The 72,089-nt window shown below is 43.3% G+C and overlaps 1 protein-coding gene across 1 annotated transcript; it reads right to left on the reverse strand.

Annotated features, from left to right (window-relative positions):
* Nucleotides 1-12,339: 12,339 nt before the first annotated feature.
* LOC147001201 (uncharacterized) lies at nucleotides 12,340-35,974 on the reverse strand. Its single transcript, XM_085830244.1, has 4 exons — nucleotides 35,581-35,974; nucleotides 16,039-16,165; nucleotides 15,776-15,836; nucleotides 12,340-14,478 (listed from the first exon to the last, which is right to left on the reverse strand). Exons 1-4 carry the CDS (start codon nucleotides 35,704-35,706, stop codon nucleotides 13,218-13,220), a joined length of 1,575 nt encoding a protein of 524 aa, XP_085686370.1. The 5' UTR covers nucleotides 35,707-35,974; the 3' UTR covers nucleotides 12,340-13,217.
* Nucleotides 35,975-72,089: the final 36,115 nt, after the last annotated feature.

A 72,089-nucleotide genomic window follows, 5' to 3' on the forward strand; every position in this document is an offset into this window, starting at 1 on the left:
TAGGTGCTCTGGCCAAGAAGATGGAACTTAGAGTCAAAACTGAAGGCCCGGAGGGGATGTTGGAAGAAGACAGAGCCTCCAGGGAGTGGTAAGCAGTCTCACGTGGCTCAGCTAGGAGTTAGCAGAATGAATCCCATTGAGAAAGAAAAGACCTAGGTTAGAGCTGGGCTCTTTCCTTTGGGTTTTGATCTACCCTGGGCCCCTTCCCTGCTAACATCCTGAGAGGCAGTGAGTTTCCAAGGTGTGTTTAGCTGGTACCCAAAGAAGCTCCTGGCCAATAAAGTGGCTTAATGCTGACATTCATGAAACTGCTAAGTGGAAACCACAAATGCTGGCGGCCTCATAGATGCTTCCTGGGACTCGCCCGTAGATGTCTAACAGAGAACTGGATAAAATATTTAATATGAGAGATCTCATTTTAGCTCTTCAGAAGGCACTGAGACAGCAGCAAAGATGTGTGATGGGCTCAGTGGTACACACCCCTTGACCCCTCTGTCATTCATTAAGCAACCAAGCCAGCCAACATGATGTTTAGCTGTTTGGGAAAATGCTTGACAAAAAAAGAACGCTTATGCAGGGGCAGAAAAATCACTGTGCCTGCTCCCCTGAAGAAAAATACCTACCTAGCTCCGGCCATCAGACTAACCCAGGCTTCATTGATCAGACAACCCTATTTTCATCTTTTTAGTGGGGAGGAATGAGGGTCTCTTGGTTTCACATGGCAACCTCTCACTTCATATTCTAGCAGGGCTTAGATCTGACAGATAACAGCCTTGGAGCATCAAGGATATGTGACTTCACAGTAATGGGAATTGGGGGAGGGAGCTAACAGCCCCTACCCCTTCTCCCAGGGTCTGTTATGCTCTTATTGTCCTTAACACACTGAATTGTAAAGTAAAGAAAGAACAAACAAGTAGCTGGGGAGGGAGCTCTGTGAAAGTATTTAACCTGAGGTTGGTACTGCAAGTAAAAAGCTTTGCTAACAGCACAGTTGTGCTGTAGCTGGGAAAGGCCCTTGGGAGCTCCAGTGTCCCATTAACCACAGCTCAGTGCTGGCTAGGAACATGCGTGGTACAGTTCATCCCACCATGCAGCAATCTCATCAGTCAGAATGCCAAACCTCAAGCACTGATAGACATAGACCCTGGAGGGAAGGTGGTGGGAGACGTGGGTACCAAATCCCTAGGAAGTTCTGGACTCAGGAGAGACTGGGTGCATCCTCTGTGAATTTGAACTTCAACAGACCATCTGGACTTGGCTGATGGAGAGCCTGTTCCATGTCAGGTGGAACAGAAGGTGGCAGCGGGAAATCAGCCTCGACTGTGTTCTTCCTTACGGTGACCAGCAGAATATTGTTCCTCGTCCTCTTCCTCCTCATCCTCGTCTTCCTCCTCCCCCTCGTCCTCCTCCATCCTGCTGTAGGTGAAACTAAAACAGCCTTAGCCTCCACTTCAGTGCAGCCCTCTGCAGAATGGCCATCAGCTACAGGATGCACCTGGAGCCACACAAGCTGCACTGAGGCTGAACGGACACGAGAGGGCACAGGCTGGCGGATTCCCTTGCCCTCTGTAGACACCCCTTTCAATTTCTAAACTAGGCAAGAAAGCATAGTAGGTCTAAACCAGAGATTATCAATGGGTGGGTCCCAACTCCTTGGGGATTGCAGTACTCTTCATAGGGGTTGCCTAAAACTATCAGAAAACACATATCTATATTACGATTTGTAACGATAAAATTTACAATTATGAAGTAGCAATAAAAATAATTTTTTGGTTGGTGTGACCATGACATGAGGAACTGTATTAAAGGGTCACAGCATTAGAATTTGAGAACCACTAGTCCAAACTAAGTAAGTCCTTAGGGTAAAATAGACAGTTATTGGGCCCGCTTGAAATACAATGGGTTAAATTCAACAGGCTGTGGACATTGTTCACCCCGTTTCTCTTTCCTCTTTCCATGTGGTTGTAGGAAAATCTCATATTATATATGAATGTCATCATATTTCTTGGACAGCGTTGAGCAGTACCAAGGACTCTGGAGCTGATGCCACCACACAGGGATCCAATTCACAGCAATTAGCATCCTATGGCATCCGGTGATCACTTTACTCACTGATACCAGGAGTGAGAGATAATGTGTTGCCATCCCACAGTCCTCCACATGTCCACAGACCTATCCTGCAAGGGCTACCTTGGACCTCTCTGGAGAAGCCAGCTATAAGGGATCAGAAGCCTGAGTCCAGCCAGGGAGGCAGAGGCTACAGTGAGAGAGGTACTCTCCTCTTCTGAGTGGGACAACAGCCAGCCACCCAGTGAGATCTATGGGAGGGAGACTAGAGTGTTACTGCAACCTCAGCCTGCCATCTGAACCATAGATCCCATGTCACAGTACTAGTCACTGCAAAACCATCCTGACTCCCAAGCCACATTCCAGGAGCGCACACTCCCAATTCCCCAGAGCCTCAATGACTGTTTAAAAAAAAAGGCAGCAGAGCCATTGAAATAACTCCCTGGGTAAAGGCACCAGGTACCAAGCCTGATGACTTGAGTTTACGCCTGAGAACTCACGTGGTAGGAGGAGAGAACTGAATCCCAGAGGTTGTGTCCTCTGACCTATATTCACTGGATCACTTGCCCATCACACACAAACTAATCCATATGCATAAAACTTAAGCAACAAGGTAAAAGTGCAATGTAAAAGGAGAAAGAGGGGCAGCTGGCAAGGCTGCAAGGAAAGCCCCACCCCGCACTGTCAGACCTCTCTCCCTCTGCTCTTTCCCAAGACCCAGATGGCCCACAAGAGTTGGGGAAAAGAGGAGGTGGAGAAAAGAACAGGAAATCCCCAAGAATTTTTTTCTTAATGGAAACTGCTACTGTAACAGGAAAGGAGCCTTGTGGGTGACTCTCTTCACCAAGCTAGGCTCATCTGGGTCACACCCACTCCAGTCACCCAGGAAGCTCCTACTCACACCCTGCAGGCTGCTCAGACACAAACATCCCACCACTCCTTGGGGGCGGATTTCCCAGACTCCATGGTCACTCTCCGCAACATCCTGAATGGCATTTCTGACCTTTTGTAAAGACTTACACTTTTGGGACATCATTACTGTCATCATCATTGCTTTTCCCCTCTTTGGGCCCTGGTAAGTCTGTTTCAACCCCAGGGTTTCTGCACCTGCAGATCCTCCACCTCTCTGCCCTTCTTGCTGTCTGTTTCAGAGAGGTTGAGTCCTCGGGTATATGTGCTTTCTCTTGGAAGAGGCCTCTAGGATTAGCATCAATTCTCATCTACCTTCAGACTCTGGTCCTGTTTTGTTCAGAGCACTTCCTCAGATCAGACACTGAACTCCCTTTTCCTGTGTGTGTGCGTGTGTATGTGTGTGCATGTGTGTGTGCATGTGTATGTGTTAAACACTATATTAGAGTTTAACTGCTGTGAACAGATACCATGACCAACCATGGCAACTCTTACAAAGGACAGCATTTCACTGGGGCTGGCATACAGGTTCAGAGGTTTAGTCCATTATCATCAAGGAGGGAACATGGCATCATCCAGGCAGGCATGGCACAAGAGGAACTGAGAGTTCTACATCTTCATTTGAAAGTAGCAGAATACTGCCTTCCAGGCAGCTAGGATGAGGGTCTTAAAGCCCACACCCACAGTGACATGCCTACTCCCACAAGGCCACACTTACTCCAAAAGTGCCACACCTTCTAATAGTGCCAATCCCTGCTCCAAGCATATACAAACCATCACACACACCCTCATGCACACACACATGCACCCTTATACACATACACACATGCATGCTTTCCCATGCAGGATATAGAGGTTGACAAGAGAATGTTTTTTCCTTCTTTTTGCTTTTCTTTACTCTGCACTTCTCCCAAGACAGGGTTTCTCTGTGTAGCCCTGGCTATCCTGGAACTCACTCTGTAGACAAGGCTGGCCTCAAACTCACAGAGACCCACCTACCTCTGCTTCATGAATACTGTGATTGAAGTTGTGTGCTGCCACTGCCCAGCTATCTTTTTCGTTTTAAAAAGGATTTTTTAAATTTCTATTCACATGTATGTCTGTGTGTATCTATGCTTAGAGGAGAGAAGTCAGGGCTCTGCAACTGAAGTTCCTGGTGGCTCACAGAGCCAGATGTGGGTGCTGTGAACTGAATTCAGGTCCTCTGAAACAGTAGTAGTTGTTTGTAAGTGCAGAGCCAGGTCTACATGTATTGAGTATATTCTCAATACATGCTGAGCACAGCCATACGGCCTGCCAAGGTAGACAGCTATCAGCAAGTCTGTGTGCAGACTTGTACACGCATTCATCCACAGGCAGATGGGAGGGAATGTAGGAGGTGCCCATCTTCAGAGGGATCTTTCTACTGATCATCCTCTGACTTCTGACACCATAGCAAAGTTCTGACATAAATTAGGAACTATCTGACCCAGACTCTCCTCATTCAGTGGCGAGGTGTTTGGCTACAGAGGAGTCACTGGGTGTACACCAAAGTATCCAAGGGCCTCAGGATGAGAAGAGACACTATAGGCTAGAACTTGTACTCCTCTGACCTCTTTGTCTGCTTCAGATTCCAGACATCAGTTTCCAGGTTTGGCTGGACCGTACCATGCACTTGTGCATGGATGGCATCTGGAGTTGAGGACCCTGGGGCTGGAGGCATGTACGCAGGTGACATTCAGTCATATAGACTCAGGAACTGCTCTCTTTAGCACCAGAAGTGCACACCATATTCCATTGTGTCTATTTTTGATTGAGGGGACCCAAAGACCCTCTTTCCGAAGATAGGGGACTCTTTCTGGGTATCTCCTTCAGACTCACTGATAACCTGGAGAGCGTGTCTATGGAATGTGGGGAAGTGAAGAAAACGGCAGCAGGAGATATCCTCTCCCTCCAGGAGATGAAGGCCAGAAAGGAACTCCACCCACAGGAAGTCCTGAGGACACTCTGTGCCATGAAATTCCCTCTATGAATGCTGTAGGAGCTTGGGTGTCTGGGGGTAGGAGTGAGGGAGACCCATCCACTCCCAGGTCAGCTGGGAACTGCTGGTCTAAGTCTCAAGGGAATTAGCTGCATTTACCAGAAGCCAGGGACAGAAGTACTGCTTGACATTTGCCTCTCAATCTTGCAGACCTCTTGAAGGAGCAGCCATTGGGATTAGAAAGAACCATGAAACATGCACAAACTCTGAAACAATGGTGGTGATGCTGGCCTCATGGTTAAGTAGGCCTGGTTCATCCTGGTACTTACAGGGTTCTTCTTACCTCTCAGCCTCAGTTTCCTGACCTGTCCTCTGAGATCACTGAATTGGCTGTCCCCACAGTCTCTATGAATGGCACCCCTCTCATCCATAGCTCTAATGCTCTGCAGGCCTATTGGCCTTGGGGTGACTTATCTAGGGCCAAGTAGAGGCCAAGGCAGAGCAGGGATCAGAAACACTGGGGGATGATGCACAGGCTCGACAAGCTGCTAGACCACGCCCGTGGAAAAGAAGACCACAGGTCACATAGGGCACTGGCACCTGGGTGAGCTCACAACATCCCTTCCCTTGTCCCAAGTACCCAAACAAAGCTGATTGTGTGTGTGTTTACATGTGTATGCACGTGTGTACCATGTGTGCATTTGTGTATGCATGTTCTATGTGTGTGTTTGTGTGTGTGTGCATATAATTGCTATGATCCCCCATTAACAGAAGCCTGGTGAGATACTGGTCACCCTCAGCTGCAATAACATTGTCACAAAGCCAGTGTGGGTGACGGTCATAGCCATGGCTCTCTGGACTCAGAATATTAATTATAACTCAACTGGTGACTGGGCTATCCAGATGCAGCTGTGTGTTGCTCCTGGACCTTTCCCTTCTGGTCATTAGGATGGTTGATGGAGCATCCTGGCTGGGCTTGGAAAGGCTCAAAGGAGCATCCAAGGTCCTGCTCTGGACCTTACTGGGTCTGATCCCAGCCAGACCTTTTCCTCAAAGCCCAAATTGTCCAGACATGCTTCCCTGGCTCAGAAAATGGCACATAGAAATGTACACATGGAGTAAAAATATATCCCAACACAGACAGCCCACAAGCCATCACCAATCTGGGCAAAGATACACACAATCAGCATCATGAATATAACTTAGCCCCCTGTAGAGCCAGCTCTGAAGGCCATCTCTTACATCCCTGTCTGCTCCCCACATGGGGACTGGAGGCCTCTTCCCAGTGAACAGTATTATGGGACAGTTCCTAAATAGTCTTGTACCTCACTCAAAGCTGTCATTGTCCCCTGAGATCCTCAGGACAGACCAAGGAGGGAGGCCCTGTGTTACCTCCATTTCCTTGAGAGGGAAAATGGGGCTCACAGGGAGGCTAGTAATTGACTCAAGAGCTAAGTGGAAGTCAGTATGGGACCTGAAAGTCCTGTCACCTGAGCACAACTTCTCTTCCTAGGCTACAGCACTGTCTCAGTTTCCCCTTATGGTGCAGAGTCTCTCCATTCACAGCAATGATCATACTTGCAATGTTCTTACTGAACCAAGCACTGGTTTGGCCCAGAGTTTGTTCTAAAGAGCAGGAGACCTAGGACTTCCCTTGCTCTGCAGACTGGGGGGTAGGGGTGGGGACTGTGTGTCTTCCCTCCTTCCACCCAGCCAGGTAGACTGGACACCATGAAGTCAAGAGGGCATCACTTCATTCATTACCTCGCATCACTGCCTAGCCAGGAGCTATAAACAAAGCAGGCACTCAATACTGAGTGCTTTACAAAGGACTACCCCTAAATTCAGACTCAGACCAAAAATCCAAGATCTGAACTAGAAAAGCCATGCACTTCCCTAACAGATATGTGCACATTAGGGTGGGAATATGCACCCTAGTGCAGGTGCCCATGGAGGCCTGAAGAGGACACTCGATCCCCCAGAGCTGGAGTTACCAGTGAGTGTGAGCCTCTCAACACGGGAGGAAATGAACTAGGATCTGCTCAAAGAACAGTAAGAACTCAGGTGCTTCTCTGCCATTCGGTATTCCTCAGGTGAGAATTCTTTGTTCAGTTCTGAGCCCCATTTTTTAATGGGGTTACTTGATTTTCTGGAGTCCACCTGAGGTGTATATCCAGAAGATGCTCCAATATGTAATAAGGATACATACTCCACTATGTTCATAGCAGCCTTAATTATAATAGCCATGAGCTGTAAAGAACCCAGATGCCCCTCAACAGAGGAATGGATACAGAAAATATGGTACATTTACACAATGGAGTACTACTCAGCTATTAAAAAGAATGAATTTATGAAATTCCTAGCCAAATGGATGGACCTGGAAGGCATCATCTTGAGTGAGGTAACACAATCACAAAGGAACTCAGACAATATGTATTCACTGATAAGTGGTTATTAGCCCAAAACTTAGGATACCCAAGATATAAGATACAATTTGCTAAACGCATGAAACTCAAGAAGAATGAAGACCAAAGTGTGGACACTGTGCACCTTCTTAGAATTGGGAACAAAACACCCAGGGAAGGAGTTACAGAGACAAAGTTTAGAGCTGTAATGAAAGGATGGACCATCTAGAGACTGCCATATCCAGGGATCCATCCCATAATCAGCTTCCAAACGCTGACACCATTGCATACACTAGCAAGATTTTGCTGAAAGGACCCAGATATAGCTGTCTCTTGTGAAACTATGCCGGGGCCTAGCAAACACAGAAGTGGATGCTCACAGTCAGCTATTGGATGGATCACAGGGCTCCCAATGGAGAAGCTAGAGAAAGTACCCAAGGAGTTAAAAGGATCTGCAACCCTATAGGGGGAACAACATGATGAACTAACCAGTACCCCGGAGCTCTTGTCTCTAGCTGCATATGTATCAAAAGATGGCCTAGTGGGCCATCACTGGAAAGAGAGGCCCATTGGACTTGCAAACTTTATATGCCCCAATACAGGGGAATACCAGGGCCAAAAGAATGGGAATGGGTGGGTAGGGAAGTGGGGGGGGGGGTATGGGGGACTTTTGGGATAGCATTGGAAATGTAATTGAGGAAAATACGTAATAATAAAAAAAAAGAACAGTAAGAACTCTTAAGCACGGAGCCACCATGCCAGTCCCCATATGTATTTTTTATTAGATATTTTCATTATTTACATTTCAAATATTATCCCCTTTCCTGTTTCCCCTTTGGAAATCACCTATCACTTCCCCCATTCCTATGCTCCCCAACCTACACACTCCTACTTCCTGGCCCAGGCATTCTCTTATACTAGGGCATAGCACCATCACAGGACCAAGGGCCTTTCTTCCATTGATGACTGACTAGGCCACCCTCTGCTACATATGCAGCTGGAGCCATGGGATTCTTTTTGGTTGGTGGTTTAGTCCCAGGGAGCTCTGGGGGTAGTGGTTGGTTCATGTTGTTTCTCCTATGGGGCTTCAAACCCCTTCAGCTCCTTGGGCCCCATATGTATTTTTAACTGACTTTATTTTAGGGCAGTTTTAGATTCATAGAAAAATTGAGAGACAGGCACAGAGACATTCCCTGGGCCCATCTGGTCAACACCCTCCACCAGAATGGGGCATCTGTAGCATGGACAATCATTGCCCTCACTCGGTCTACAGCCTACACAGCATTCATGCTTTGAGCTGCATGTTCTGGGTTCACAGATGCATGTCTTCTACAATGTATACAGACCAGCTTCACTGACCTCAGATACCCCATGCTCCACCTTGTCCATATTTTCTCAAAGTGTTTCAAAGCCCCCAGATTCAATAGGTTCCAGGAGTTTTGATTTGACACTCATGGGGTCAAAGTGCAGGCAGATGGTGGAACCTGTGGAAGGTCAGACACACAACCTGGTGGTTGGAGCAGAAGTCACCAGGCAAGTAAGTACACAAACAATATCAGCTACTGATTTCCTCATCCTGCCTTCCCCACAACCTTGGTCAAGAGCCATGCTCCAAGGGGCTCACTGAGGGAGAAGAGACTCTGGGACATGCCTTGTCACTCTTGGCTAAGTGGAACACCCACAATGCAAATTCCTCAGCCCAGGCCCTGCTTTATGCATTCATTCTTGTTAACCAAATTGATCACAAGGTGTACACACGACACGATTTCATGCAGTCAGGAAGAAAAGTGAAATCATGATACTTACACAGAAACAGAAGAAACTAGGAATCATTGTTAAGCAAAATGAATCAGAATCAAAAAGGGAGGTGTGCGTGTACATGTGCTGTGTGGTGTGTGTGAATATAAGTATGTGGTGTGTACATGTGTATGTGTGGAGTATGTGTATATGTGTGAATGTATGTATGTGGTATGTATGTGACTGTGTGGGGGTATGTGTGGTGTGTGTATGTGTGTGTGAATGTAAGTATGTGGTATATGTGCGTGTGCAGGTTTTTGTGGGGGCGTGTGTATATGGTGTTTATGTGTGTGTGCTTGGTGTATGTGTGGTGCGTGTATGTTTATGTGTGTGGTGTGTGTGTGTGTGTATGTGTTAATGTACGTATGTAGTGTGTGTGTGTGTGACTTTATTAGCAGAGACCCAAGAGGACTTTCTTCCTGTATCACAAGAAAATGAGGGTTGGCTATGTTTCTGTTTTGTCTGTTAGGGTCTGAGGTTACAAGTGTGTAAAACCACATCTTACTTTCAATTGCATTTCAGTCATTGGGCACAAGCTGTTTTTACAGCCAACTTAATGTGGTAAATATTACTTGCGGATTTCTTACCACCACATAAATTATAGAGGTATGAAATAATAATAATAATACAAAGAGGAAAAGAAATGATAATAATCTAATATGAAATAATAAGAATACTATGTATATATATAAATTTTAGATACATAGATTTTATATAAAGATTTATAGATATATAGATTTATAGATAATATATTGATATATTCATTGATATATGGATAGATATATAGATGTATAGATATATACATATAGATATGTATATGTATAGATTAACAGGTGATATATAGATATATAGATGTATAGATTAAAGATATATAGATGATATATAGATATAGAGATGAATAGATATAGAAATATGTAGATCGATATACCAATATATGGTTGTAGGTTGAAATGTTACATAAGGACAGGTCACTGTACTGACTTAAGGGGGTGAAGATGGCAACCCAATAAGAAGAGCAAAACTGTGAGCTAACGCGGACACTTCAGACCTCCCAGCCAAAAACCAAGGAGCATCCAGAGACTGGCCTATTGCCCCAGGCACATGTGTAGCAGAGGACTGCCTTGTCTCTCTGTCCACAATGGGACAGGAGCAGAATGTACTTAAATAAATAAAATTAATTAAAGAAAGAAAAATGAAAAGTTTTAAATATATATATATATATATATATATATATATATATATATATATATATATAGAGAGAGAGAGAGAGAGAGAGAGAGAGAGAGAGAGAGAAGTTATATGGCAGAAAAAAAATGGCACTAATACATTACTCTTTGAGCTGGCTCCTGTGTGCAATATCAGTTGCTGTGATCTGTCACATGACACACAACTACAGCCAATGGCCTGTGTCACAATCATCTGAGCTGACTAAACCCTGAAAGTGCATTAGACATATCTCCAAAGTAAGAAACTCAATATTGCTTGGACCAAGCTAAAGTCCCCAATTTACATATCTACCAATCTGGTCTGATTTCATGCACAAGACATGAATAAATACATGCTGGAAAATTACAAAGTCGCTTACCCTGTCACCATCAGGTCATTTTTTTTTTTTTTAAATTAATGGTGACTACAAGATTAGTGATAAAAACAGGTGTCTCACAAAAAGTAACTCTATCAAAAAGTGCCTCACTTGGCTCCCCGTCCAGTGTAAGGAGAAAGAACAACCTTGGGATAAATCACACATCGGGTTAAATCTAAGCTGAATACTTAGCTCAGATAGCGCCATTCCATTCCATGACTTTGGTACTCGATAATGTAATAAGGACCAACATTTATCACTCTCTGGCTAATGACTCTGAGCTCATTTATATTGTCAAAGAAGGTCTTAAATATTCCAACAAAGCTAAATTACCAGAAAAACACTATAACCCCAAATGTATGGAGATGACAGAGTTCCTTAACGAGGAAATGACCAAATCACTTAGAGAAATCCAGGAAAACAGAAAAAAATTGGAGGAAATCAATGAATGCCACAAAGAAGGCCAGGAAAACACAAACCGAAAATAAAGGAAGCCAAAATTCCTAGAAATAAAGCCAAGAAAGAACACACCAATGGGTGAAGGGAAAAAAACTATTCAATACATAAAAGTGCAAATTGAAGCAAAAAAGAAAACTAAAACTTAGGAAATGGTGGGAATAAAAATTTAGGACTGCAAAAAGGAACTACAGAGGCAAGGATCACCCACAGAACACAGACATGGAAGAAATATCTCAATCATTGAATAAGCAATAGAAGGAATGGGTAAATCAGACAGTGAAAATGTTAAGTCTAAATCTTCCTGATATAAAATATCATGGAAATCCAGGACACTGTAAAAGGACTAAACATAAGAATACTTAGGGAGAGAGGAAGGAGAATCCTCGCTCAAAGTCTCAGAAAGTATTGACAACCAAATCATAGAAGAAAAACTTCCTAACCTAAAGAAAGCACAAGAATCAACAAAACACCAAACAGAAGGGACCAAAAGAATAAAGTCTCTTCCCTGTGTAATAATCAAAACATACAGTTCAAGGAAAGAATACTAAAAGCTGCAAAGGTAAAAAGCCAGGAAAAACATAAAGGAAGATCTATTAAGATCACAGATGTCTTCTCCTTGGAGTCTGTAGATGCCAGAAGGGTTTGTACACATGTGCCGCAGAAACAACAGATGCCTGGATTTTAATATGTAATAAAATGACTACACTGTAAATGGAAAAAATTAAGATAGTACACAATAAACTCAAATTTAAACAACCTCTCTCTAAACATACAGACCTACACAAAGAGATAGAGGTAGAATCTAACCTGAGGAAGTTAAGGATACACATGAAAACACGGGTAGTAAATAATCTCTTACTGTCTACAAAAGAAGGGAAAGCACACACACAGCCCAACACCAACACCACCCGCAGCTGCAACAACAACAACAACAACAACAAAATACAAGGAGTTAGCAATCACCATTTATTGACTCATTCAATAAAAACAAGTTTTGATTTGGGACAAAATGTAGCTGTAAGGCCCAGGACTTTGAGGTGTTTGTGTTTGAAAGCTATACAAGTTTCTGTCTCAGGTTGGGTAGGGGCGGTGAGGTTTTGAAGAAAAACTTCTGAGTATGATTTTGTGTCTCTCACTGATAAGTAGTGACTTAATTCCAATAAATTCTTTTTTTTTTTTTTTCGTTTTTTTTTTCCCCCAGACAGAGTTTCTCTGTGTAGCCATGGCTGTCCTGGAACACACTCTAGACTTGTTGGGCCTCAAACTCAGCAATCAGCCTGCATCTGCCTCCCGAGTGCTAGGATTAAAGGAGTGCACCACCACCACCCAGCCCAATAAATTCTTATCCTTTGCATTGTCCTGGAGTGTGAGTTGTGTTGAACCTCAGTGGACCCAACAATGTAAAGGCTTTACCACACTGCTGACATTCATAGCATCTGTCACCAGTACGAATAGTCTCATATAAAGAAGCTCAATGAAAAAGCTTCACCATACTAAATAGATTCACAATGTTTCTACCCAGTTCAAATTCTTCCATGATGAAGATGACTACAAAATTGTGCAAAGGCTTTCCCATATTAAATATACTCAGAGGGTTTCTCCCTCAGCCTTTCAATGGCTAGGAACAGATCTCATGACCAAACCAACTCTCAGAAAAGCAAACATTTAAATTGGGGTTTCTCTGCAGTGTGGTTTGTCTTGTGTATGCCTAAAGTACTCTGACATGCAAAGGTTTTACTACGTTCATAACATTCACGTGGGTTCTCACTTGTATGTGATCTTTTATGTCATCGTAGATGATCGAGACATCAAATGCTTTACACCACCGATTACCTTCCTAAGGTTTCTGTCTTCTATGTCTTCTTTAAAAATAATTGAGACTATAGAGTTGTAAAAAGTCTTTACCACATTGATTACATTCATAAGGTTTTTTTCCAGTGTGGAATTTTTTACATTTTGAAGACAAGTGGGATATGCACAGGTTTTAGCACACTGAAGACATTCATGAGGTTTCTATCTAATATGGGTTCTGTTATGATTATAGAGACAATAACTTTGTCAAAAGTCTTTTATCACATTGATTAGGTTTCGAAGGTTTCTCTCCATTATGGGTTCTTTTATGATATTGGAGACCACTGTGACCTGCAAAGGCTTTACCACAATGATTACATTCATAGGGTTTCTCTCCAGTATGTGTTCTTTTATGACATTGGAGATAACTGTGACGTGCAAAGGTTTTACCACATTGATTACATTCATAGGGTTTCTCTCCAGTATGTGTTCTTTTATGACATTGGAGATGACTGTGTTGTGAAAAGGCTTTACCACATTGATTACATTCATAGGGTTTCTCTCCAGTATGTGTTCTTTTATGACATTGGAGAGTACTGAATCGTGAAAAGGTTTTACCACACTGATTACATTCATAGGGTTTCTCTCCAGTATGTGTTCTTTTATGACTGTGGAGATGACTGTGACATGAAAAGGCTTTACCACATTGATGACATTCATAGGGTTTCTCTCCAGTATGTGTTCTTTTATGACATTGGAGAGGACTGTATTGTGAAAAGGCTTTACCACATTGATTACATTTATAGGGTTTCTCTCTGGTATGTGTTCTTTGATGAGATTGGAGAACATTGTGAACTGCAAAGGCTTTACCACATTGATTACATTCATAGGGTTTCTCTCCAGTATGTGTTCTTTTATGACATTGGAGATTACAGAGTCTTGCAAAGGTTTTCCCACATTGATTACATTCATAGGGTTTCTCTCCAGTATGTGTTCTTTTATGACATTGGAGATTACTGTGCCATGAAAAGGCTTTACCACATTGATGACATTCATAGGGTTTCTCTCCAGTATGTGTTCTTTTATGAGATTGGAGATGACTGTGACATGAAAAGGCTTTACCACATTGATGACATTCATAGGGTTTCTCTCCAGCATGTGTTCTTTTATGACGATATAAACTACTGAGGTGTGCAAACGCTTTACCACATTGATTACATTCATAAGATTTCTCTCCAGTATGTGTTCTTTTATGACGTTGAAGATGTCTGGATTTTTTAAAGGCTTGACTACATTGATGACATTCATATGGTTTCTCTCCAGTATGGGTTCTTTTGTGATATTGAAGATGACTGGGTGTTGGAAAGGCTTTACCACATTGGTTATGTTCATGTGTTTTTTCTCCAATTTGTCTTCTTATATGACATTGGAGATGACTGGGACATGAAAAGGCTTTAGAACGTTCATTACATTCATAGAGTTTCTCTCCACTATGATTACTTACATACCTGCAATGAAAATTGGCACATGTGATATGTTTACTACATTAATTTCCTTGTTCAATCATTTCATCAAGATGAATAAAGTTTACAAATTGGTCTACTGATAAAGGTGGACCAGATCATCTGGTTTTATCACTTTAAATGTTCATGGTGTTCTCCCTCATTATGGGTTGTTTTGCATCTTTCGAGATATCTGTGATGGTTATTACATGGCTGACATTTATAACATCCGTTTTATATGGGATATTTATATGATGTATTTCATGTATATGAGGAAAATGGAACAACCCAGAGCTTTGTAACACTAATTGCTTTCATAATTTTTCCCTGTAGCATGAATTGTATCACATTTGACTGTGAACCAGGACAAACAAAAGAATTTCCAAATTCCTAGTACCCATAAAGATTTTGTACAGTGTGAGCTTGGAGAAGTTCCCAGTAAAATTAGAAAACCAATTGATTGCAAACGTTTATCATATTCACAATGTCTACCAAAGGCAGAATCTGACATATTTTCTCACTGCTCTGGGATAGAAAGCAGTACATTGCTTCTTTCAATATCCCTATGCTCACATGGCTTTCATCCATTGTGACACATGATATATACATTAAAAGAAAAATAACAGATGAAAGGTTTCCACATTGCATTCACACTGTTTGACTTTTTGTTCCTCATAGACATGTAATACATGAATTAAGGTTTCTCCTATGACAACACTCTTGACTCTCATAAACTGTACCCTAAACAAATGATCAATTTCACTATAAGAATATGAGTATCACCAACTTTCCCATGGATTATTTGCTTATCAGAAGGTTTTGGATATATATTTATCACTATTCGATGTGCAATATCTAAGTCTTGTAAGTCTATACACATTGTCAGATCAGTATAGGTCTAATAGAGGTAAAAATTGAATAACGGTATCTCTTAAGGCAATGTTTCCTTGTCTTGAGGAATGCTTTGATAGATAAATCAGATAACTACATCGAGGCAGAACATTTTTTTAAGAATATTATAATTAGGGTGGCGAGATGGCTCAGTGGTTAAGAGCACAAACTGCTCTTCCGAAGGTCCTGAGTTCAAATCCTGGCAACCACATGTCCTCTTCTGGAGTATCTGAGGACAGCTACAGTGTACTTACATATAATAAATAAATAAATCTTTAAAAAAAAAGAATATTATAATTATAGTTACACGTGAAGCATTGACATTTTACACTGCTGATTTTCTTTAGAGCTTCCATAAAATAGTAAAATTTCCTCAGAGGCATAATTGCATCAGCTTGCACATGAAAATTACCTTTCATTTCTTCTTGAACTTTGACAATGTCTTTCAATATGATGGTTTTCCCAAGTGTAGCCTAAAAGACAGTACCAGAAAAATGAATGATATAGTATTGGAAATAAGGCAAAATTCAAGGTACTGTGAATTTTCACATCACTGGACACTATTTATTCAGCTCAGTCTTCCTTGTTCTCAATTGAAATAACAGAGCATCATCACTCACCAAGAGACATGTCTTCCCACTATTTTGAAAAGCAAAAGAAAATTCACAGTCATACCTATAACAGTGAGGTTCCAGTAGGTCTCCAGCATCACATCTTTGTAGAGACTCTTCTGGGAAGGATCCAGCAAATTCCACTCTTCCCCAGTGAAGTTCACGTGCACATCATCATAAGTCACTGCATCCTAAAATATCCCATACATGTGTACATCACAAAGCATGGTACTGACATCACTGTAAAGTAAATGTACGCTTCCTTGACCATATATTCATGTAATTCTGGTGCTTCCTCCAGTGACCTCTGGACACAGAAGTTATAATCTAAGTACCATAACATTTTAAAGTAAATTGAGTTGAAGGTTCACCTGTGTTGCTTATGAACATTTTAAATGAATAGGGTAAAGTCTTTTGAGAGGAATTCCAATTGAGAGGGAGATGTAGGGTGAAACAGATCAACAGTACTGAGGACACATCCCAGAAATTGTAAGAAAAATCACTAACAAGAAAAATCATGGACAAGCAGGGTGTATTTGTTCATGTCTTTAATCCCAGAGTCACGGGTGGATACGTCACTGAGGTGGATCCCTGTCTATGTAACACATTCCAGGACAGCAAAGTTTACATATTAAGACCCTTACTCCACTGCAAAAATCAACCACAGAGACCAAAATGATAGAAAGAACTCAGTTGTTTACTACAGTTCCTACAAAGAAGTATACATTCCCTGCACTTCTGTACTCATCTAGCAGAAACAGGAAGTGTACCGCTTTAAACTGCAACATTAGTAAAACTTTATTAGCAATCAAGGCACATTTAATGGACCAATGGACAGATGAAAATATTAGTAATATAAGTGTTGAATATAAAAAGTAACATGAGGCAGGAGAGAGCGCTAATTCAGCCATGGAAAGCTCTTGCTGGTCTTCCAGATAACGAAGGTCAATTACTAGCATTTACGTGACCCATGGCTTTATGAACAGGAGTTCTGAGCCCACCTTCCAACAACACCAAGGATGAGGCACACATGATATTCATATTCATGCACACAGGCAAAACACTCCTATTTATTTAAAAATTTCAAAACAAACACAAAAGTTTGGGGAAATATCAACACTCAGAATCCAATGACTCTGAAGCCTCAGGCAGTATTGATGTCACGAGCATATGCCATTCTAAAAAACAGAGTATAATCTATGTGCCCATGGGGTACACAGGGGGACCCAACCCCACTCAAAGGAGAAACAGAGGAGAATGGAAGGAGGGAGTCTGGGTGGGCAGGGACCTAGAGTGACAGTGATCAGGGTGATAATGAATATCTAAATTATAGGATAAACAAAAAATGAAAGAAAGAAAAAGGAAAATTTTGAGTGTGTATACACTTTCATCTTCCCCAAGATGAATCTAGAAAGGCTCCTGCATGGTTGAAATGTCTAAAGTCTCTGCTGATACTCAAGACAATATCTTGACAGCCACATCTTGTAAAATCAGAAAGCAAGTTATATCTTTCCAACATAAAATGGCACTGAATACCCACTCCCATTCCAATCGATAGGAATGTGCACATAGAGAGAAAAGATTGGACAAAGGCAAGAAAAACAGCAGGGCAAACACCAAATCCTATAGCTTTGTCTCAAACACATTGGACTTCAATTCCTAAAGGCATAGATGGTGCTCTTCCTGTAACTTCTTATACATCTCTCAGTTTGGGTACTTCATCTCCCTGTAAGCATCTCTCCATGGCAGATTCCTCAATGTGTTAGTTTTCTCCACAACCTGTGGTCACAAAATGCAACTCAAGCATCAACCTCACCACTTAAATGCAAGGAACTCTCACAGAGTCTTCCCTGGGATCCTGACTTTGTCAAAAGATAGCTGGCGTGGTGCTAAACTGAAACCATAGAGAAACAATCTATGACCATGGTATTTTCATCTTTCAGTTTCCAGAAGCGGCACAATGTGGATGATCCTGTGAAGTTTGGCTTCTAAATTAATGGACCCTGCCTCCCTTGGATCACATTTGCAGCAGGTTTTCTTTAAGGTTCCATCCTGGGATGAGGAAATACTGTGAATACTCCTTCCATTAATTTAAAACACAGCAAGCAGGAGGAAGTGCTACACTCAGGGTACCTTCATAGGCATATACCCACAAGGGCATTTGCTCCACTAAGTTCACAGCCACTTTATGTATAACAGTTAGAAACAGGACAGAATGCAGATGTTCCTCAACTGAAATGTGGACACAAAAAACATGTTTCATTTACAAAATGGGATGCTATTTAGGTATAAAAAACAAGGACATCATGAATTTTGCAGAGAAATGGGTACAATTAGAAACTAATATCTGGAATGCGGTAACTCAGGCACAAAAGGACATGCATGTACGTACTCACTTACAAGTGAATAATAACAATAACTACAGAATATCCACACTGCACTTCATAGACAGAAAGACACTAAACGAGACAAGGCACAAATGAGCATGGTTGAATCTCACTCAGAACGGGGCATGAAAGAAACAGAAGAGGCAGATGGAAGGGAGAAAACTGGATGGGACAGTAGTTAAGAAAGTAGAAGGGGAGTGTTAGGAACAGGTGTGGTAAGAGACAAGGGAAGGACAGAGAGCCAAGAAAATGAAATAAAATCAGCACTTGCTGGGAGGGAGCAGGGCTAGGGTGGGAACGTCTGTAGAATGTGCCTGAGACTATGATTGGGAGGGCACAAATGCGGCTAGGGAAGTGATCTTAGCTGAGATAGATAGCATTGAGTTATGGACCATGAAGAGGTGATATCTTGCAGTCAGGCAGAACCACCAGTGAAGTGTTCAGTACACCAAAAAAACCAAAAACCTTTTCTCCCAAAATTTGTTCTGTCTGCAAGTAAGGCAGGCAAAAAGTTGAAACAGAGACTGAGGGAATGGCCAAACTATACCCGACCCAACTGGTAACCCATCTCTTGGGCAAGCACCAAGGCTGGCATTACTGAGGATAATTTGTTATACTTGCAGATAGTAGCTTAGCATCATTGCCCTCTGAGTGTCTCCATCCAGCATCTGACTGAAACATATGCAGAGACCCACAGCCTAACATTGGACAGGGCTCAGGGAGTATTTTAAAAGAGTTAGGGAAAGAATTGACAGCCTCTGAAGGAATAGGAAGTCCATGAGAAGACCCACAGAGTCAACTAACCCAGAACCTAGGAGACTCTCAGAGATGGAGCCACCAACCAACGAGCACACACAGACTGGGATAGAGGCCCCCACCATATATGTAGTGGATGTGCTGGTCAGTCTTCATGGGGTCCCCAACATCCAGAGCAGGGCATGTCCCTTAAGCTGTTCCTGTCTGTCCAAACTGTTTCCCTAACTGGGCTGCTTTGTCTGACCTCAGTGGGAAATGATGTGTCTAACCCTGCAGAGACTTGACATGCCATAGTTGGGGGATACTCAAGAGGTTCCCACCCTCCATGGGGAGATAAAAGGGAGTCAGTGATGAGGGACTGCGGAAGGTGGAATGGGGTGGTTGTACCGATTAGAATGTAAATTGAGTAAAGAAATAGGAAGATTGAACAAAAACATATCAATAGAATAAAAATATACAAATCAAGCAATAATTTTACTCAATACTCAATATTTCAGGGAATAAGCCAAGTACAAAGATTTTTTTTTTTTTTTTTGGCTAAAATATCACACAAATGACTTCTTCCTAAAGTTTTCAGTCTATTTTCCACTGAAATAGTATGATCTCAACTTCGTGTGGCTGCATTACTGTCAACACTCCAATCTTCCAGACCCTACAGGAAGAACCGATTAAGCTCCATGTACAGCTTTCTATGACTTTTGCCATCTCAATTTCTGATATTTTCCATATTCCTTCAAAAGAGACCAGAGATTCTGTCCAGCAGCAAAATCAGCTTTTGAAACAATTGCTGTTGTTGCTGTTATTGTTGTTGTTCTACCTTGCAGCTCTGCTGCTGTGATGGTTTCCTCTGAGCAGAAGCATCTCAGGTAATAAATGTTTGTTTTACACGGTTCTGTCAGATCACAGCCCATCCTACTGCGAGCTCAGACTAGAAACTGAAGCTAGAAAATGAAGGCAAAAATATTTGACAAACACTACTTCCTGCCTTGCTTTCTTGCTTGGTCACTCTCTCATGCTCTGTAGCCTCCCTCAGCCTTGAAGCAGGCTGAGCTAGACTTTGACCTTGCTGCCATTAAGAAGGAGATTACCTAGTGTCTTAGTCAGGGTTTCTATTCCTAAACAAACATCATGATCAAGAAGCAAGTTGGGGAGGAAAGGGTTTATTCGCCTTACACTTCAATACTGGTTCATCACCAAGGAAGTCAGGACTGGAACTCAAGCAGGTCAGAAAGCAGGAGCTGATGCAGAGGCCATGGAGGGATGTTCATTACTGGCTTGCCTCCCCTGGCTTGCTCAGCCTCCTCTCTTATAGAACCAAGACTACCAGCCCAGAGATGGTCTCACCCACAAGGGGCCTTTCCCCCTTGATCACTAATGGGGAAAATGCCTTACAGTTGGATCTCATGGAGGAATTTCCTCAACTGAAGCTCCTTTCTCTGTGATAACTCCAGCTGTGTCAAGTTGACACATAAAACCAGCCAGTACACCTAGGGTAGAGCCTTCTGACCTTGATGGCTCTATTTGCTCTTCTCCAATACTCTGCTTCCTGCTGAAAGGTCCTGGAGACTATCTGGAGACAAGCCCTATAGATCGCCTATGGGCTGGCTCCAGGCACAAAGAATGGGCTGGCAGATGATGGGCCTACCCTCTTTATAAGCAGGGACTCTCAGTAAACTTCAGAGGCTTTGAACAGAAAGGTTTGTCTTGGCCTCATTCTTTTGTTGCCCTCTGATCTCTTTCAGCCCCGGGCTGCCTTTCAGGGGAACCCAGTTCACATGGCCACAGGCGGCTACAATGCTCACCTAGCTCTCTCATCCAACCCATGTCCACTTGCTTCCCAATATGGCCACCCTTCATGGAAGAGTCTTCCTATATCAATTATCAACACTATCTCTCAGAGACATAGAAACCAGCCATTCTGATGAGGGCACACCTGCAACTGAGGCTCCTTCAGATGACTGTAGCCTGAAATGTTGAGTTAAAACAACTATGACACAGAGACAATAATAAATGAGAAAGTTGTAAAACTCCAAAACCAAAGATCTAACCATATCAATTACAGGACCCCTGCCACCACATCAGGGAGTTGGAATAGTGTCTGAGCCAGGATAAAATGGGAAGGGTTCCTGGCTCAGAGCATGGAAGGATACGATGGAATGGGGAGAAGGGAGGCTGCACTGCCCTGTGGTAAGGTGTCCTTAACCCTGGATTCCCAGGCCAGGGAGACCAAAGAGGTGGCCAAACAGCTGGAAGGTGAATAGAGGAGCAGATTGCCCACAGACCTGGAAATAAGATTGCTGGTCTAAGGAAGATATGCTAACTTTGCTGGAAGGGATGAAAAACAACCTCCCATACACTGACAGCTCCAAGTTCAAAACTACAGAGTCACATAGAGACTGAGAACAGGGTTGTTTAGAAGGGGGCAAAATGAGGTCTTTGTCCTATCCACCCTGTTTTGCAGAGTCTGATTTTGCCCTGAATGTGGTCATAAAGAGCTCTCTGTCAGGGGCAATTTAATGGGTACAGGTCCTCTTGATAAGAGGGATTTAACCCAAGGTGGAAGGTGAGTAACTATATCAATTGGGATGGAAGCAGTCTCACTTCCTCTCTCAGTAAGAGAATACTAAAGTGGCACACACATAATAGAGGGCCACGAGGGGGCAGTGAAGGCTAAGCAGCAGATTCCACCACTTGTACAGAGGAGAAAATGAAGACAGAATGGCAGCTGTGAGCCATGGAGCAGGGTTCCAAGACTACTGTAACTTCCCAGAAATTAAGACCAGGGGCATACAACCCCTGTTCCAGGGTCTGGAACATCTTCCTAGCCCTTTGTAGCTAGGACTCTCCAGCATTTCCACTTCACTGGAGTTCCACATTCACTATGTTCATCTCACTCCACAAGTACTCAAGAAAAATCAAAAAACCAAGGTACACAGACACATTTCTGACAGACAGGTCACTGATACAAAGAACAGCAATGACACATCCTAACAGCGGTCTCTCAACCCTTCCGATGGGAGTCCTGAGGGTCTTGGGGTTCCAGTCAAAGCATCAAGGTTTTATGCCTAACTCACAGAAACTGCAATGACCAGCACAGAGCCTATTGCAATGCAAATAAACAGAGGTCTTTTTTATGAGCTCAGTAACAAGGACTCTCAGCAGTCAAACTCCCATTAGGTACAAACTGAGAGATCAAGTCTAGAGGTTTTGAGTATATATTGTAGTTACAACAAGAATGGGGAGTTTGCATACAAATCAGCATTGTAATATTTTGAAAACTGTATGTCTGACATAATGTGCAGGAACCAAGCAAGGGGGGCAAAAAAATCTGACAGCCATGATGGGTAAGCTGTTTTTGTTTTTGTTTTCTATAGGAGGTCTTAGTTATCTCTAGGTAGCTTGACCCTGCTGATGTACCTTAACTGGCTGTTGATAAGGGGATTTTGTCATGGGATTTTTGCTGGAATGTACAAATGTACATTCTCAAAAAGCAAACTGTTTGGGATTTACAAACTCATCTCTGTTGCTGAGCCCCTGATTATCGACAGAAACTCCTGGTTAACCACAACCATGCCTGTCTGTAGACTAGACTTTGTCCAAAGACCTACCACACTACCTGTTACTGCAGACCCTAATATCAGTTACCCTTAACACTGGAAAAGAGTAGCAGTGTAATTTTCCTCTCCTCCTGTGCAAGACTCCTATAGACACCATAGACAATCCCCACCTGTCCATCCATTCCTGCCTCATCCCTGTGTCTCAGCCCCCACTTGGGCAGATACTCCCTGTTCAACCACATTCCATGCCTGAAAGGACACAAGGTAAGCTTCCATAGATCAACTTCATGATTGATTTTTTACCCCAGATTCAATTTTCCCAGTTGTTCCAACATTGTATTAAACACCATGGGCTGCTTGATCTCTCTCCTGACTATGTCTCCTTGTGGATTACTAAGATCTTCTGTTCCTGCCTATTGCTTCTCCCAGCTTTTAATATCACAAAGCATCCCCTGTTGACCATACTCACCAAATAGGTCAGTAAAATAGGAAACTGTCAGTGAACACTCTCTTCAAATCCATGTATCAAACAGTAACCCAGGAACAAAACTCCCACCCAAAAAGACAAACCCAGAGGCCAGTACCTAGGTCAATAATCACCCAAACAGAGATGGCTACACACCAGCATAGCAACATAGAGAGTAACAGCCAGGAACAATTGCAACCAAGAAATCCAAGCTATCCCATCACAACAGGTCTGAGAAATTAAACCATGCAACAGATAAAGTGCAAAACAGGTTGTTTGGGGGAAGGGAGAGGAGTGAGAACCTGGGGAAGGGATAGAAATACACAAGAGGACCTGCAGACAGACACACAGACAGGGAGGAGAAAGAGAGCCATGAGGGGAGAGATGACAGAGAGTGTGCATGTGCAGAGAACAGGGACAGGGAACAAAAATAGAGATCTGCTATAGCTGGTGGTCCATGTATATAAAGCACGCCTGACAACAGACACAGGGGATGGAGGCAGGAAATGACATAAGCAGTTGCTAAGTCCCTAAGAGCAGGACATGAGATTACCTGACAACTACAGAGGCAAGTTTCACCCACAGAACAGGAAAGGAAGACAGAATCTCAGGGATTCAAGAGGAAGAGAAAAAATTGATATCTCAGTCAAAAAATGTGGATTCTAAAAGTTTCATGGCAATAAACAACTAGGACTTCTACAAAATATGTGATGGCGAAAATTACAAACGATTGGAATAGAAGAATATCAACTCAGAGGTTTATCATTTTTCAATAAAACCACAAAAAAATTCTGAAATTATTAAAGTCCCTTTCCCAAATAATACTCAACTCACTAAACATATGATGTAAAAAATATGAAAAAACTGCAACAGAAAAAAAATTAACAAAACCTAAACAAAACAAAAACAAGTATAATGTATGAAATCAGACCTATTCGATTTTTACCTGTCTTCTTAATGTATACTAAAAGACAAAGGGGTTTGGACATGTGTGCTACAGACTCAAAGAAACCACCCTTGTCACAAGCCAGCCTAACTAAGGTCCAAAGGATTTGGGCAATGATGGGGAAGTTATTCAGAGGTCACCCCTGATGGAGCAAGTGAGAAGCAACACGAGAGACCTCACAGGTGCTCACATATGACTTATACTTCCCATCCAGCCCCAGAGAGGACTCACCACCCCAGCTTCCACTGCTCAGCACCCTGCCCCTACCCTCTGTGGGCAGTAACCCTGTGCTCACCATGCCTGGAATTCAGAGCTTCCCTGAGGTCCTCTCACAGCACCCAACAGCAGAGCTCAGAGCAGGACACAGAGAACCATTCAAGCCTGCACAGCCACAGTGAACCTGGGGAAAGGCACCCGGAAGATCCCGCCTCCTGACTGACTGGCAGGTCTGCCTGTGGAGATCTTGATTGGCCAGTGGGTCTCACCCTTCCTCAAGGTTAAAGTGTGCTTCATGTCCATGGCCACACCTTTTCCAGATCTCAAGTGTGGTTTGCACTACATTAGCATTTGAGCCAGTCCCCCAAGAGGACTCTCACCCCTCCCAGCTCTGGGGGAGAACTCAACATTCATGTGGGACATTGGGCTATGCGCAGACAGGTTGTTCTCCAGTTGACCAGAGGTCTGAATCCGGGAGGGTGATAATTCACTTACTTGACAAGGAAGGCATCAATTCCCTCATGCTTCTGGAACTCAGGCTCCTGCCTAACTTACAGTCCCCCACCCACACCCCAGCCACCACAAGAGAAGCCTGGCTAAAAGTCATGTAGGCAAAGTCCCAAGCTTCTGACCTTCAGGCTAAACTCCTCCCCAGTTACCTAGCAACAGTAAAGACCATAAAAAGGGCTGTTCAGCCCCGCCTATCTCTCTTGCTCTCACTCCTTTGATCTCTTACCTCTCACTTCTTGCACTCCTCTCTCCTCTTTCCTTTCTCTTTGACCTCTCCTCTCCTCTCCTCTCCTCTCTCCCTCTTACTCTCTTTCTATCTAGCCTTCCCCCTTCTAGCCTTCTAGGGGGGCCTCTCTCTCTCTCTCTCTCTTCTACCTTCTCTCTTTCTCCCTGCCTTTCTATAATAAAGCTCTAAAACTATAGAATGTCTCTGTTAATCAAGGCCCACTGCCCTTGGAGGATGGGATAGGCTTTCTTGTAATGAGCCCTTTCTACTCTCCAGATGGAAGGCCTTCATGTGCTCCACTGCAGATCCACTGTGCTCACTCTCACAGGTGTGGGAACCTCTCATCCCTCTCTCCCATAACTCCAGTGCTTTAGAAAAGTAGCCCTGGGGCTCCCAGGTTGGGCTGCCCCTTGTTCAGACCCAAAGAGTGGGTCAAAGGCTTAGATGCACACCCAGGGCTGAGTTGAAAGTGAATGGCAGCTCTCCCACATCTCTGTCCAGAGCATAGGTGGAACTCTGGCAGAGCGTGGGCCTCCCCCCCCCCTTTCCTTTCTTCCCCCTTTTAGTTGCCAACACATTCCAGCTCAGGCTAGCCAGCTGCCTGCTCCTGCCCACTGTGAGTAATGATCCTCCATTACCAGGACCTGACTTCAGACCTTGCCTGAGCTTGCCTCACATCACTTGCCTTCTTCTTCCTGAAATCCAGGGGAAGAGCATGCATAGCCCATTACCCAAGGTGCAGTGGGGTTATCAATCTGAGTGAGAGGGTGCCCAGGCAATGAACATTAAAGAGGGATTTTAGGAAACAAGAGTTTTGTTTGTGGCTCAGTGCTGGGCTCAGGGAGACTGCAGCTCCCTTTCCCAGATGATAGGAACCAACCAACCCTGGGAGGAAAGCCACAAACGTAAGGGAAACACTGTTGAGCCCTCTTGTTAGCCAGCACATCAGCATCAGTGGCAAAGTAGAGAAAAGCCACAGTTGTATTAGGACAGGTTCTCTAGATAAACATATCTCAAATCAGAATGAATTTCTCTGTGGATATGAAAGACCCACAACGTGAGGACTCCCCCACGTTCTGACTCAGGAGAGGCGACACCCCAAAATCACCCACAAGAAACGGTCTTGCTGCAACTTGCAAGAGGATTTTTATTCGAGAGCGTTCTCGGGCCCATGGTCATACACCACGCAGGGGTAGAGGACCATGGCGCCCCGAGTAGCTGTATAAGGGGGTATTTAAAGGAAGAAACCACAACTCAAGGAAGTGGGGAGGTACCAGTTAAGAGTCACTTCCGCAAAGTCACAAGAGTCACAGAGAATACCTGGTAATTGTTCTGGTTAACTCTCAGTTTCTAAGAGCCCCTAACAATAGCACATTTGCATGGCAGTTTCCGGTGTTGGTCAGGGTGACTTTCTTTGAATGAACACTCTTTGTACCCAGGAAGCAGGTAGGTGGAGGAAGGAATGTTGCTATCAAGGTATGATTAGCATACCTTGGAGCAATGAGTCACAAAGGTCACATTCCCAAGCCTCATCCTAAAGGCCTAGAATTTTGTTACTTCTTCAGATACAGAAAGGAAATTTAATAGAATGTCTCTCTAATGTCTGTAATAGAAAGGTTCTTGGCCAAGGGAACTTAGAAAAATCAAGGACGGGTTATCTCATGTTGCAGGATATTACAGCTGATATTCACTATGTACCAGAATTCTGAAGAAATAAGTACTTTCCAATGCCAATTTTAAAAATCAAACTAGCAAATCACCTTTTCTAAAATACAAAAATAGGGCAAGTATAAAAAATGAAAGAACAACCCTGTTCATTGTCTTTTATGTATGTAGGATGCCAAAAGAATCTATTGCCTAGACTGAAAGTGGATCTGATGATCTCAAAAGATCAAGAATAAGAAATGGTTTCTCACTTCAAAAGGTATAATGAACACATTTCCCTCACAGTAAGCAGGGTTAGACTTAGGGTTAGCCTATTAGAGGGTTAGGGTAAGGATTAGGGTTCTTAGTGTTAGGGTTGTTAGAGGCAAGGCAATGGTCAGGAAGCTGGGGTGAGCTGAACTGGAAGGTTTATTATTTATTTGTCATTAATTTATTCTTTGACAATTTCATATGTGCACACAGTATATCTTGATTGTTTCTATCTCTCGTTCCTACCTCTACCTACATCCTCTCTGACACTTGCACCTTCATGTCTCCATTGTGTCTGCTTTTTCTTCCTAGTTCCCCCATTTCTCCTCCCTCTCCATCGCTCCTCCCCCTCTTCCTCCTCCTCCTCCTCCTTCTCCTTCTTCATCACCATCACCATCATTACTAAGGTCACTTAGTGCTGCCTGATGGAATATTACTCAATATCTGTTAGGCTGGATCTTGTGCATATAAATGGAATGGCACTGCCCAGGGTGCAATGGTCACATTATATCCAGAAAGCAAGTGTTTTACCAAATTTGTCCCTTGATGCTCTTTGTAGCCCCTCTTCTGCCATGTTCCTGTGGGTATTAGTTTTGGAGACTTTTTCTCTGATCTGAGAAGAATGGGTCCTGATGATTAGGACAGCCCTAGGTGGAAGGTCTGTCCCTAACAGTTACCTTAATTGGCATGGTTTAGCTTGTGCCCCTCTAAGAAGAACAGCCACCACACACAGATCTTCTGGCCTCGAAGACCCAGCCTGAGTCATTCACTATGAGGCCTTTATGTACACAACCCAGATGGTTTTCTGGAACCCACAGCCCTAAGGGACCAGGTGTATTATTAGACAATTCACTCTGTGGCAGTGAAGGCCTCTCAGTAAACGCCTCTAGAGGTTACAGAGGCAGCTCAGTTGGTAGAATGTTTGCCTGGCATTCAAGAGGCCCAGGGTTTGATACCTGGCACCACATAAAACAAACATGATAACACATGCTGTAATTGCAGCCTTCAAAGGTGGAGGCAGAGGCAGGAGGATCTGAAATCCAAAGTTATATTTGGTACATAGAGTTGAAGGCAACCCTGAAGCCCTGACTAAAAAGTAAAACAAGAAAAGAAAAGCCTCTAAAAAAGGGCCTCTAATGCCTCCCCAGGGGTTAGCACTTGATATCTCTGGAGTTGTCAGTCTTGGCTCCTCTAAGTTGACAACAATGGAAGCTGGCCTGCACAGACTCAATGGACACTAGCTTGCACTAAGGAAAACCACCTCTGTACAGTGAAAGGACATTGAAGAACCAACCAGAGTGGTCAAAACTCCTGTTTTGTCACCTGCTGAAACCCAGAGTCACATGACTCCATGGTGCCTATATGACCTCTCCCAAAAAGAAATAAACTTAAATAAGCCCATTTAATGCTTTCTTACTTTACAATTACTTTTCTTTATTTTTTGAAATTGTAATATAATCTCATCGTTTCTATTCTCCAAACCAACCCACATATCCCTGCTTCCTCTCTTTCAAATTCATAACCTCTCTTTTCATTTGTTATTTTATACATACATGTATATTCCCTAAATATGTAAACACAGCCTGCACAATCTGTATAAAATTATTTATATGTCTGGCTTCGGTGGTGACCATTTGGTATTAGGCAACCAACTGGCAAAAGCACATTTTCTTAACATAGAATTAAAGTTCATAAAAATGCTAGTTATAGCCAGGTGTGGTGGTACACATCTTTAATACCAGCACTCAGGAGGTAGAGCCAGGTGGATTCCTGGGTTCGAGGCCAGACTGGTCTACTAAGTGAGTTCCATGACCCCCAGGGCTATACAGAAAAAACCTGTGTTGAACCCCCCCCAAAAAAAAACAAAAACAAACAAACAAACAAAAAACAAAAACAAAAAAGACTGCTTTCAATACAAGTCCTCCAGCCAGCCAATCTTTACAGTAGACCTGGTCTCTACCACTAAGGCATGCTGGACAGTGCCACTTTTACCTTGGGGATGATAGGAGACCCATGCTTCAAGTACCAGGGAATGACACCCAGTTCAAAGGACACTTCTGCACTACCACCACCGCAGTATCCAAATGAACCCCTACTCCCTTGCTGGTCTCCCCACCTTTCTCCTGGGACTAGGAACAAGCACTGAAATGTCTTTAAACTGTGAAGCAGTGGCTGGAGAAATGGTTTATTGTAAGAGAACTTCCTGCTCTTCAGGAGGTACCAAGTTTCATTCCCAGCACCCACAAACAAGCAATTCACAGCTGCCTACTACTCCGGCTGCATAAGCTCTAAGGACATCTGCATTCTGAGTGTCACACACAGATACAAATCAATAAAAAGTAAATCCTAAAGAGGAAATCAGACCATAGGAGTCTGAGCCCCAAACCCTCTAACAGCTTCGCACCATTCCACAGCCAAAGTGCAAATTCTCTCCCCAAGGTAAAGCCCAGTGCTATCTGGACCTAAGCCACCCCTCCACACAGGCCCCTCTGCTCTCCCTCACCTCTGATCACAGGCCTTCTGTCTGCCCTGATACTCACTTCTCAGTCCTTTTCCAGGACTCATCTATGCCTAGGTCTTTGCAAGCAAGCAGCCTCTACATTCCAGACTGCTCAAAGGTCACCTCTGCAGAGATGCCTGTCTTGACTTCAGTTTCCTCCCCTCCAAAACCACATCCTTTCCCCAAGTTATGCATAACCTTGTCTTATCACTACCTGGCATACAACATGACATAATCACCTGTCTATCAGTGATTATCAACTAGGGAGGGGCCTTTTACAAATATAAAAGCTCCAGGCCTTACCCAAATCATCTAAAATCAGAATTCAGGGGAGACAGAACCAGGTTCTTCCAATCCACAGACCCCCCTCCCCACCCGGCAACTCTGAACACAGCCAGGACTCAGGGCAGCCTACAACAGTACTTTCAAACCCTGGTGCACACACTGCTCCTGAGAGTGCTGTTAAAATGCACACTCTATTTCCACAGCTCTGCCATGGAACCCTAGGCTCTGCAAGTTCCACACCACACTGACTGGTGTTGTCAGGTGAAGCATTTTGCAGTTGCAAGGACCTAAAACTGTGCTCATCAACAGGACTTCCTGCAAGTATGGAGAACAAAGTCCTGAATCTACATCACACAAAAGAGTGGCCACTAACCCATGTCGCCACCAAGCATCTGAGACAGAGTAATGTTAGCAAAGAGCTGACTTCATTCTTGGGCTACAATGCTGACCAAAAGCCAAAAGTGCAATTCCCCACCATGAAAGGCCTCTGTAAATTCTTGGCCTAAGGAGCCTTCTGCAACCTGGATGGATAGGAAAATTCCACCAAAGGCCTAGTTGATCACCAACCCAAGAGTGGATAAATATTTCTCTAAGGTAGGGACACAGATATGGAAGACTGGATTAAACCACCTTGGAGCCTCTTACACCAGGCTTCCATTCAAGGCCCTTTCATCCACATCCCTGATCACATGTAAGCAGTTCCAGTCTTCCTGTTCTCTATATCATGGCTATAGATTCTCTGATCACATGTAAGCAGTCCCAGTCTTCCTGTTCTCTATATCATCACCATAGATGCTCTGATCACATGTAAGCAGTCCCAGTCTTCCTGTTCTCTATATCATCACCATAGATGCTCTGATCACATGTAAGCAGTCCCAGTCTTCCTGTTCTCTATATCATCGCCATAGATGCTCTGATCACATGTAAGCAGTCCCAGTCTTCCTGTTCTCTATATCATCACCATAGATGCTCTGATCACATGTAAGCAGTCCCAGTCTTCCTGTTCTCTATATCATCACCACAGATGCTCTGATCACATGTAAGCAGTCCCAGTCTTCCTGTTCTCTATATCATCACCACAGATGGTCTGATCACATGTAAGCAGTCCCAGTCTTCCTGTTCTCTACATCATCGCCATAGATGCTCTGATCACATGTAAGTGGTCCCAGTCTTCCTGTTCTCTACATCATCGCCATAGATGCTCTGATCACATGTAAGCAGTCCCAGTCTTCCTGTTCTCTACATCATCACATAGATGCTCTGATCACATGTAAGCAGTCCCAGTCTTCCTGTTCTCTACATCATCACATAGATGCTCTGATCACATGTAAGCAGTCCCAGTCTTCCTGTTCTCTATATCATCACCATAGATGCTCTGATCACATGTAAGCAGTCCCAGTCTTCCTGTTCTCAATATCATCGCCATAGATGCTCTGATCACATGTAAGTGGTCCCAGTCTTCCTGTTCTCTACATCATCGCCAGGGATGCTCTGATCACATGTAAGCAGTCCCAGTCTTCCTGTTCTCTACATCATCGCCATAGATGCTCTGATCACATGTAAGCAGTCCCAGTCTTCCTGTTCTCTATATCATCACATAGATGCTCTGATCACATGTAAGCAGTCCCAGTCTTCCTGTTCTCTATATCATCACATAGATGCTCTGATCACATGTAAGCAGTCCCAGTGTTCCTGTTCTCTATATCATCACCATAGATGCTCTCACAGACATGACCTCACATCACTGATCTGCCTGGAGAATTGGTTTCTCCCCACGGAACCACAGATTCTTTCAAAGAGAAGAGATGTCTAATCCCTTCACCTAACACACAGCAGCAGGTCCCAAATGAACCACAGCAAGAGCTGGGATGCACAAGGAGTGGTATCATAGTAACTGCACTACTAATCATAAAAGAGAAACTGAATTCAGCTGGAGGGAAACCAATTCCACCCTAACTGATTCAAGACGTTCCAGAGACACCAATTCAAATTTAGGAGAAGCATAAAATGATGACCTGTTAACCTACTCCCTTCCAAGGATACACTGAGAAAAAGGGGGCATCCTTCTGACCATAGATTCAAAATCTGTTAGCCTGGGATTCTGAAGGAGCTGGTTTACAAACAAGTCACAAAGGACTACAACTCAGAATCAAATGCAAGGCCAGTTCCCACTGGAACTGCTGGGGGGAGCCTGGCCCCATGAACATCATCCCCCTGGGAGTCTGTACAGTCTAGATGTTCATTCTCCTTTTGCAGTTAGAACAGCAAAGCAATTTCCAAGGTAACCAAGGACAACAGAATAAGAGACTCATGGCCATGGAAGGAAAAAGTTAAATTTTGATACTTAAGAGTCAATATCAAATTTATTTTTTAAACTACATCAATGCCAAATAAACAGGGTAGGAATGAATGGAGCTATGAAGAAGCCCTAACAAACAACAGGAGTGTCCCAAGAATGCACACAATGTTTCTCTATTTCCAGAGTATTTTGAAGTAACCAGAGGCTTAAATAAACTAAGATATAAAAATCAAAGCTGGGAAGAGGGTGGGGGGTGGCGGGGCTCAGTTTTCAGATTTATGCCACAACTACTTATTTTCTCCCTTATTTCCAAAGCACAAAGCTGACACCAGTTGCGCTTCTGCACTTTGCAAACTGTGCAAAGTAAGTCACCCAGAGAAAGTCATCAGGAAGTGAAAAGTTTCAAACCACCTACACTCTCACCTGTTACCAAGACAATAAGTTCCTTAGAGAGAATGCATGGGGGCTGGGAAGGCAGCTTAGGGTGTCAGGTGCTTGCTGCACAAGCCTGTGAACCTGCATGGGGATCCCCAGGATTCAGGGGAAGCAGAGACAGGCTGTGGGGAACTGATTCAGGAAAGCTTTGCAAGTTCGCCTCTGGCCTCGGTCAGCACAGGAGAACATCACACACACACACACACACACACACACACACACACACACACAAACCCATCCACACACAGGCACACCTAGGGGGAGGGACAACAATTTCCATTTATATGCACACCTTCATCCATTCATCCATTTTCTTCTCCCCTGCTCCATTCTCATTCCAGGGTCTATACAGTAACTACAGTGAAATCTGGTAAAGCAGCTACCATTTACTAAGTCTACTGGGTACTGTACCAGAACCTTCAGAAATAGACATGATTATCTAGACTGTGAACTGGACTGAAAACTGTAAAAGAGTGTGTGGGTGGGGAGGGTCTCATCCCAATTCATACACCTGGAAAGTGATGGAGCCTGACTCGGAGGTGGCTGATCTAGCTATGGGCAGTTTTGAGAATGCACCATCACTAAGCATTACACAAAGCCATGCAGTTTGAGTATGCAGCATCCAGCCAAGTTTAAACTCCACTTGCTGTGTCTATAACTTGAACTAATCTCCTAGCCTCAAATTCCTTATCTGCACAGCAGGGATAGAGATTAAACACAACAGTTTGATACCTGTAATACAGGTCAGGCACTGGCTAACTACTGACATTCTAGCTACAGGTGTGCAGTCAAGAAAGCCGATTTCAGTCAGAAAATGACAACAGTTAAACATATTCTCCATTGGGAGCAATCAGGTTTGCCAAAGTTAATCAGATAAGTTTACCTATTCCATAACTCATTTAAGTAGAAGACCAGGGACTTATTTTTTTAGTTGTATTTCTATGAAATGTGTAACTTTTTGTACGTCCCAAAACCTACCCTAATGTCTCATCTGACCATAAAAAAACATTTGCTTAAAGTCTAAGTATTGTAAACATGGTGTGTTATTACACTAGACAGAGAACAACTTTTTGTTTTGGACGTAAACATTAAATAATGTAGGAGGAGAAAGAAAGCATTATTTTAAGTAATCCACACTGAGTCCTTTCACCCTTCAAATCAGTTCATACACACTATTGTCTTAGAGTGGATGCTGGCTTCACTTAAAATGAGATAAGCCTGCAAAGAGTTCAGGTTTTCCCTGTTTCCAACTCAAATCCATTTTCTGCTTTGGAGGCTGAGTGAAGCCAGCCTGCTATTTAACAGAATGACAAAATCCAGTCTCTCTTTAATCTACTCAGTAACTGAGCTCTTGGGTAATCTCCTGCACTGCATGGAAAAGCAGCTTTGGGTTCATCCAAAATAAACTAAAATTAATCAGAGAGGCCATGCCTACTTTAATTGCAACTCGTATTTTCCTGGCTTTCCAACATCTGCCAGTATTACTGATACCTAACTGATTCAATACAATGAGAAAAGCGTCCTAACCTTATAAACATGGGCTGTCTTTAAAGGACATCAGACACAAGTGTCCTTTCCACATAGGGAATCCTACCTTTTTGGATGTAATTATTTTCATAAGTATTAATGATGTATTTTCAAAACACTGTGACTATCTTCCTAGTGCTTTTCAAGGGCCCTCATGGGGGAGGGGCTCTCATCCCCCTCATCCCCCACCTGACTCATTAAAGGCATCAGTGGCACCTAAAGGCCAGGCTGACAAAAGTGGACTAAAGCAATCTGCTCTCACTGAATTTGCTACAAAAGATTTACAAGCAGATCTTTGGGAAGACAGGAGAGAGAAAAAAAGGGGACTAGGGTGAAGGAGAAGAACGGATACCCTAGCTCACTTCCAAGAGCAGGATGCTGAACCTAGTATTTTTCATTTCCTGACTGTGTAGGTCTACAAAGACAAATATTTTACACGAAAGAATAATAGTCTAGTCCCCCACCCCACTCCCCGCCCAGCCAAAGCCTAATAGCGATTGCTTTGTTCAACCAACGGGAAAGGATGTAATGACATAGCTTAATTTAAAAGCTCTCCGAACACCAACCTCTGGCAAGAGTATTTTAAAATGTCTACCTTGATCTTAAAATTCTGAGCAAAAGAAATGTAGTCATCGGTTCACTACTGCTACACATGTGTGTCTCGTTCTCCAGCTACCTTTTGTGAGTCCGGCTGGATGCACAAAGCCTACAGAGCTGAAAACACGAAACTCTAAATTCTGTTGGGGAGGTAAAGAAAATGATGTAAGTGAGGCTTTCCCAAGCTATGGACAGCCGTGGTCTCTGAACTCACACAGCCTCTTCCAAGCCTGCTTCAATTTTCAACCCAAACTGCTTCCTTCTCGCAGTCCCTCTTCCCCAGGATCTGGAGAGCTCTCTGCTTAGCCACTCAATACAATGACTATGCAGGTCCTTTCCAGGTTAAGGGCACAGGAACTGATCATACTGTCAACAGGCACCACACAGGTAGCCCAGAAGCGACCACCAAAGACCTTTTGGACCTCAAAGAGACCATTCTCCACATCCCTCTACAGCGCTGCTCTGTGGCAAGTAGTGGGCACTGCCAGGCCTCCCAAGATGGGATGGGCACCCGTGCCTAAGCAGCTTGGGGTCCCTGGATCTGCTCTACATGTTGGCTCAGAAGCCACTGCTGCCCCTGCCGGGCTACTTCAGGAACAAGTTGGAGAGGTCCGAAACAAGTTGGAGAGACCCATCACTTGAGGGCCGCAGAGCTCGCAGGGGTCCCCGGCTCGAAGCTGCCACAGACTCTGCAGCCGAAATTGACCTCTTCGAGGATGGGAGCAAAGAACCTGAAACCCTGCGCTGGAAATGGGAACAGACAGGAGCGTTCCCAAAAAAGGCCCAAGGTGGCCAAGCAGCCTCTCCCTAGAGCAGGGAACAAAGGGCTTCTGTGTTGGGCACTGCTGGTCCGGCTGCGTCCGGCTTTGGGGTACCAAAAACTTTTCCCGGGTGTGGGCGCAGGCGGAGGGCACTGGGTATCGGGCACCAGGCGCGGAAGCCTAGCGGGTCCCCAGGACGCAGCGCGATCCCCGCTACCGCTCACCTCCTCGATGGCCGCCACGGTGTTCCGGCACTGGGCCGTGCGCGTGGTGAAGCTAAAGGCCGTGGGCGCCTTGTAGTCCTCATGGGTCTCGGCCACGAATTCCGACACGGAGATCTGGTCCGGCATCGCCAGGGCGCCGGGGCGCGGACTGCGGCCGCCTCAGTCGCCCAGGGCGCGGGCTCCGACCCCGCCGCCGCTCGGGGACTTGAACAAAGGGAAGCGCGGGTGCGGAAATCGCCGCGGGGCGCGGGGGCCAGCGCGGGAGGCCCGGTGGCAGCAGGGGCGCGCGCAGCCCGCAGCTCTGCCCGCTGTGCTCCGGGAGCCGCAGCTTCCGAGTCCTCCCAAAGGAGCCCAGACGCGGGCGCGCACAGGCAACGAGAAGGAAGCGCCACCAAGCCGCTGTCCGGGACGCATCCGGCGAAAAGGGAGGGCCTGGCTGGGGAGGGCGCGGAGGCCCGCCCGGCGGGGCGGGGCGCAGGCTTGGCCGCCAATCGGGGCGCCCGCCGCTATCGCGTCGCCAGGAAGCGGAGGCCTCAGCAAGGAGGGCTATGTGCGCTCAGGGCCTGTCAGTGGCTGTGGGCTGCTGGGTTGTGTCTGCCTTCCGGAAGTGCTGGGGTTCCAGGGCGCGCTCTCTCATGAGCTGGGGTCCCCAACTCCCACCCCGCACCCGCCATGACCTCTAGCAACATTGCCCAGAGGGCGTGGAGTGGAACCGGGGATACTGGCTTCCCAGCTGGAAGGGAGCCCACCCTTTTGCTCCCCAATCTCACCATTAGCCTCAGAACCCCCTGAATTCCCCATCAGAACCTCAGGAAAGTGCCAGTGAGACAGTGTGGGTAGCTTGCCCCCTACAAGACAGTGAAATCCTCCAGGGCACTTTAGCAGGACAAGATGTAGGGACAGTTAGTTGGGGATGCAATGACAGGGACCATGTTCTGTTTGTGCTCCTTCTCACAGCCTTAAGAAGCCAGGGATAAAGGGTAAAGTCAGGTGTTTTGCATAGGGAGTTGACCATGATACAAGCCGAATGGGAATTCAAACCCATGACCTTTAACTTGGAAGAATACTCCAACCCCTATTAAGCATCCTGTTTCCTAAGCTTGTACAATTAGGGACACTCCCAGTTACCTGAAGACAGTTTTAGGGTGCTAGGCCAGGCTTCACCCTGAGAAAATCATAGAATGCACTGATGTGGTGTGGGAAGTGGGGGATACCCAAGAGAACCAGAGGTAGAGATGGTTCTCAGAGAGAACTCCTACCCACAGCTGACTGATCACAGACACAACTGGGCCAATAAATCATCTGAATTAGGACATTTTCATCTATATCTCATTCAGGAATTCTCAGCTGTATTTTATTTTATGTTTTTTTTTCACATTTTGTGTTCATTTTAATGATAAAAAAGGGCACAGGAGAAAAAAACCTGATATTTCACTTACATTGCATAACAAGCTAACCAAACTGGACTTGGGGGATGAATTATAAAACAAATCATTTTATATATCTTCCTAGGACTATTCTTCAATTAGACTTCTGTATTTCAAATAAGGCTGAGGTATAGTACACTAAGAGGCAAAAAAAGAATAGTGCCAAAGTAACAGATCCCCAAAACCAGACCCCATGTCAGAACACATCATAGAGCAACCATTTATCAGATCAGAGCCTCAGCTGTATTTTAAAAACTCAGAGGCTCTGAAGACACTAGTCAAAAATCACACCCTCTAACTCCCCAAGACAAGAGGCATGGTTACTGCTGCTGCCAACAATACAGCCTAGAGAAACTTTACAAAAACCTTTTGTGGGTCTGAAAAGAAGGGAATGTGAGGGACATTATAAGCCCAACATGGGAAATAAAAGTGGTCTCCTGCTGCCATAGGACAGTAGACCAGTCCATCTTTTTAAGGCTCCCATGTACAAATATGCTGTATGAGGTAGCAGCTGAGGTCAGACATTATGTATGGCTTCTGGTATTTTACCAGCACTGCCTGTGAACATCCTTCCATTTAGTGTCTCAGGGTCACACCTATCTCAGCATGTATAACTTGAGGATATTGTGTTATAGTACAGGCAATCCTTCACAAGGCAATTTTCTGTTCCCTCTGCCTCTCTTCCCACCTATAAGTGCTTTTGTTCTTCTCTGAAATTGAAGAATATTCCCTATGACTTTTCAAGGTTTTATTTTTGGAGACATCGTCTCTGTGATGCCTTGGGAAGTTAAAAGAAAGTAGTGTTTTTCCTTGACATGATATAGTACCAGTCAAACTAATCAATGTGTCTAACACACACACAGACACATAGACACACAGATACACAGATACACACACAGAGACACACACACAGACACACACACACACACACAGACATACACATACACATATACACACACATACAAACACAGGGACACACACATAAACACACAGACACAGAGAGACACACACACGAGACACACACACAGAGACACACACAAAGGGATATACACACACAAACAGAGACACACTCACACAGACATGAACATAATTTAAGGTTTAAGTTGAACAGGAATCAAGGGAGCACTACCCACTCCTTTGTATGTGGTACTGAGGATTGAATCCAAGACCTTGAACTTATAGGCAAGTGCTCGAACACAGAGTTACTACTCAGCCCTCATTTACATATTTTTAATGCATCGAGAAAAGAAGATGCTGATATTACCATTACAGACACGGACACCACTAAGTTTATTTTTAAAAAAACCTGAAATATCTATTTCTAAAAATAATTCTTGTTGGGCATGGTATCAAATCCCTTTAACCCCAGCACTCAGGAGTCAGAGACAGGTTGGTCTCAATGAGTTTAAGGACAGCCAAGTCTACAAAGTGAGTTCCGGGATAGCCAGGGCTCTATACAGAGAAACCCTGACTCAAAAAAGATATAATAATTCTCAAGGATAAAATTGTCCTAAAACTGATTTGAGGCAATATACAATTTCACTTGTCCCATACCATACAAACATTTATGTTTTGCTGTAAAATATAAATGCCTTTGATCATACACTATTCTTGTAGACCTCACTAGGGGCTTGGTTCAAAATACATACCACGTAAACCTATGTTAGTTTTAAAGCCTGAGAAATTATGAATCCATATATATTTGAGCCTATATTTTTCATATAAAAGACTATAGTCCTATTATTTTTTTCCCTTGGGTGTACTGGTCTGTTTCTGTGGCTATAATATACCTGAGGTTGAAATTTTTGAAGAAGAGGAGGTTGGCTAGGATGTTGCCCAAATGGTACATTGTTAGTGCTTGTCTGGAGTATATAGAGCCTGTGGGTTCATCTCTACACCGGGAGAAAATAAGAACAGCAAGGGGAGGGGAGAGGGGAGGAAGTTAGCTAGTGGTTTTGGAAGCTGCCCTGGTTAGTTTTGTCAACTGGACCCAAACCTAGATATAACTGGAAGGGGAATCTCAGTCAAGGAATTGTTTCCATCAGATTGGGATTCAGACATGTCTGTATGACATTTTCATGATTATTAATTGATGTAGATGGCCCAGTCCACTGTGGGTGGCACAATTCCTAGGCAGGTAAGCATGGCCTGTGTAAGAAAGAGGCTAAGTAGATCAAGGAAGGCAAGCCAGTAAGCACCATTCCTCCAAGGTCTCTGCTTCAGCTCCTGCCTCCAGTTCCTGTCTTGGCTTTCCTGAATGATGGTCTATAACCTGTAGCCCAGTTAAACCCTTTCCTTCCTCGAGTTTTAATCAGTGTTTTATCACAGCACAGAAAAGAAACTAGGACAGAGGTGTACAGTCTAAGATCAAGCAGACCCTTCCATGTAGCTTCACGTAGGTGGTAGCATAATGTTGACATTATTTACTTGTAAGATTGATCACAGGCTGGAAGCCAGAAAAACAGACATCAAACTCCCTACTTTAGAACTCGCTTTAATGAGAACTAATGGAGGTTCCCAAGAAATTTTCCTTAATTGCTTCCAAGGATAGTACCCTCAGTGCCCTAACTCCTCCTAGTCCCCACCTGAGCCCCACCATGACACCAAGGCCAAGTCTACAATACGAGGATCATTAGGGGACAAACCACATCAGAGCAGTAGCAGAGAGAGAAAGGGTTTGTTATCCCAGAAGTTGGGATAAGCAAGAACTATGCATAAATTCATACAAGTTCATTTCAGATCAGTTTATTTAGTTTTGTTTTTGTTTTTTTTGTAGACAGGATTTCTCTGTGTACCCTGGCTGTCCTGAAACTCACTTTGTAGACCAGGCTGGCCTTGAACTCAGAAATCTGCCTGCCCATGAACTCCCGAGTGCTGGGATTAAAGGCGTGCACCACCACGCCCCACACTTCAGATCAGTTTTACCACTGAGAGTTATTTTTAACAACTAGACCTTTGCCAGGTGTGATGGCCATACCTTTAATCCCAGCACTCTGAAGAAAGAAACAGGCAGATCTCTCTTAGGCTGTGGCTAACCTGGGCTGCACAGTGAGACCCTCTCTCAGACAAGTGGATTCTTTTTGAGACTTTGAAGAGCTAAAACGGTCTAGATAACGACTTGTAGACCTCTCATGACATCATCAGCATCCTCTGAACAGTGCTTCTGGGAGATAATGGAAGATAGCAGACAGGCCTTTGTTTGGCAAGTGTTACTAGATCCTTTCAGGGAAGAAAATACTGGAAGTCTGGCTTCTCTCCTCTCTCTGATTCCCCTCTGTCATGCTGTGAGCATCTCCCCTACCCTGCATTCTTCCACCACGATGTCTTGCCTCAATTACAGGCCCCAAACCAGCAAGAAATAAGACAGAAACCTCTAATCCTATAGGCAACATAAGCTTCATCCTTTACTCAATTCAGCTAAGGAAACCAAAGGAAGGAGGATAGAAAAGCTCATGCCTGGTGCCCAGTAAGATTGACTAACAGCCCATTTTCCAGAGGAATTATCTGCCTCTAGTAATTCCCAAGAACCTGAGATTTCTCACTGTCCAGCCAAGGGAAAAGGTAATGTTCTCAGCTCCGGAATTTTCTGGAGGCTTGGCTTGTTTAACACAGACATTTCCAGTTTGCTTGCAGTTAACTTGTAAATGATTACTCTTGGAATGAACAGATCTGAGTCTTAAAGGAACTTTGTGGTAAACTATGCAATAAAATAGGGACACCCACAAGGACCCGTGATGTGAACAGGGAAATGTCACTGGGACTTTCACCTCCACCTCATAGAGTACTTACCCCCAGATAATGTTGTGAAAGCAAGCCATTTACACCCCAAGGTGAGAGACAGCCACATGTATGGGTCACTCACCTCATGGTTTGTGCTTTGGGGACAGAGGCAGGGAAGGATTTGGCAGCACACAATTATAACAGAGATGGAAATTTAGATCTGGGGGTCAATCTTTTGCTGGTGTGCCCAAAGACCAGAGAGGGTGTCAGATCCCCTTGAACTGGGGTTACAGATAGTTGTTTTGTTTTTGTTTTTGTTTTTGTTTTCCGAGACAGGGTTTCTCTGTATAGCCCTGGCTGTTCTGGAACTCACTCTATAGACCAGGCTGGCCTCGATCTCAGAAATGCCCCTGCCCCTGCCTCCCAAGTGTCCCAGTGGTGTGCCACCACTGCCTGGCCAGATAATTGTAAGCAACCAAGTGAGTGCTGGGAGGAGCAACAAGTACTTTTAACTGCCGAGTCATCATTTCTCCACCCCACCCCTATCTTTAAAACACACTCACAGGCATGCACACACATGTACAAGTGCACACATACACATGCACACACATGTACAAGTGTACACATATAATGCACACATACACACACATTTTAAAGTTCTTGTCATTTTTTATGTGGCTGTTTTGCTTTCATGTATGTCTGTGCACCACATGCATGCAGTGCTCTCAGAGACCAGAGAGGGCATCACATCCCCTGGAACTGGAATGACAGATGATTGTAAACTTCTGTGCTGGGAATTGAACCTGCTTTCAACCTCTGAATCATCCCCCCTTTAAAAGGTGTTCTTCCACTGAGCTATATGTCCTAGATGTGCTCATGTCTACACCACAGGTCTCTGCTCTAGTGTTCACGATCCCATTATCCATGTTTTGTGTTTGTTTCTGAAAAGAAAAAAATACCTTAGGAAGCTCATCACTGGGCCCAGACACTTGTATTTGTTCTTATTTTTTGAGACAGGATCTACTTTGTAGCCTGGATAGCCTGGAATTTTCTTGTAGACAAGGCTGGCTTCAAACTCACAGATATTTGCCTGCCTCTGAATTCCTGAGTTCTGGGATTAAAAGTAAGTGCCACCATGCCCAGTTTAGGCGTCAACATTTGAAAATGTGTGTTTTCTGGGTCACCTTTATGACTGACTTTAGAAAATGAATGACAAGCAGATCTATCCTCAGCTTATTTTACAGAACAGAACACAAAGACTGTTCATTTTGTCATTTTAATAAAGTCTGTAGACTCTCCGTGCTGAAATAAAGTAGACAGTCCTCGATAAAGGAGCCTTAAACTGGAGTCTGTGGGGGCTACTCAGGTGAGCTGTGCCACACAGTCAGGAAAGCTGGGTTTGGGAACTTGTGTATGTGGTAGAAATACTACATGGTTGTATGTCACTGTGCATCTCTTCCCAGTTCCATAGTCTGGCAGCTTGAAATTGCTTCGTAGGAGTATTTACACCAGAGAAATGGGCAGCCGCTGATCCTGTCTGGACCTCTTGCTTAACTGATTGTCTAAGCCAAACAAGGCAGGGGAGTGGTGGGACTTTGTTGAGGATTATATTCACACGCAGGCACATCTGAGCCACCGCATTGTGAGTAGCAAAGATGTTTCTGGAAAAACGCTGCCAATCCTCTCTGTTATAACAAGGAGGCCGCAGGTGTCATGGGCAGATGAAGTTACACCAGACATCTTTACCAGCCTTGCTTGCTCATTAACATAAACAAATGCCAACTGACATTGATGTCGGAAAGAGACTCATCTGTCAATGACAGCAGCTCCTTCTTTGCTGACTGAGCTGGATAATAAGCATTTCTTCTACATCTTATTTTGTCCAGGCATGTTTAAACTGCACACTGGGTATTGATGTAACCACTTGGCAAAAATCAATGGGAGCATGTATGAGAATCAATTAGCTACATGGGCTTCACTATAGAGTAGCGGATATCTCTGAATCCTTTGCAGGCTGTGTGCTGTCCAGTCTGTAAGTCAGCAAACATAAAATAAGTGTATTTATGGATATACACACACATCTATTTTCAGAGAATAGCCTTTCAGTATTTACTAGCCCACTTTGAATACATTTCTATCTTTCCTGCCAACGGGCAGAACAGTGGCCCTCCCAACTCTGATTCATGCTCCTGGAATTAAATACATATAGGATTAAAGCCCTGATATGCTGAAATACAAGCAAATGCAATGAGTGTTAAAAATATTATTTGTCTTTCAGCAATTAAGGGGATGCCATTTGTTGTTTTCAAGCACTTAGAATAATACAAACAAGTGCCAGAAAAGGGCGGGGTTTGTTTTCATGGGAAAGCAAAACAAACCAAAAGAAATAAGAGTTTAATTAGCACTCCATATGCAGATAGCTTTTGCTAAAGCTTTTAAAGAGTGCTTGCATACTTTATTTTTTTCTTAGATCACAGCACTCTCTTCATAGCTGGGTGTGGTGGTGCGTGCCTGTGATCCCAGCACTGGTGAGGCTGAGTGGGAAGCTTAGGAATTTGAAGCTACAAATTCCGGGCTGCAGAGCTGATTAGAAGTCAAACATAGTGAGATCCTATTTCTAGACAACAAAACAAACAAACAAAAAATCCCTCTTCCTTCAGCGTGTGGATGCATTCATAGGTTTCCCTCCCTCTCCTTTAGATGGGGCAGCCATTTCTCCAGTGTTTTCCTATTGTCTATGAAATAAAAGTGAAGCTCTTGATTCTACTCTAGCCCTTCCCCCAACCCTTCTCCCAGCTACCCTCTGACCTCTAAGGACCTCCAAACCCTGCCTGCATGTGTAGGGGCCTTCCACTAAGAATAGCTTCGACAGGTTCTGTGGGACTCAGCCATGAATGACTGGGAAACTTTTTATTACACATTTCATAATATGTGCATAGTATATAATATGCTGCATAGCCTTCTAACAGGAACAGATGACCACAGCTGAGTGATTTTTCTCATCAGCCAGGAAAACACTTCCTTAGTCAATGTTCTCCAGGCCCTTGGGGCTGAACTTGAGCAGCTGTTTCCTTGCCCCTGTTGGTGAAATTGTGGATGTATGCAATGGACACCCCAAGGATGATCAAGCACACCCCCATAATGGCAAGGCCAGGGAGAATCTAGAACCACAACTCCACACCATTACTCACACTCCAACCTGTCACTGGATCCTCAGAGTTGACCCGGCTTTACCTCTCTTCCCCTGAGAAACTTCTTTCTTTCTTTCTTTCTTTCATTCTTTCTTTCTTTCTTTCTTTCTTTCTTTCTTTCTTTCTTTCTTTCTTTCTTTCTTTCTTTCTTTCTGTCTTCCTTTCTTTCTTACTTTCTTTCTTTCTTTCTTTCTTTTTTCTTACTTTCGTTTGTTTTTTTTTGTTTGTTTTTTTGTTTTTTTGTTTTTTTTTTTTTGAGACAGGGTTTTTCTGTATAGCCCTGGCTGTCCTGGAACTCACTTTGTAGACCAGGCTGGCCTCAAACACAGAAATCCACCTGCCTCTGCCTCCCGAGTGCTGGGATTAAAGGCATGTGCCACCATGGCCAGTCTGAGAAACTTTCTCGACCACACAATTCATTCACCCGTAGAGATTTGAGAAGTTGCAACACTCACCCAAGAGCCCCACACTAAAGCATCTGCAGTACACTAGACCTGCTCAGCAGAGAGTATCAGCCACATTCTTGAGACTTCAAGCTGCCCTTCCCTGCAGCTCAGAGTGCCCCTCTGTGTTTCCCCACTGAGAGCAGCTCTGCTCCTCATTGGCTTCCTGTAGGACAGACTAGCTAGCTTTTGACCCTGGAACTTTGTCGTGAGCTTCCTCATCTTCACACACCTTCATACCCTCGAACCAAATCCTTGGCCTGGAACACTTTCTTTTTCTTGACTGCTTGGGAAGTGTCTTGGTCATCTTTCAGAATCAACCCAAAACCTGAGCCTGAGGGTCCAGCTCACTTCAATTTTTCTCAGCCTGTCTGGGCAAAATTGGTGGTCTTGGCTACTCTCCTTCCTTGAAGATTTAGACAGAATCTGTGAGGCAGCAGAAAAGAAACAGAGCAGAGCACAGCACTAAGGTCTTGGTGCATGGGGGTAGAGGGGAGGGACATCATCTTGGAGACTGGGAAGAGGAAAGGGATGAGAAACTGCCGGAGGTTAGACCAGGAGGGGGATAATGACTGGACTGTAGAAAAAAGAACTATTATTAATAAGAATAATACTAATAGATCTTAGTGCACAGCGAGACGCCTACCACCCATTTCTCTGCCTGTCTCCATCCTCACTGATATGTGAAGTGATTGGTTTTTGGCCAAATATTGAGTCCGACAGCCATGAACACAGTTGCATATGAATAAAGGAACTCCTGCCTCAATCTGTGGTGTGACAACTGTTGTCTGGAGAGCAGCAGCAGCCTGGGAGCCTGGTAGAAATGCAGAACTCACTCCTACCAAGACTTAGGGAGACCTCGAGCTAACTCGTTTGCACTTAACCTTTGAGAGATGTTTTTCTAGCTTACATAGGGATACACCAAAAACAAGGACTTTGTTTTCTCATCTTGTCAGAAGGCTACTATTTCAAAGTGTGGGAACTCTATTGTACTATTGGGATTTAATCTAAGAAAAATCAGATGTTTGGGTCTCTATCATATGAATGTGTCATTTTGAAGGTGTGTGTGTGTGTGTGTGTGTGTGTGTGTGTGTGTGTGTGTGTGTGTGTGTGTTTAGGCTCATGTGTCTCCCAGGTTTTCCTCTAAATTGATACATAGCTTATGATAACCTTGAACTTCTGAGCCTCCTGCCTCTACCTCTCATATGTGGGAATACACTCTATGCACCGTTTATTTTGTTCTGGGGTCAGTACAGGGGGTGGGGGTGGTTGGAGTTAAAACTCAGAGTTTTGTGCATGCTGGAGAAGGACTCTACCACTGAGTTACATCTCCAGTCCTACTGTGAGTCCTATTGAGAGAAACAAAATGAGGTGATGTAATAGTAACTGGGGCAGGGGCAGGACATCAACAGTGGCAGTCAGAAAAGGCTTCCTAGAGGAAGCAACTTTTGAGCTAAGTCTGAGATGAAGAGAAGAAACAGCTGAGCCTAAGGGGCTGGGGAGAGTCCTCCAAAGGAATGTAGAGAGCCAAGGCCCTGAGGTGGGAACTTGTAGGCTGTGAGAAAGAAGGCCTTACCTGGGTTAGAGCCCTGCCCTCAAAGGAAAAGAAAGCCAGTGCTGCAGACATTGGCAGGCACTGATTGCACAGGGCCCTAGAACCTTCTAGAGTGTGGTTTTTCATGTCTGCAACTAACACAACTGTCCTTTCACATTAAAAATAAAGGAGACGTGACTCTGGGGAGATGGCTCAGCAGGTTAAGTGGTCACTGCTCCAGCATGGGGAACCCTAACACTCGGGTACAAACTGGGTCTGGCAGCTTTTCATCCCGCTGTTGATAGACAGAGGCAGGAGAATCCCAGGGACACACTGCCCAGCACTGTAGCCAATTGGTGAGCATCAGGTTGAGCAAGAGAGCCTGTCTAAGATTAACAAGACAAGAGGCAGGGGAGCAATGAAAGGGGATATCCAATAATCCAATGTTGACAGTACTATAGATACACACATGCATACACCACACGCCACACACACACACACACACACACACACACACACACACACACAAATATTCCTTTACTGCTTTTAAAGAAATGATTTCATGGGTTAAGTATGGAGCCAAAACAGATGGTAAAGCAGTTATTAGTAATAGAACGTCGGATTACATCCACCTTTTAAATTAATTAGCTTATGTTATTTGTACAAAATGACAGGGTTCGTTATCAAATTATACATGGGTGTGTTTTGGCAGCACACATCAAGGAAGTAAAGGTGGGAGCCACAGTGGACTACAGATAAAGGGGGCTCCAGGCAGTGGTGGCCTTCTTGCCTGCTGCTAAGCAAGCAAGCTATGAAGTTGGGCATTGTGATGAGCTAGAGGCCCCAGAATGCAAGTTTTTTGTTGGATGCTGGGTTTTAAGAGACCATCAGAGCTCTGGAAGAGCCCCTCCTGACCATGCACTCACTTTTCATTGGATTCTTAATTCTCATCATGTGTCTCCTCCAAGACCAATCTTAGATTTTCTAAAAGCTTTGCTGAAAATAGCTGGCACAGTCAACTGCATGTTAATCACTAATAATTAATAAATCACTAATTAATTACTCACTAATTAAGAAAATTCCCTACAAACTTGCCTATGGGTTATATAAAGTATATGATTTGGGTAGCTAGAGAATACATATCTGGAGATATACATATACACATATATGAATACGTGTGTATATCCATCTACAAATATTATCACAATCAAAATTGTAAATCAAATGGGTTTGGGTATAGCTTAAAAAATTTAAGAATGACTGAAAATTCAAAGTAAAGTTCAGTGGAAACAGTAGACTATTTAGCATGCAACAAACCCTGTGTCTTATTTAGGGTTCCTGTTGCTGAGACAAAACACCATGACCAAAGCTGGTGATGGTACACACCTTTCATCCAGCACATGGGAGTCAGTGGCAGGCAGATTTCTGGGTTTGAGGTCAGCTTTGTTTACAGAGGGAGTTCTGGGACAGCTGGGCCTACATGGAGAAACTGGTCTCTCTCTCGAAAAACAAACAAAACAACCCCGAACAAACCAAAGAACAAAAGCAAATTGGGAAGGAAAGGAAAGGGTTAATTCCATCTTTTGCTTCCACATCACTGTTCCTTATAAAAGAAAGTAGGGGCAGGAACTCAGGGCAGGTACTGAAGCAGAGGCCAGTGAGAAGGGCTATGTACTGGCTTGTTCCTCATGAGTTGCTCGGCCTACTTCTACATTCCAGGACCACCTGCCCAGACATCCCGTCCCTCGGGACTCAGTTATTCCTGGGTGCGAGGGGGACTGCAAACCTGGGAGAAAATGGGAGGAAGAGAAAAAGGAGCTGGAGACCAAGTAGAGGGTCCTATTAAGGTCTCAGTTTGTTAGGCTGAAACGCAGTGTTTTAAAGCATACATCGAGGGGAATAGGGAGGGGTTGAGGGGGAATTAACAAAGAACAAAGAAGTGGGCATCGGAGGATACAAGTGCCGAAGTCAGGTGCCAGGCGGTGGGCACTCTGCATCTTATCTCCAGAACATAGACCCTCCTTAACAGCCTTGGTTGTCAGGCTGGGCTCAGTGTGTAACTCATGTCCTTGGATGTCATGAGAATCAGGAAGAGATAAGGAAGAGGGGACTATAATTCAGCTTTTACAGCCTCAGGTGCTAGGAAGGGAACAAGGAGAAGGGAGTGATGACTGTCTCCTTAGCACAAGGCCATTTGTCTTGTCAGGGTAGGCGACTGTGAAAAGCTCGCTTTCTCACGGTATGGTCTCCAACATCTCCCCCTTTTCAATTAAATGTAATAAGGCCACACTTAACTGAGGTGATCAAATGATCTTCTCATCCTTGGATGAGTGGGCATTAACCATTGCTGGGGGAGCATTGACCCGATTCCTCCCATGGGTGCTGTCACGACCCACACTTATGGCTCTTGGTATCGTTTGGGGAGGGGAGGCAGAGCCTTAGAAAGATTCTTTATTTGTAACTGGAACTAGATACCAACCTCCGTGCAAACGGGGTGTGTCTCTCAGGGAACTCAGAAACGGTCAAATTGAACCTTCCCCTGCAGTGCTTAGCCTCATACCCACGCTGGTACCCATACTGAATTCATATTATCACGAACCAGCATGTACAGTTCTGAGTCCTGTGCAGCTCCCAAAGGAGAATTGTCAACCTCAGATTCAGCAAGGCCTCTACAAGAATTATGCCAATTGTAACACCAAAATTTGTGGCTCTTAGGCTATATTAGGAACTGGAGGTCACCCTTCTTCATCCCTATTGTATCCATGGCCTGAGGAACCAAGGGGACCCTGAATTAGCAGCAAGGGTGGAAAACCGGAGACCAGTAGTTGCTTTTTCTTCACTGGTGGGAGGAAGATCATCTTCGTCTGAGTCTTTGATATCCAGTTGATGGTAGTGAACTGCAACTGGCTTGCATAAAGTAGAAAACCAATTTTGATACCAATATTCTTGTTTCTCTCTGTTACGTTTTCGCTCTTCTAAACTAGTTCTAACTGTCTATGCTATCTTGAACTAAGCCAGTCATATCAGAATAAAAACAACATTCTTTTAATATCTGAAATTTCTGTCTTTGTAGCCTTAATATTTGTTATATCCTGCCTTATTGTTGAGACCATTACTTCTAAGACATTAACCTTTGCCTCCAATTTTTTATCTACAATAAGTTACTAATATTCTTACGCATATAATTAACAAAATGAACAGTATGCAGCTGTTGATTTAAAGCTGTAGTAGATATTGAAGTTAAAATTGCAATTAAAGCAGTAAATCTTAAAATTGCTCATTTGACATTTTCCAAGTTATCATTCCCAGATTTTTAAACCAAGGATCATTTCCTAATTCTAACAGGCCACAAAACATAAGCAGGTCTCTATAATGAAATCATAACAGCAGATTCCTTATCTAAATTAGGATCTACACAATTAGTTAATTGACAACAATTACAGTGAATATGTGTGGCCTCCCTTCCCCCCAGCCTGGAACCTGCCTGCTCAAGGGTGGAGCTACCAGCTCATTCGTCCTGCCACGCCCACTGCTGGAACCTGCCTTTGCTGCCTGGAGGCACACACGTGTTCGTCCTGCTATTGGACCCTGAGTTACTTGGCCGGATATTGGGTTCCCTCCCCCTTCCTTTATAACTGAGTGTCTGGAATTAATAAAATTGAGCTTTGATCAGGATTTGTCTTAGCTCCATTCTTTTCTTCCGCCCCGTCTAGATTCCTCTCTTTTCAGAGAACTGCCATTCTCAGTTGAACCATTCGTGTTGTGGACTGCGGGCAGGCCGCAACAGTTGGCGCCAGAACTGGGACCTGAAGAATGGCAGAGGGATGCTAAGAGAAACGACTGCTGTGTGGAGCTCCACAAGAAAGGAAAGGATCTTCGTATCGGAGGAGCATCGGAGCAACGGACAGGTACACATGCTAGCGCTAGCCTAAAAAATTTCAGTTTTGTAAAGTGTTGCTGAGGATGCAGTAGGATACGAATCAAGTTTGAATCAGTGCTGACCCAACACTGTTTCTGCTTGGGGTCAGCAGTTCGTTAATCGGAACTAGATACGGAGACAGGCGGTGTGCCGCAGCTTTTTAGAAAGCTGCTTAGGTGGAAGAAGGAAGGGTTCAAAGTCATGGATCAGGCGGTTGTTTTTAGTTTCCAGGAGTTGCTTCGGGCCAAAGGAGTAAGGTTTGAAGTACAATTAGTAAGAAATTTTTTAGATAAGATAGATAGCTGTTGTCCATGGTTCAAAGAAGAAGAAACGATAGATTTTGGAACCTGGGAGAAAGTTGGTGAGGCCCTGAATATCACTCAGACAGATAATTTTACCCTAGGTCTCTGAGCGCTTGTAAATGATGCTATAAAAGATGCAACTTCTCCAGGGCTAAATCGCCCTCAGGTGGAGCTTGTGGTATTTCAGGAGGAGTGCCTATCAGAGAAGGCCTCCTCAGAAAAAGATCTTCTTAACTCAAAAATTGATAAATGTGGAAACTCTGATGATGGACTGAATTTTAACAAAAATCACTCAGATAGAGGAATTGCCCATTACCTTAATGAGAATTGGTCCTCTTGCGAATCTCCCGCTTCGCCTATAGTCACCACTTCGGGAGGTGCTACACATAGGGACACACGGCTAAGTGAGTTAGAATTTGAGATTAAGCTTCAGAGGCTGACTAATGAGCTTCGGGAACTAAAACAGATCTCAGAAGCGGAGAAGAGTAACTCTTCTGTAGTTCACCAGGTGCCGCTAGAAAGAGTTGTGAGTCAGGCTCATGGGAAAGGACAGAATTCGTCTAATACGCTGGCCTTTCCTGTGGTCGAGGTAGTTGATCAGCAAGATGCTAGGACCAGACATTACCAGACCTTGGATTTCAAGTTGTTAAAAGAGTTGAAGGCAGCTGTTGTGCAATATGGTCCTTCAGCCCCATTCACTCAAGCATTACTGGACACAGTTGCGGAGTCAAACTTAACCCCCTCAGATTGGAAGACTCTGTCCAAGGCTACCCTGTCAGGAGGAGATTTTTTGCTTTGGGATTCTGAATGGCGAGACACCAGTAAGAAAACTGCTGCTTCTAATGCTCAGGCTGGTAACCCAGACTGGGATAGCAACATGCTTTTAGGAGAGGGTCCATATGAGGGACAGACAAATCAGATTGATTTTCCCGTTGCAGTGTACGCGCAAGTTGCGACAGCCGCACGCCGTGCTTGGGGAAGGTTGCCAGTTAAAGGAGATACTAGTGGAAGTTTAGCTAGCATTCGGCAGGGTTCTGATGAACCATATCAGGACTTTGTGGACAGGCTGTTGATTTCCGCTAGTAGAATCCTTGGAAGTCCAGACACAGGTAGTCCCTTTGTTATGCAGCTGGCTTATGAGAATGCTAACGCAACTTGCCGAGCTGCAATTCAACCGCATAAGGGACAGACAGATTTGGCGGGATATGTCCGTCTTTGCGCAGACATCGGGCCTTCCTGCGAGTTCTCGCAGGGAACCCACGCGCAAGCAATGTTCTCGAGGAAACGAGGAAATAATGCATGCTTTAATTGTGGAAGTTTGGATCATTTTAGAAGTAATTGTCCTAAGAACAAGGGCGCCAAGGGTAGACAAACAGGCCGTACCCCAGGAATATGTCCCCAGTGTGGGAAGGGCCGCCACTGGGCAAAAGATTGTAAGCATAAACCAAGGGTTTTGAGCCGCCCGGTGCCGGGAAACGAGGAAAGGGGTCAGCCCCAGGCCCCGAGTTACTCAAAGAGGACAGCTTATGGGGCCATAAATCTGCTGCCCAGCCAACAAGATCAGTTCTTGAGCTTGTCAGGTCAAACCCAGGAAATGCAAGACTGGACCTCTGTTCCACTGTCCACGCAGTATTAACCCCAGAAATGGGAGTCCAAACTCTGCCTACCGGAGTCTTCGGACCACTGCCCACAGAAACCTGTGGCTTTCTCTTGGGACGAAGCAGTTCTATTGTAGAAGGCCTGCAGATTTTTCCAGGTGTTATAAATAATGATTATGAGGGAGAACTTAAAATCATAGCCGCTTGCCCTCGTGGTGTTATAACTATACCTGCTAATCAAAAAATTGCTCAACTTACTTTGATCCCTTTACGCCAGTCACTGTATAGATTCTTTGAAAGTGAGGAAGGACAAAATAATTTTGACTCCTCGGGCGTAAATTGGGTGAAATCTATCACAAATCAGAGACCTAACCTTAAATTGACTCTTGATGGAAAAGGCTTTGAAGGATTAATAGATACCGGGGCCGACGTAACAATTATAAGAGGGCAGGACTGGCCCTTAAACTGGCCCTTGACTGCTTCCTTGACTCACCTTCAAGGAATTGGGTACGCCAGTAACCCAAAACGTAGTTCCAAATTGCTAACCTGGAGAGATGAGGAAGGGAAATCAGGAAAGATTCAGCCGTATGTTATGTCAAATTTGCCTGTGACCCTGTAGGGAAGAGATCTGTTGTCACAGATGGGTGTTATTCTGTGCAGTTCTAAGGAGATGGTGACTGAGCAGACATTCAGGCAGGGACTCCTGCCTGGTCATGAACTAGTAAAAAAAAGGACAGGGAATTAAGACCTTTAAGGATCTTGAACCCCACTCTAACATGAGAGGTTTAAAGTATTTTCAATAGCGACCACTATCTTGCCTGCATCCCACGCGGAAAAAATTCAATGGCGTAATGATATTCCGGTGTGGGTAGATCAGTGGTCTTTACCTAAAGAGAAAATAGAGGCCGCTTCTTTGCTAGTGCAGGAGCAGTTAGAAGCAGGACATTTGGTGGAGTCTCACTCTCCCTGGAATACACCCATTTTCATTATCAGGAAGAAATCTGGAAAATGGAGACTGTTACAAGATTTAAGAAAAGTTAATGAGACCATGGTACTTATGGGAACCCTACAACCGGGGCTCCCCTCCCCAGTGGCCATTCCTAAGGGATATTATAAGATTGTTATAGATTTGAAAGATTGTTTCTTTACCATCCCTTTGCATCCAAAGGATTGTGAGAGATTTGCTTTTAGTGTTCCTTCTGTAAATTTCAAGGAACCCATGAAAAGATATCAATGGACAGTCCTCCCGCAGGGGATGGCTAATAGTCCCACATTATGTCAAAAGTTTGTGGCGAAAGCAATTCAGCCTGTTAGACAACAATGGCCAAATATTTACATCGTTCATTTCACAGATGATGTCTTGATGGCGGGAAAGGACCCCCAAGAATTGCTTTTGTGTTATAAAGGTTTACAAAAAGCCCTAGCTGATAAGGGATTGCAAATTGCTTCTGAAAAGGTACAAACTCAGGATCCTTATAATTATTTGGGTTTTAGACTCACTGATCAAGCTGTTTTTCCCCAAAAGATCGTTATTCGTAGAGATAACTTAAAGACCTTAAATGATTTTCAAAAATTGTTAGGTGATATTAACTGGCTTTGCCCCTATTTAAAGCTTACTACAGGGGAGTTAAAACCTTTATTTGATATTCTTAAAGGGAGTTCTGATCCCACTTCCCCTAGATCCCTAACCTCAGAAGGATTGCTGGCCTTACAACTAGGGGAAAAGTCTATTGAAGAGCAATTCGTTACCTATATAGATTACTCCCTGCCGCTGCACCTGTTAATTTTTAATACGACTCATGTGCCTACGGGACTGCTATGGCAAAATTTTCCTATAATGTGAATACATTCAAGGATTTCTCCCAAACGTAATATCTTGCCATATCACGAAGCAGTGGCTCAGATGATTATCACTGGAAGAAGGCAGGCATTGACTTATTTCGGAAAAGAGCCAGATATCATTGTTCAGCCTTACAGCGTAAGTCAAGACACTTGGCTGAAACAGCATAGTACAGATTGGTTGCTTGCACAAATAGGGTTTAGTGGAATTATAGACAACCACTACCCTCAAGATAGGTTAATAAAATTTTTAAATGTACATGATATGATATTTCCTAAGATGACTTCTTTACAGCCTTTAAATAATGCTCTATTGATTTTTACTGATGGCTCCTCTAAAGGGCGAGCTGGATATCTTATTAATGATCAACAGGTTATCGTAGAGACTCCTGGTCTCTCGGCTCAGCTAGCCGAATTAACAGCAGTGCTAAAGGTCTTTCAGTCTGTACATGAGGCTTTTAATATTTTTACTGACAGTTTATATGTTGCTCAATCAGTACCCTTATTAGAAACCTGTGGCACGTTTAACTTCAATACGCCATCAGGATCCTTATTTTCAGAATTGCAAAACATCATTCTTGCCCGGAAAAATCCGTTTTATATTGGCCACATATGGTCTCACTCTGGTCTTCCTGGGCCTCTGGCCGAGGGTAATGATCGCATTGACAGGGCTCTAATAGGAGAAGCTTTAGTTTCAAATCCTGTTGCTCTGGCCCAACGTGATCATGAAAGGTTTCACCTCTCTAGCCACACCCTAAGGCTCCGCCATGAGATCACTAAGGAGCAAGCAAGAATGATTGTAAAACAATGTCCTAAATGTATTACATTATCTCCAGTGCCACATCTAGGAGTCAATCCTAGAGGCCTTATGCCTAATCATATTTGGCAAATGGATATAACCCATTATGCAGAATTTGGAAAACTAAAATATATACATGTTTGCATTGATACCTGTTCAGGATTTCTCTTTGCTTCCCTGCATACAGGGGAGGCTTCAAAAAACGTAATTGATCATTGCCTACAAGCCTTTAATACCATGGGGTTGCCTAAGCTTATTAAGACAGATAACGGGCCATCTTATTCTAGTAAAAACTTTATTACATTCTGTAAAGAATTTGGTATCAAACATAAAACTGGAATTCCTTACAACCCCATGGGACAAGGAATAGTTGAACGTGCTCATAGCACCTTAAAGAATTGGCTTTTTAAAACAAAAGAGGGGCATCTATATCCCCCAAGGTCACCAAAGGCTCATCTTGCCTTTACCTTATTTGTCCTAAACTTTTTGCAAACTGACATTAAAGGTCAGTCTGCAGCGGAACGCCACTGGCACCCAGTTACTTCTAATTCTTATGCATTGGTAAAATGGAAGGACGCCCTGACTAATAAATGGAAGGGTCCAGATCCAGTTCTAATCTGGGGAAGAGGCTCGGTTTGTGTTTTTTCACGAGATGAAGATGAAGCACGGTGGCTACCAGAGAGATTAATTCGTCAGGTAAACACAGATTCTGTCTCTTCTCGTAAGTATCATTCTAAAGACTAAAATTCCTCTTGTGCTGGGAGTGGAAGCTCTCAAAAAAACTGTTTTCCTCTGAGCCAATTCCCCTACAAGAGGCCGGAGATTAACTTTAGCTTTACAATTTGCATCTAAATAAAGTACCTTGACTTCTCTGAACAGAAAATTTACATTGCTACACTCTCATTGTTTAGAATTCTTCCTTCTCTCAAGCAGGTCAATCTACATTCTCCGGTTCTCCGCCCCTAAGAGCAAACAGGTGGTACTGCTAATCTCCCTTCCAAGGACATCCCAGCATGTGGCTTTTCAGTCTAAGATAAGATCTAGATTTACCAGGAGAGCTAGGGAAGTAGAAATTTCATATATATTTACAAAGATTAGTTCTTATTTTGATAGAGATGGGCTTAGTCCCTTAGCTGGCCTCTGGCTTTTCACCCTTGCTGTTACTGCAAGGTGTCCTTAGTTCCTCAGGCTACTGGGAATAACAGGGATGAAGAGGAAAGACTTTCAGCTCCTATTTTAACCAAAATTAATGGTGTTAATACTGACATAATTCTTATCTTGGCCTTGCTAAATCTGAGGTTGACAAGTCTCATATAGAGACCTCGCAATAACTCAGAATTGCACTACTGATTCATAATCATATGAATACAGTATGGGTACCGCTTGGCGCAGGAGATTACTGCGGAGGGAAGGTCCAGTTTGACCGTTTCTGAGTTCCCTGTGCGACACACCTGATTTGAAGGAGGTTGGTATCTGACTCCAGCTAAAAACCAAAAATACTTAAGGCTCTGCCTCCCCTCCCCAAAAGATACCAAGAGCCACAGATGTGAGTTGTTACAATGCTCACGGGAGGAATCAGGTCAATGTCCACCCAAGTCAAGGTTAAAGGCCCACTCATCTATGGATGAAAAGAATCATTTGATCACCTCTGTTAAGCATTGCCTATTTAAACTTAATTAATAGGGGGGAGAGAGGTTGGAGACCTTGCTGTCGTAAGGGCAAGCCCTTCACTGCCTCCCACCCAAAAAATAAAAAAGCCAACTGGCCTTGTACTAGGAGCCAGCCAGTCTTACCCCCTTCTCCCTGTTCCCCTGCCTTTCACCCAAAATTGTGGATAATTATCAGCTCAGTGTTATTCTAAAATTGTTTAGTTAAACTCAGCCAGGGTTCCAACGCCCTACTTAAAATGCAAACAGGTAGCTACCTATTCAGCACTAATTAGCATTATAAAGTCAGAGCCTACAGCCCAGCGCTGCTATTCTGTCAGTGCTTTAAAGACAGTCTTAACCAGATACAGTTTACCATTAGAAAAGTTAGGGAATCCCACGGAAATAGGTTTTTTCTTTAGCCCTAAAAAAACTCAGGCAGAACTATTGAACATAGATAATTTTTCTGCCTCAGGCCACCCCCTTTTTTATTTTTGTTTTGTTATCTAATGGGGGTAAATGTGGCCTCCCTTCCCCCCAGCCTGGAACCTGCCTGCTCAAGGGTGGAGCTACCGGCTCATTCGTCCTGCCACGCCCACTGCTGGAACATGCCTTTGCTGCCTGGAGGCACACACGTGTTCGTCCTGCTATTGGACCCTGAGTTACTTGGCGGGATATTGGGTTCCCTCCCCCTTCCTTTATAACTGAGTGTCTGGAATTAAAAAAATTGAGCTTTGATCAGGATTTGTCTTAGCTCCATTCTTTTCTTATGTCCCGTCTAGATTCCTCTCTTTTCAGAGAACTGCCATTCTCAGTTGAACCGTTCGTGTTGTGGACTGCGGGCAGGCCGCAACAAATATGAAAAGACTTGTCAAGATTGGTGATCTTAACTCTTAAAATTATCTAACAATATAGCATATAGGTAAGGTACAAAAGCTTTCACAGCTATAGGGGAGTTGGTCTGAATGGCCAAAAACAGTGTATCTGATGAGATCTTGTTAAATACACTGTAGCAGTCCCTCTGCCTCAGGGGTCATCATTTATATTTGTCCTCAAATTGACAGAAGGTTGGCTCTCCTTGCCCATGGCAGAGATGGGAAGTTTCTTCATCTTGTTTGCAAGTAGATGCTCTCCCTGATTACTCTTTCTCTGGACACTCAACACAGTTTTCTTGTCATCACTGTCAGGGCACTCATGAACTCACAGGTCAGTCTGTCACACGAATCATTCTGGAAGCTAGCATGCTTCTGTAGCATTCTGTGGAAAAAAAAAAAAAACAGAAACACCACCCCCCTTTCCCCATATTAACTTTCTATTCAGGTTCATGCCATGGGTCAATAAGTGCATCCTTATCATCTCTCCTAGACATAATTATGTCTAGTTTTAGGATACTAGGAGGCATTTATTAAGTTCTTAGACATTCAAATTTCAAAATTCTTAAAAATAAAAGTATGACTTAAATAATGTGCACGGGGGGGGTATAATTTCTCCCCTTTTTTGTTTTTAAGAAGATAGAGTTTTTAAAGTTCCACAATACCTTGTCTTTGAGAATTATTAAATTGTTGACAAAACATCTCAAACACTTGACTTATAGTCAGTTTTAATATAACATGGGCAGTGACTAATTACACTTTCAATTGTTTCTCTTGAAGAGAGATTGAAACTAGAATGCTTGAAAAGTTATTATAGTCACATGTGTAAAATTTATTTATTTATTAATCAGAAATAAGAGAAAGTCCTTAAGTTGTCTCTGTGAATAACTAACTTCTAGCGAAAAACAGCTTGTTCAGTAAGTCTAAAACCCAAATAATTATAAGGATCTTGAGTTTGTATTCTTTCAGGAGCTATCTGTAATCTTTATCAGTTAAAGCTTTATGTAAACCTCTATAACACAAAAGCAAATCCTGGGGGTCTTTTCCAGGCAACCCAGGACAATTTCTTAACTGACCAAAAACAGTCTTCTTAAAGGAACAGTATTTTTTCTTATAAGTTTCATAAGCAATTGCAAGCTTGAGAATTAATAGCGTCTGAGGGATGAACAATTTTTAAGCAATTGTAAGCTCTGAGATATAATATTGACTATTAATATACAACTTAAAGTTTGATTGTTCAACATTTTACAACACCATCTACAGCACACAATTTAATTATCTGTGCTGAAACAGGAGGAAACTCAGAAGAATAAGTGTGTGATCCAATTCACATATACTTTTCTCCCATAGAAGGGCTGTTTTTAAACACAGTAAATGGGATGCATGCATCCATGCATGCATGAATTTATAGAAGATATAGAAGCATGCATAAAAACAATTTTTAACTATCTTAGGATAATGATTATCAATTTTGTTTAATATGATGGTATGCAATAGATCAAACATCAATATTCTGTAATAACCAAATTAATGGCTATTTCGAACAAGGAACAAACACTTAGTCAGGTTCTTAAGACACAATTTTTCTTATAGTTTTTCAAAAATATATGAATTTATCTTACAATTCTTTATTATCACCACCGTGGCTTTATAGGTTGTTAAAACTTTACTTTGAAATGAAGAAGGATGATTTTACAACAATGTTTTCTCTTGCCAAAGATTGGTTGTGGGCACATAAATAAAATGAGCAGGTAATATTTAATTACCATTGATTATAATTGATAACAATTGATCACAGAAGTTTCTTCTGCTTTCTGTGAAACCTTCTTGTTTCTCGCCAGTAATTTTGAATCCCACTAGATAACACCTAACAAACGTTTAAGTCGCTTTAAGGCCTCAAAGTGAGGTCTTAGCCAATTAACATCTCCTGGAAGCTTTTGAAAATAAAATTTTGAAGCAAATCAATTTTTTTCTTCTTAGCTTTTCTGTAACACGATTTTCTAATATAGCAAAAAATCCTAAGTATTAAAAGATATCGCCTCTGAATCTTATCTGGAGTAACAGCTACCCCCCAGAAGTTAAAAGCTCATTGTGTGAGAGCAAGGATTTAAAGTTAATTTCCCCTTAAAAGCATAAGTAACTAAAATACTTTTCACTTAGGAAACAATATACATATACTTATAAGCAAACTCTGTACACTTTAACTTTATATAAAGTAGGCAAGTCAAATCACAATGTCTTGATAAATTCCACAGCTTGATTGACTTTTATAAACTTTGAATTTAAACTTTATTTAGAACAACATCTGGCTAGGTCTGCAACAAGGCTCTTTTAGCTAAAAGGAAGGGAGGGAGAGTCCGAGGTTTCCCTAGTCATGGTTTGAAAAACTAAAGAAGTGCCACACAAGCCTCCTGAGGCTGATCGCCTCTGAGATCAGCATCAACCCAAATGCAACCTTTTCTCAATCTGAGCACTCTGCCAGAGTTCTGGGCCAAAGATTATCCCTATTTTAAAGTATCTTTAAAGACCTGTTTTCCTGGGTTCGTTCATGCTGCATGTTGTTTAGAATGACTCCAACCCTGAGTTACCAATTTTAAGCTAACTTTCTGTTGCAAGCAAAAGGCTGCCTGCCCCTTTAAGAGCTCCTTTTGCAATCGGCTCCCAGCAGGGCTTTTCCAGCTGTACTTGACTCCCAGCCACACTGCAGCATAACTTATCAGTTTCTGCTGTGCAAATTGAGACTGCTTTTTTAAACAAGTTGAACTAAATCAAAGGATGGACAGTCAGCAGATAAAGTTTTAACCATTTATATTTTTCAACATGAAACACAGAACAACAATCATTCAAACAACAAAACAAAAACAAACATAAATAGAAAGACATATGGACAAATGGTACACCAAGGACAGACAATAGACAGAGAGTGAATAGAACTTAATGTCTCAAAGGTACCCAGATATCCTAACCAGAAATAAGAATACCTCCATAGGAGCCAGAGAGGAAGCAGGACGTCTCCCGTTTTCCTTCTGTCCCTAGGAGAACTCTGAAATAGCTAAAAGGAACCAAACAGGGGATAACTGCTTTTCTGAAACTTATTTTCTCTCTCTCTCATGTTCAGACTCTAATTCTTTATCTCCTTCTTCTGGGAATTCTGCCAGAGAAGGGAGAGGAGACACAGTGGCAGCTTCTGATAGTTACTCCTCAATAAGAAAAGACGGTTGCAGGAACCACATTGGGACACTCAATAGCTAGTTTATCATTTAAATCTCTACCTATCTTTGGCCATTTTTTTACAGTGTATCTCTGCTCCATCTATAATAAACCATGGACATGCCTGGTCTATGAAAATAAATAAGTTTATCAAATCTTTCTTTTTAACTCTAACTCCTCTTTCCCTGAGAGCTATCTTTAAGCCACTTATAAAGGCTGCCTCTTTAGATAGCTTATTTCCCATTTCCTGAAATGGAGGTGATTCAACTCACCAAGGACTTCTTACTCCTGTGAGTGGTGGAAGCGGTCCTTCACTACTTCTATTTTCTTGGGGACTAGATAAACTTCTCTGGGACCTCCACTGAAGGAAATACGATCCAGACCTCACCTTCACTTCGGGCGCCACTTATCCTGTCCCTCGTGACTCAGTTATTCATGGGTGAGAGGGGGAACGCAAACCTGGGAGAAAATAGGAGGAAGAGAAAAAGAAGCTGGAGACCAAGTAGAGGGTCCTATTAAGGTCTCAGTTCATGAGCCTGAAATGGCAGGTTTTAAAGCATACATCGAGGGGAATAGGGAGGGGTTGAGGGGGAATTAACAAAGAACAAAGAAGTGGGCATCAGGGGACACGAGGGCCGAAGTCAGGTGCCAGGCGGTGGGCACTCTGCATCTTATCTCCAGAACATAGACCCTCCTTAACAGCCTTGGGTGTCAGGCCAGGCTCAGTGTGTAACTCATGTTCTTGGATGTCATGAGAGTCAGGAAGAGATAAGGAAGAGGGGAGTATAATTCAGCTTTAACAGCCTCAGGTGCCAGGAAGACATCAGGGAGAAGGGAGTGATGACTGGCTCCTTAGCACAAGGCCATTTGGCTTGTCAGGGTGGGAGAGAGTGAAAAGCTCGCTTTCTCATGGTATGGTCTCCAACACCCAGAGGTGCACAAATGGGTAGGGCCTAACATTAATAGTCACTAATTAAGAAAATGCCCTACAATCTTGCCTACAGATTACTTTTGTGGAGGCATTTCTTAAAAATTATGGTTCACTCTACCGGCTTGTGTCAAGTTCATATATGGAAAGAGATAGATGAATAAATAAATAAATTTACCCAGGAAACCCTGGTTTCATACCCAATACCACAAAATAGGAAAGTAGATAATGGTTGACAAATATAGATTATAGATGATAGTGGTGGATAATAGAAGACAGATGACCAGGTAGATAGATTCATAGATAAATTATACATAGATAGATAGATAGATAGATAGATAGATAGATAGATAGCTCTCTACCTAGATTGATAGACAAGATGATAGAAAATAATGATATAGGTGATAGGTAAAAGACAATAGAAGAGAGATGGATGACAGATACGATACTATCTATAGATGATAGGGAATAATAAGGTACATGACCGGCAGATGAAGAGATAATAAAAGAGAAGACAGAGCTAGATAGATAATAAAGACAAGAGATAAATGAAATAGCCAAGCATGGTAGCCTGATTCTTTAATCACAGTACTCAGGGGCCAAAGTCAATAGGATGTTTGTGAGTTCAAAGCCAGCCTAATCTAAATACTGAGTGCTAGGATAGGCAGGGCTATTCAGAGAAAGCTTGTCTTGAAAAACTAAAAATAGGTGCGTGGGACCTGAGACTGCATTAGTTAGGGAAGCAGAAAACCGGCCTGAGTAGGGCCACAGGCCTCTTCCGGCCTGAACAGCACCGGGATAGCTAGAGCGCAGGGTCGGCTGACACCCGCCAGCTACCCACGACACCCACCACAGGATTTTGAGACTTCTGGTGAGTGGAACACAGCTTCTGCTCCAGTCCAATCAAGCAGGACCTGAGACTGCTTTGGTTGGGGAGGCAGAAATCCGGCCTGAGTAGGGCCACAAGCCTCTTCCAGTCAGAAAAGCACCGGGGTAGCTAGGGGGCAGGGTCGGCTGACACTCGCCAGCTACCCACAACACCCACCACAGGATCTTAAGACTTCTGTGAGTGGAACACAGCTTCTGCTCCAATCCAATTGCGCACAGGACCTGAGACTGCATTAGTTAGGGAAGCAGAAAACCGGCCTGAGTAGGGCCACAGGCCTCTTCCGGCCGGACCAGCACTGGGGTAGCTAGAGCACAGGGTCGGCTGACACCCGCCAGCTACCCACGACACCCGCCACAGGATTTTGAGACTTCGGGTGAGTGGAACACAGAGTCTGCTCCAATCTTTAAACAGTGACAATGATAACAACTAACCCCAGAGATTACCAGATGGCGAAAGGTAAACGTAATAATCTTACTAACAGAAACCAAGACCACTCACCATCATCAGAACCCAGCACCCCCACTTCGCCCAGTCCAGGGCACCCCAACACACCGGAAAAGCTAGACACGGATTTAAAAGCATATCTCCTGATGATGATAGAGAACTTCAAGAAGGACTTTAATAACACACTTAAAGAAATGCAGGAGAACACTGCTAAACAGGCAGAAGACAATAAAGAGAAAGCACAAAAATCCCTTAAAGAATTGCAGGAGAACACTGCTAAAGAGTTACAAATCCTTAAAGAAAAACACGATAACATAAACAGGTAGAAGTCCTTACAGAAAAACAGGAAAACACATCCAAACAGATGATGGAAATGAACAAAACCATGCTAGACCTAAAAAGGGAAGTAGACACAATAAAGAAAACCCAAAATGAGGCAACACTGGAGATAGAAACCCTAGGAAAGAAATCTGGAACCATAGATACGAGCATCAGCAACAGAATACAAGAGATGGAAGAGAGAATCTCAGGTGCAGAAGATTCCATAGAGAACATCGGCACAACAATCAAGGAAAATGTAAAACACAAAAAGATCCTAACTCAAAACATCCACGAAATACAGGACACAATGAGAAGACCAAACCTACGGATAATAGGAGTGGATGAGAATGAAGATTTTCAACTCAAAGGACCAGCAAACATCTTCAACAAAATTATAGAAGAAAACTTCCCAAACCTAAAGAAAGAGATACCCATGAACATACAAGAAGCCTACAGAACTCCAAATAGACTGGACCAGAAAAGAAATACCTCCCGACACATAATAATCAGAACAACAAATGCACTAAATAAAGATAGAATACTAAAAGCAGTAAGAGAAAAAGGCCAAGTAACATATAAAGGCAAGCCTATCAGAATTACACCAGATTTTTCACCAGAGACTATAAAAGCCAGAAGATCCTGGACAGATGTTATACAGACACTAAAAGAACACAAATTCCAGCCCAGGCTACTATACCCAGCCAAACTCTCAATTAACATAGATGGAGAAACCAAAGTATTCCACGACAAAACCAAATTCACACATTATCTCTCCACGAATCCAGCCCTTCAAAGGATAATAACAGGAAAAAACCAATACAAGGACAGGAACCACGCCCTAGAAACAACAAGAAGGTAATCCCTCAACAAACCTAAAAGAAGACAGCCACAAGAACAGAATGCCAACTTTAACACCAAAAATAACAGGAAACAACAATTACTTTTCCTTAATATCGCTTAATATCAATGGACTCAACTCCCCGATAAAAAGGCATAGACTAACAAACTGGCTACACAAACAAGACCCTACATTTTGCTGCTTACAGGAAACTCATCTCAGATAAAAAGATAGACACTACCTCAGAATGAAAGGCTGGAAAACAATTTTCCAAGCAAATGGTATGAAGAAACAAGCTGGAGTAGCCATTCTAATATCTGATAAGATTAACTTCCAACCCAAAGTCATCAAAAAAGACACGGAGGGGCACTTCATACTCATCAAAGGTAAAATCCTCCAAGAGGAACTATCAATCCTGAATATCTATGCTCCAAATACAAAGGCAGCCACATTCATTAAAGAAACTTTAGTAAATCTCAAAGGACACATTGCACCTCATACAATAATAGTGGGAGACTTCAACACACCACTTTCACCAATGGACAGATCATGGAAACAGAAACTAAACAGGGACACAGTGAAACTAAGAGAAATTATGAATCAAATGGATCTGGCAGATATCTACAGAACATTCTATCCTAAAACAAAAGGATATACCTTCTTCTCAGCACCTCATGGTACCTTCTCCAAAATTGACCACATAATTGGTCACAAAACAGGCCTCAACAGATACAATAATATTGAAATTGTCCCATGCATCCTATCAGATCACCATGGACTAAGGCTGATCTTCAATAACAAAATAAATAATAGAAAGCCAACATTCACGTGGAAACTGAACAACACTCTTCTCAATGATACCTTGGTCAAGGAAGGAATAAAGAAAGAAATTAAGGACTTTTTAGAGTTCAATGAAAATGAAGCCACAACATACCCAAACTTATGGGACGCAATGAAAGCATTTCTAAGAGGAAAACTCATAGCTCTGAGTGCCTCCAAAAAGAAACTAGAGAGAGCACACATTAGCAACTTGACAACACACCTAAATGCACTAGAACAAAAGGAAGCAAACTCACCCGAGAGGAGTAGACGGCAGGAAATAATCAAACTCAGGGGCGAAATCAACCAAGTGGAAACAAGAAAAACTATTCAAAGAATCAACCAATCAAGGAGCTGGTTCTTTGAGAAAATCAACAAGATAGATAAACCCTTAGCCAGACTCACTAGAGGGCACAGGGAAAGCATCCTAATTAACAAAATCAGAAATGAAAAAGGAGACATAACAACAGATCCTGAAGACATCCAAAACACCATCAGATCCTTCTACCAAAGGCTATACTCAACAAAACTGGAGAACCTGGATGAAATGGAGAAGTTCCTAGACAGATACCAGGTACCAAAGTTGAATCAAGATCAGGTTAATGATCTAAACAGCCCTATATCCCCCAAAGAAATAGAAGCAGTCATTAATAGTCTCCCAACCAAAAAAAGCCCAGGACCAGATGGGTTTAGTGCAGAGTTCTATCAGACCTTCAAAGAAGATCTAATCCCAGTTCTTCACAAACTATTCCACAAAATAGAAACAGAAGGTACTCTACCCAACTCATTCTATGAAGCCACAATTACTCTGATACCTAAACCACAAAAAGACCCAACAAAGATAGAAAACTTCAGACCAATATCCCTTATGAATATTGATGCAAAAATCCACAATAAAGTTCTTGCTAACCGAATCCAAGAACACATCAAAACAATCATCCATCCTGACCAAGTAGGTTTCATCCCAGGGATGCAGGGATGGTTCAATATACGGAAATCCATCAACGTAATCCAGTATATAAACAAACTCAAAGACAAAAACCACATGGTCATCTCGTTAGATGCGGAAAAAGCATTTGACAAGATCCAACACCCATTCATGATAAAAGTCTTGGAAAGATCAGGAATTCAAGGCCCATACCTAAACATGATAAAAGCAATCTACAGCAAACCAGTAGCCAACATCAAAGTAAATGGTGAGAAGCTTGAAGCAATCCCTCTCAAATCAGGGACTAGACAAGGCTGTCCACTTTCTCCATACCTATTCAACATTGTACTTGATGTCCTAGACAGAGCAATTCGACAACAAAAGGAGATCAAAGGGATACAAATTGGAAAAGATGAAGTCAAAATATCACTTTTTGCAGATGATATGATAGTATGTATATGTGACCCTAAAAATTCCACCAGAGAACTCCTAAACCGGATAAACAGCTTCGGTGAAGTAGCTAGATATAAAATTAACTCAAACAAATCAATGGCCTTTCTCTACGCAAAGAATAAACAGGCTGAGAAAGGAATTAGGGAAACAACACCCTTCTCAACAGTCACAAATAATATAAAATATCTTGGAGTGACTCTAACTAAGGAAGTGAAAGATCTGTATAATAAAAACTTCAAGTCTCTGAAGAAAGAAATTATAGAAGATCTCAGAAGATGGAAAGATCTCCCATGCTCATGGATTGGCAGGATCAACATTGTAAAAATGGCTATCTTGCCAAAAGCAATCTACAGATTCAATGCAATCCCCATCAAAATTCCAACTCAATTCTTCAACGAATTAGAAAGTGCAATCTGCAAATTCATCTGGAATAACAAAAAAACCTAGGATAGCAAAAACTCTTCTCAAGGATAAAAGAACCTCTGGTGGAATCACCATGCCGGACCTAAAGCTTTACTACAGAGCAATTGTGATAAAAACTGCGTGGTACTGGTATAGTGACAGACAAATAGACCAATGGAATAGAATTGAAGACCCAGAAATGAACCCACACACCTACAGTCACTTGATCTTCGACAAGGGAGCTAAAAACATCCAGTGGAAGAAAGACAGCATTGTCAACAAATGGTGCTGGCACAACTGGTTGTTAACATGTAGAAGAATGCAAATCGGTCCATTCCTATCTCCTTGTACTAAGGTCAAGTCTAAGTGGATCAAGGAACTTCACATAAAACCAGAGACACTGAAACTTATAGAGGAGAAAGTGGGGATAAGCCTTGAAGATATGGGCACAGGGGAAAAATTCTTGAATAGAAAATCAATGGCTTGTGCTGTAAGATCGAGAATTGACAAGTGAGACCTCATGAAACTGCAAAGCTTCTGCAAGGCAAAAGACACCATCAATAAGACAAAAAAACCACCAACAGATTGGGAAAGGATCTTTACCTATCCTTAATCAGATAAGGGACTAATATCCAATATATATAAAGAACTCAAGAAGGTGGACTCCAGAAAGTCAAATAACCCCATTAAAAAATGGGGCTCAGAACTGAACAAAGAATTCTCACCTGAAGAATACCGAATGGCAGAGAAGCACCTGAAAAAATGTTCAACATCCTTAATCATCAGGGAAATGCAAATCAAAACAACCCTGAGATTCCACCTCACACCAGTCAGAATGGCTAAGATCAAAAATTCAGGTGACAGCAGATGCTGGCGAGGATGTGCAGAAAGAGGAACACTCCTCCATTGTTGGTGGGATTGCAAGCTTGTACAACCACTCTGGAAATCAGTCTGGCGGTTCCTCAGAAAATTGGACATAGTACTACCAGAGGATCCAGCAATACCTCTCCTGGGCATATATCCAGAAGATGTCCCAACCGGTAAGAAGGACACATGCTCCACTATGTTCATAGCAGCCCTATTTATAATAGCCAGAAGCTGGAAAGAACCCACATGTCCCTCAACAGAGAAATGGATACAGAAATTATGGTACATTTACACAATGGAGTACTACTCAGCTATTAAAAAGAATGAATTTATGAAATTCCTAGCCAAATGGATGGACCTGGAGGGCATCATCTTGAGTGAGGTAACACAATCACAAAGGAACTCACACAATATGTATTCACTGATAAGTGGATATTAGCCCAAAACTTAGGATACCCAAGATATAAGATACAATTTGCTAAACGCATGAAACTCAAGAAGAATGAAGACCAAAATGTGGACACTGTGCCCCTTCTTAGAATTGGGAACAAAACACCCATGGAAGGAGTTACAGAGACAAAGTTTGGAGCTGTGATGAAAGGGTGGACCATCTAGAGACTGCCGTATCCAGGGATCCATCCCATAATCAGCTTCTAAACGCGGACACCATTGCATACACTAGCAAGATTTTGCTGAAAGGACCCAAATTTAGCTGTCTCTTGTGAGACTATGCAGGGGCCTAGCAAACACAGGAGTGGATGCTCACAGTCAGCTATTGGATGTATCACAGGGCTCCCAATGGAGAAGCTAGAGAAAGTACCCAAGGAGCTAAAGGGATCTCCAACCCTATAGTTGGAACAACATGATGAACTAACCAGTACCCCGGAGCTCTTGTCTCTAGCTGCATATGTATCGAAAGATGGCCTAGTCGGCCATCACGGGAAAGAGAGGCCCATTGGACTTGCAAACTTTATATGCCCCAATATAGGGGAATGCCAGGGCCAAAAGAATGGGAATGGGTGGGTAGGGAAGTGGGGGGCGCTATGGGGGACTTTTGGGATAGCATTGGAATTGTAATTGAGGAAAATATGTACTAAAAAATATTAAAAAAAAAACTAAAAATAAAACAAAACCAAAATGCAGATGAAATAGATGACACATCTAGATCATAGAGGAAGATATCACAGAGATTGATTGTCATACAGGAGATCTGTAGTTAATAGAGACAGATACTAGAAGATAATTTTAGCTGGATAAGTAGATGAAAATAGAATGAATGTAAGGGAAGGTCTGGTAAGGGAGCATTGGAATTGTTAGTCCACAGAATGAGAGGACAGCCTAGTTGGAACTGGGCAAGCATTCCACATTTGTCCTTTCATAAGGACAGCAGTCATATTAGTTACTTCCTATTGCTGAGGAAAAAACCCACCATGACCAGCAGTCGAGAGCTCATGTCTATCTTTTTCTCCATTTTTCCACAATAGTTTTCTTTTTTTTTTTAAAGAAAATATTCGTTTTCATTGTAGTGCACTGGTATTTCACCTGCATGAATGTCTGTGTTAGGATGTCTGATCTCCTCGAGCTAGAGTTACAGACAGTCGTGAACTGCCATGTGGGTGCTCACCTCAGGATTCATTCCATCAACAGCAGCCCCACGTTATTTCAGAAGTATCATCCAAGGATGGGCTATAAACTCCAGCACACAGAATAGTCCAGCAATATCTCCCCTCAACACCTGTTGAGAATGCTGTGTCTTTTCTCATGGCCGGCCTAGACCTCTCCACTCTTGGATTGACATAGGTACAGTCCTCAGCATCTTTTCTCACCTACTGGTTGCAATGACCATGGTCAAAGCCATGATCATATCTTTGGATGTGATCCCGTGCCAGAGCTGCCATGCTGCTGAATTAAAATTCCTCTCCACATGTGTGATCGGCTTTGAACTCAAGTCATGCTTGCCCAGTAAGTACACTTGCCCTGACCCCATTTTCCAAATCTAGATTCTGGGAGGCCTTATTTAGACCTTTAAAATTAGTCTTCAGGAGAGGAGCTCAGGTAGCTTGTATGCTTAATAGGATTTCCAGGATTTTCCATCAAACAAAATTCAGAAGCTTTATGTGGCAGTTAGGTGGAGAAGCTCAAAGCCAGAGTGTTGGGAATTTCTTTATGAGTGTAGGCAGGCATGGGGTCATTCTTGGAGGTAAGTGAGCAGTGAGCCCATTCCAGAGCCCACAATCCAGCAAACCTCTGAGGATTCATCTACAAAATAATGACTCAAGAACAAACATGGCCAAAAAGTAGGGAAAAACACTTGCCACAAAGCCTGGTGACCTAAGTTCAGTTCTCAGAACCAACATGGTAGAAGAGAGAACCAAGTCATGAAGAGTGTTCTCTATTTCCACATTAGTGCATGCTCACACAAACATAATGAGAAAAAATTTTAAGACCAAAAGTGTTCCCAGTGGAGCTGAAAGTGTCTAATATCCATGCTTGGATCACTCCTTTGCTCTTCTGGTATGTGTTTGAGGCAGAGGGATTTGCTTGTATGATTTTGAGCTACCTGTAAGTGGAAGCAATGCTCAAATCACAGAGGCGACCTAGTCCTTACAGACTGGTTTCTCAGTGCAGTGGAATTCCTAGTGTCTGATGCCCTGGGGTTGGGGGGCTCTCTTGGCAAAAAGCGTATAGATTGTTTTCCTGAGGCTTTTTGATTTGCTTGGAAAACTAACTCTAACAGCCTGAGGGTTGGGCATAATTCTCCCAGACAGCATTGGGGAACCAGGCACTTTGCCCCCAAACTTTCCCTTTTTTGTTAGTGCTTAAAAAACAGGGTTACATTCCTTTTCTGTTTGTTCCAGTACTCCTCTCCTCTCTCTCCTGACCTCTCCAACTCAGCTTGGGCTTCACAGCCAATGCTGATCTCACTGGCTGACTCTGCATTGCATTTTGGTGAGTCCCACTTACTAGTGCCAAGAAGTGAACGCAGAAGCAGCTAGCTCCTGTCCTGGTCAAAGTTTCCTAAGGGTTCCCAGCCTTCCCAGGGTCATGCCCTGAACCCTCCCATGGGTAGAACCCCTGAGTGTGGCAAAGAAGGTCCCTGCATGGGCCAGACCCGTAGAAATGTCTGGTTAGGCAGGCTCTCTGGGTCCCTCTGAGTAATTAGCTGGAGATCGCAGTCCAGCAAGGCCAAGACCAAGGGATTTGACATCAGGGTTGCCAGATGATCAATGTGGTCTTTGTTCCTTGTTCCAAAAAAGATAGCACAGTGATCCAGCCTGGAGCTTTTAGGAACAAGCAGCATCCCTGGAAGATGCTGCTCACTACTGTGAACCAGGAAGAGCACTGATGGCAAGCCAGGAGTAACCTCCATCCTTCATGTCTCAGGGGACTCATAGCCCATATAAGCAGGCTACTCACTTGTCTGAAGTCTGATCCTACAGATCCTGTCCTGGATAGTTTTATGTCAACTTAACACAAGCTAGAGTCATCTGAGAGGAGAAATCTAGATTTAGAAAATGCTTCCATAAGATCCAGCTGTAACGCATTTTCTTAATGAAGAAATTAAGGCAATTTCATAATTAGGTGGGGGAGGGCCCAGCCAATTGTGGGTGCTGTCATCTCTGGGCTGGCAGTCCTGGGTTCTATGACAAAGCCGGCTGAGCAAGCCAGGAGGAGCAAACCAATAACTAGCACTCTCTCCTTCATGACCTCTGCATCAGCTCCTGACTCCAGGTTTCTGCCCTGCTCAAGTTCCTGTTCTGACTTCCTTTGATGATGAACTGTGAGGTGGAAGCCTAAGCCAAATAAGCCCTTTTCTCCCCCACGTTGCTTTGGTCATGCTGTTTCATCACAGTAATGGTACCCCTGACTTGAACGGGTCCCTTGTCAGATTAACTACTTGGTTCAGTAAAACATGCTCACTTTCACGGAGGTCCCAGTGGTTGCCAACCCACAGGGAGTGGACACTTCTCCTGCCCACTGTTCACTGTCTTTGTTCTTCTCCCTCTAGTTATCTAAGCAGAAGCTTCAGCACCACTTTCCGGGCTCTTCCTCTTCAACTAATGACAATCAGTTGGCAACGAATCCACGTGTCATTGGATTGGATATTTCAGTTTATTATCCACAGACATTGTAGTCCTGAGCTTTCATTTCCCACTGTGCCCTTATCCATTTCGGTCTCTACTCATCTGCAAGTGTTATTTTATAATAAATCTTCCTATCTCTGGGTTAATCAAGTTTCCAATCACCCTGTTTACTGGGTGTCAGACTCTTTCCCATAGTGACCCTTCTAAAAAGCAAATGTAGTTTTAAGTGGCTCAAAATCTTCCAGGGTCTCCCTAAAGTCTACGAATAAACCCCAAATTCTTCAATATGCTCTAAGAGATCCTTCATGGCCCAGAATGCCTGACTGTGCTGCCTCACTTCTCCTTCAAACTTTCTTGTACCCAGAGATTGAACCATAGTCTATTGACTCAGGCATTTCCTCATTCAGTTCCTGCTTTATTTCTTTTAAAGGTGTATCTACTTATTGTATGTATATGAGTACACTGTAGCTGTCTTCAGACACATTAGGAGAGGGCATCAGAATTCATTACAGATGGTTGTGAGCCACCATGTGGTTGCTTGAAATTGAACTCAGGTCCCCTGGAAGAGCAGTTAGTGCTCTTAACCACTGAGCCATCTATCAAGCCCCAGTTCCTGCTTTATTTATCATTACACAATTAGTGTTTGGGAGTTGGGGGGCTGGAGCATACATATTAGGGAGTGTGCATTTGCCCTAGCATGAAGTCAGAGGGCAACTTGCAGGAATTGGTTGTTCTATCTTCCCAAGATTTAGGTCACAGGATCAAACTCAGGTTGTCTGCTCATGGAAAGTCACCAAACCACTTCAAGAAGGTTTGCATTTTCAAAGTATCTTCCTGATTGGGAATGAAAGAACATTTTGAAATGCAGTCATAGTGGTACATGCCTTGAATCCCAGCACTTGAGAGGCAGAGGCAGATAGATCTCTGTGAGTTTGAGTCCAGCCTGATCTCCATAGTGAGTTCCAGGTCAATCGGGGCTACATAGTGAGACACTGTCCCGAGAAAACAAAAAACAAAAAAGAACGCCTTGAACCC

The sequence above is a fragment of the Mus caroli genome, unplaced genomic scaffold (genome assembly GCF_978045245.1).
Source record: "Mus caroli unplaced genomic scaffold, Mus_caroli_1 scaffold_14, whole genome shotgun sequence".
Classification (NCBI taxonomy): Eukaryota; Metazoa; Chordata; class Mammalia; order Rodentia; family Muridae; genus Mus; species Mus caroli.

Coding starts and splice junctions, on each gene's coding strand:
- LOC147001201 (XM_085830244.1), bottom strand. CDS start 35,706: ATGCCGGACCAGATCTCCGTGTCGGAATTCGTGGCCGAGACCCATGAG. Junction 15,837..16,038: donor CTGGAACCTCACTGTTATAG/GTATGACTGTGA, acceptor ACTGTCTTTTAG/GCTACACTTGGGAAAACCAT. Junction 14,479..15,775: donor AGTTCAAGAAGAAATGAAAG/GTAATTTTCATG, acceptor TTTTCATTGCAG/GTATGTAAGTAATCATAGTG.